The 52247-nt window shown below is 47.3% G+C and overlaps 2 protein-coding genes and 1 pseudogene across 5 annotated transcripts; 2 read left to right on the top strand and 1 right to left on the bottom strand.

Annotated features, from left to right (window-relative positions):
* Positions 1–6852: 6852 nt before the first annotated feature.
* On the bottom strand, positions 6853–39350 carry FKBP6 (FKBP prolyl isomerase family member 6 (inactive)). Its single transcript, XM_033110035.1, has 8 exons — positions 39188–39350; positions 38641–38730; positions 37636–37838; positions 36352–36471; positions 26327–26521; positions 26099–26208; positions 24070–24162; positions 6853–6899 (listed from the first exon to the last, which is right to left on the bottom strand). The coding sequence occupies exons 1-7, from the start codon at positions 39348–39350 to the stop codon at positions 24072–24074; spliced, it is 972 nt and encodes a 323-aa protein (XP_032965926.1). The 3' UTR covers positions 6853–6899; positions 24070–24071.
* LOC117025077 (V-type proton ATPase subunit G 1-like) lies at positions 27220–28626 on the top strand (annotated as a pseudogene).
* Positions 39351–44031: 4681 nt separating the features above from the next.
* TRIM50 (tripartite motif containing 50) lies at positions 44032–52018 on the top strand. Of its 4 annotated transcripts, XM_033109833.1 has the most exons (7): positions 44032–44131; positions 44911–45321; positions 48342–48437; positions 49349–49579; positions 49698–49720; positions 50100–50224; positions 51071–52018. In XM_033109833.1, exons 2-7 carry the CDS (start codon positions 44923–44925, stop codon positions 51658–51660), a joined length of 1464 nt encoding a protein of 487 aa, XP_032965724.1. In that variant the 5' UTR covers positions 44032–44131; positions 44911–44922; the 3' UTR covers positions 51661–52018. The 4 variants fall into 4 exon arrangements, with proteins under 4 accessions (XP_032965724.1, XP_032965726.1, XP_032965725.1 ...); XM_033109835.1 differs by lacking the exon at positions 44032–44131 and having other exon boundaries at positions 44726–45321; positions 49394–49579; XM_033109834.1 differs by lacking the exon at positions 44032–44131 and having other exon boundaries at positions 44726–45321; positions 49701–49720.
* The last annotated feature ends 229 nt before the right edge of the window (positions 52019–52247 follow it).

Below are 52247 nucleotides of genomic sequence, written 5' to 3'. Positions count from 1 at the left end.
TCAAGAAGTAAATAAATGAAGTGAAATAAAAGGGGTCTGGCTCTGCGGGAAAGGCGGAGGCAGGGTTGAAGGAGTGTTCTAGTAGGAAACAGAGACGGGCCATGTGTGGAGGCAGAGGAAAACCTATGTCACAAACAGAGGATGCTTATGAACTGGATGGGACCAGGGTCAATTGCACAGAAAGTGACAAGGAATGGACACTTCTGCCCCCAGGACCCAGGGGAGCAGGAGAGGTGGGCGGAGATACAGAGAGGTGGGGTGAGGGGAAAGGGGGGCCTTATTTCATGTTCAATTGGCCTTTGTTTTCTCTGTGATGGAAGAGGCCAGGTCACGGTGCTGGAGAGAGGAGTGGGGGTGCTTGGAAGGGAACGGGGCCTGAGAATCCAGGGCAAGGTTAGGAAGGGCCTCCTCATGGAATCGAAAAGGAACCCGTGACGCAGGAAAGGGCTGCTGAGTAATTCTGAGGTTGGAAATGCACCTTGGTGATTTTCAAATCCATTCCACAGAGCCTGAGTAAGGCTCTTTGTGAGCTGGGGGACACTGCGCTATTGATGGCTGGTAGCTATCGCCTGTGGCCATACAGAGGCCGGCCCACCTAGGCGTCTGCGTTAAGCTCCAAATGTCAAGTGTGGTGGGAGAAGTGGGCCTTCAACGCCCATGGGAGGGAGGGAGCCCGTGTGAGGCCGGGCCCTTGCAGGGGTGTGTGGGAAGCGGGGTTGGAGGTGCAGAGCACTAGCAGAGGAGCACAATCTGCCAGGACCTCGGGGAGGCCCCCCTGGGCTGGGGAGTCACGCTGGCTCTCTCGGGGCTGGGACCCTGAGAAAAGGTGACTGACATTGTAGTGGTCTTCAGTCCTAGCAGTTAACTCCGTTTTCTGACAACTGAGCTTAAAGCTAGTTGTGTCTGCTGTGGCCCCAGGGGGTTCCCAACGGTCCCCTAGGGGTTTCCCAACGGGATTTGGCTTTCGCAACCAGCATGAATAGAGGTAGCCCCATCATGAAGGGGGAGAAGTGAGGCGCAGACCACAGCTTTGTCCAATTGCCCGTGGCCCTTCTCTGGGCCAGTGACCATCCTCAGGTCTGCAGCCTGCAGACCTGCCTGGGGTCTTGTGGCTGGGGTGAGCTAACACAAACCATGGCCCCCACCTGCATGGATGGATGCTGTTCCCCCAGCCTGCCCCCACCAGCACTTGCCCTGTCCTTTTTAGCAGTAACTGCACCTCACAGTCATACTGAGCTCACAGTCAGTCACCCCGAGTTTGTCCTTTTTTGCATCAAGGGTCCTTGACGCAGAATTCCTTGACACAGCACACCGATGCCGACCTCATTCTAAACCACCAATTCTGCATTATTTTTCTGACTTGTCCATAGGATTTCATGAGGCTTGTAGACATAACTCATAAATGAGATCCATTTGTTTCTTTGACAAATCAGGGCTTCTGTCTACCTGACTGCGCTGGGGAATGGAGAACCAAAGCAGCCGAAGGATTATCGCGGCCCTCGAGGAGCTTACAGCCGTGGGGAAGTCAGACCATCTGATTACCATGGGAAGCAGGGGCGTCAGGGTGACGTCAGGGTGGTCAGGGAAGGCTGCTTGGAGGAAGGAGAGCTTAAGCTAAGTTTTTTTCCTTCTCTCTAGGTTTATGAATGTATTTTTAACTATGTTATATGTGTGGTTTTTATATAAAGAAATTAAAATGGTTTTTAAAAACATGAGAAAAAAAATCTAATACCAAGCAAAGAGGATAACTTCTGTGATTTTGTTTGCTGGATTGGAGACAGAAATTCACTTTTGTGCCAAGTGGCCCCTATTCCACGATTGTCGGGGCAGCTGATAGTTAGCTGGGGACACATATCTTGACTCCCAGTCCTGCCACTATAGGCGTGTGAGTCTTGGGGCCTTCCATCTTGTCTTAAGCTAAGCTTTGGGAAAGGAGTGGAAATGCGGTCTGAGAGCAGCGCCTGAGGAGGCACACAGGTGTGGAATGGTGTGAACCTTTAGGAACCGAAATGGCTCAGTGTGGCTGGAAAGCAGGGAGCCTGGCAGAGTGTGGCTGGAGGGGGGCCAGCCCTTCGGTGCTAAATTAGGGATTTTGAACTTTATCTCAAAGGCTGCTGGGAGCGAGGGAACCACCGAAGCCAGAGCAGGCCAGCGCTAGCTGGTGGACGAGGGCTGGGGGAGCCCAGACTGGGACCGGGGAGGCCGACGGGAAGGTGAGAAGTCCTTGGTGTCTCATCCAGGCAGGGCGGAGAGAGGAAGAGTTGGGTTTTGCGCGTGGGGTTGCGATACAAGGGACACCAGGAGGTGAAATCCTCAGCCTTGGTGAGCGACACAAGGAGGCTGAGCGGGAGGACAGCTCAGGCCTGGTCAGAGGGACAGGAGCAGCAGCAGCGGAGGGTATTGAGGTGCACCATGTGTGGGGGTCCCTCCAAACCAAACCAACCAACACAAATGTGTTTGGCAAGCTTCTCCTTCAAGAACAGAGGACGGCTCCAGCATGTCGGCTCCTACTTATCCATCTCACTGTTTACCTCGGAAGGTGCTTGGAAAGTTTCGCTGGACCAAGTCTGACCGCGCACTCTTATGATGTCACAATCATGACCGAGTTGATGAAAACGATGAGAGAAGTCAAGGTAAGCTTCTTCCCCAGGTCAGGAGAGAGAAAGAGCGACAGGAAGAGCACAGCCTTTCTGTGCAGCTCAGAGAGAGTAGGAGTCTCCAGGACTGGTTTTCACCTGGCGAAGAAGAGCCTTCCGGGCGTCCCAAGGCCGACAGCAGGGCTTTGGGATCCCGTCACACAGCCTTCTGGGATCTGGTCCTGTCTGCCCACAGGTCCTCTGCTCGAAAAGACTTCCATTTTCTCAAGTGCACAGGCAGGGTCATGCTCTAGGTTCTGCTCCCACCGCTCTCCGTCTGGCTCAGAGCCTTCCGGCTCCTGTGTTCCAACGCTGCTCACTCAAGTCACCTGCCTGCAAAAGCCTTCCCAGCCCCTCCCGGCTTTGTGCTTGGGACGACTACACTTGCTGCCTTTTTCTCCTCTTTGGGGACGAGGGCCCGACTCTTGGAGATGGGTCCCAACACCCAGCACAGATCAGTCTTCACTGAGTGACCATGTTGAGCCACTGGTGGGGGAGGGCGGAGAGAGGGAGAGAGAGAGAAAGAGAACAAGCCCAGGTCACTTGTTGTGGCACAGGTGAGCCATAGTTTCTCTGAGGCCACCTGACTTGCCCGGAAAGTATAAAGAGGGTTATGTCGCCACCTACTGTCCACTTTGCTCTGCAAAAGTCAGCCAGGGCCTTCGGGCCCTTGGCTGGGAGGGGAAAAGAGCTCAAATCCTCTTTCAGAAGACAGTAACGGGCCTTCCGTGCAGAGACAGGGGAGAAGTCCTTGACAACTTAGTGGAAAGGGCCATGTTCCAAGTTTGAACTGGTCCAGCTCAGCTCTAACTATGTGAGCTGGGGCAATCCTTCCTCCCCTGGGCCCAACCACCGTCTCTCAAATGACATGGTAAGTTGTCAGGTTCTGTGGTCAGGACGACGAAACCCTTTAGGGAGTCAGTTTCTTAACCTCTTTTCCTTCCTTGGTAAGTGCAGGTGCCACCACTTGCCTCACAGAGTTGTCATGACAATGAACGGAAGTGTGCTCTGAGGGCCCCGGCCAGCCCCACAGATGGCAGCTGTCATTACCCTGACACCACACTGCCCAAGACGCCTCGGGGAGGCTGGCTTGGTAATACTCATTACACACATTTTGCGAGAATGCATTCAAAGGCGCACACACACACACACACACACACACACACGAAACACATTAACATGGCTGCCTATGGGAGAGGATATGGGGATACAGACATAAGTAAACGAAATAGGAGGCCTTGCCCAGGTTAGTGGTGATGATGTGCCATGACATGACTGAGGAGCATAATTAACTCTAGTCTCTGCACCCGAGGTTAAAAGGGGGACTAAACCCCCAAACCCACTTCTGGTGAAAGATGCTTTACTGAGAACCAACTGTGTGAGGTGACTAGATGAGGCCAGCACCACCTTAGTTGCCACACGCTGCCCACGAGTGGGGAGCCCTTTCAGAAGTTCTTTTTCGGAGAGCATCCGTAAACAAGCTGATCTTGCTCTTCAGGGGCCACAGGTCTCCCCGGCAGCCTCAGGAGACACCAGTGTCAGGCACACGCGTGCTGGGTGAGCGGCAGCCAGCGGTCTTCCCTCAGAGCCCTGCTCGTGCGTGCTGCCCGGCCACTCCTGCCTCTCCAATTCCCCTCCACAGTTCACACTGCAGCCAGTTACCTTTCCTTCTAGTCTTTAATTACTCTAATAACACACAGACACATCTTAAACCACATAGAAGCCCTCAGAACAAAACATGGAAGCCCCCTCTACGCCCCATGCCGTGCTCGCCGGAAGGACCACTGTGAGGTTTGGAGCCCATTCTTCCAGTCCTTTATTCCCACTCCATGCACTCTCCAGGTTCTACCTTAGGCTGTAAAAGCCACCAAGTGTCCCCAGCATAGCTATACTGTGATTTCTCTCATCACTCCCCTCTGAAGGACTTGTGTCCAATTTTGCCATGTCACCAACAAGGACGCAACCCATTTAGTCCACAAGTGTAAATGGTGTTGAAGGATTGAGTCCTGCAAGTGGGATTGCTGGGTTCAAGAGTGTATATTCTTAAACTTTTAATACTTTCAAACTGCCTTCCCAAAAGCTTTTACCCTGGAGTAATCTTCCAGAAACACCAATCTCATGACACTTCTCTGTTCTAAAGTTCTCTCAGCAACTCTTCTCCAAGATTAAGGCCTGGAAAGGAGGCTGAAGAGAGAGAGGCTGGGCATGAAGGCTCAGCTCCCCCGACTGGAGGGTCCTGTGTGCACCACATGTGTGGACGTGCCTGTTGTGGGGGTGGAGGCAAGGCCGAGGACGCATCACGTGATGGGAACTGAGGCAGAGGAGGTCCGTGGAGGCTAAGGAGTAGATAGCGGAGTGGCACATCCGGACAGCAGGGCTGACTCTTAGCCTGGCTTGCTGGACAGCCACACCGGAGGCCAAAGAAGACAGAGACAGATAGCAGGGGGGTGAACAACCTTGCCAGTTGCTGGAATAGGGCTTGGCAGAGCGGGCTGGATGGAGTGTGGGGTAAGGATGGTTCTGGTCTGGGTCCCCCTGAAACTAGAGGGACTGAGGGACATCTAACCCTAGGTGACCCCAGACCATGATCTAAGGTCATGGCCTCTACAGAAAACCACTCTCCTGAGGCTGTCATTCCAGCCCCCTGGGTTGAAGGAAACACCTGGGAAGGGCAGGGGTCTCCTCGGGGAGGCCACTTAGAACTCTGGTCCCAGACACACCCCCCTCCCCCCTGCCCCAGGCAGAGGCAGGGTGCAGTCCGCTCCAGAAAAACTCGGCTTCTGCTCTCTACGCAGATCCTGTCGGAAAGGGGGGCACTGGAAGGTGGGGGCACAGGCCAGGAGCTTCCCTGGGACAGGGAACATGCCCAGCCCTCCAGCGAGGCCTGTGGTGTGGTTGGCTCCCTTGTCCAACCTCAGCCACTGATCGTCTGAATTATGTATGAAATGCTCCCAAATGTTTTTTGAAGGGCGAGGGGCAGGAGGGGTGGCAATGGGAAGAGTGAAACCAAAGGATGGCTCAAGGGGTAGGAGGAAATCCAAAAGTGTGGACGGACGGTTGGAAATTCAGGGAAGGCAGTGTCCCAGGAAGGAGGCAGCTCCAGAGCATGATAAAATCAAGTACAGTAAAGGCAGAGAAATGCCCGCTGGCTTAGACTGCCAGGGCGTGTGTGTGGGGGGTGAGATGGCAGGAAGGCAGCAGCAGGCTGAGGAATAACTGGCAGTGAGACAGTGGAGACAACACCCTTGAAGGCTGGCCAGGAAGAAAGAGGGAGGCCACGGGGCTGACACAGGGATCCAAGGGCAGTACGGGCGTTGCGGGAAAGACTGCGCAGTTTACCTCCTGGGGGGCACACACAACTGCGGGGTGGATGGCAGGGGCGGAAGCAGAGCCAGCTGACAGGGGCATGGGGGTCAGCCCAGGAGGAGGGCGTGCAGAACAGCGAGGCACCAAGGCTGCCCTGCCAGGGAGTCAGGCCCCGGCCGGCCCGAGAGGGGTCACAGGAAGCCCTGGGCTGTACAATGGCGGGAGGGCTGGCTGCCTCCAAGGTTTCCAATTAACTGTCTCAAAACAGCTCCGCACAGAAGCGGGCCGGTTTCAAGGGAACCCCATCCCAATGCGCAAGCATTTATTATTAGGTAAATAGAAAAGAATTGCTCTGGTTATAGAAAACAAACCCAACAACCCCTCGTGCTGACCCAACTGGTCTTAATGAACGGCTGTCCCTTCGCCTCACCCACTGACTTTACAAGTTGAGTTGAGTTCACACAATTAATTTACACTGGATCTTGCAAGGACAAGGAAGTGTTTTATTTATTTACAACAAAAACATTTGTAACATAATTCTCCCTCTTCAAAACAGAGAACCCCATAAAATACACACAGCAATCTCTATTTGTATTTATCCAGGGACATTAGCAGCCAGAAGGGGGTTGGGACTGGGAGAAAAGCCAAGAACTAATTCCATTAAAAAAAACAACAAGAAACTGCCTTAAAAAAATAGCATTTTTCTACTTGTCAGTAGCTACACTTTCCCCTACTCTGTGTATGAAAAAGTGAAACAGAAAACAGCACCTGTGAAAACACATTTCAGCAGCGTCAGGGATGAGGCAATGACCAGGGCTCTGGAATCCCAGCCCGTCTTCCGAGCAGGCCACTGGGACACAGTCTGCCCCAGGGAGTTCTTTCTTTCCAAAAGGCCCCCGCCACACTCACAACTAATGAAGCAGTTTTACTTCTCTTGCTTGTAGTTAGGTGAAGTATCTAGGAATCAAACACAGAAGTTAGAAACACAGCAGGACTCAGGCATCCAAGCAAAGGCACTGCCCATGGTCACAGCCACGTAGGGGCCAAAGCCAGCCCTGGGTCTGCGGTGACAGAACTAGACGGGAATCGGGGAACAGATGCCCCCATTGCATGGCTTCTGGGAAATGGTTACCAAGTAATATGGTGGCTTTGAAACTTCTATTCAAGAAAACAGGACACAATTGCAAAGAGTCAGAACAAAGGACACTAAAATCATCCAGTTCATGTTCTTCATTTTTTAGATGACGCCCCGAAATAAGTGACTAATTTCTGAATGCAGACACAGCTTTATTCATTAGTCTCTCTCAACTGTTTCACAAGGAGTGACTTCCTCAACCGCTTAAATATGCGAATAACATCTCCAAAGAGCCAAACATGTAAGCAGCAGCTTTTCAGTGGGACCGACAAACACCTGTACCAAACACTGGGCAGCACAAGCCATACAGGGTGTTAACCAGACGAGAAGCGGGGCAGACCTTTCATGGGCGGCTCCACATACACTTGGCGTCTAACCACACAGATAACAGCCATGCTGATGGCAGAGACAGTGAGGTCGTTTAACTAGGACCAGAAGACCTGGGTTGACTCCTCGGCCCTACTGTTTCCTGTTCTGTGATGCAGGGCAAGCCACTCATCCTTTGTGCTCTCACCTGTACATTGTGCATGGCAGCTGTTACAAGGCCACTGTGACAGTTGTCTGAAGGAGGGCACATAAGGAAAGCTATTCTGACAACAGATTGATCGTTCTGCAGTCATCTCCTTCCCAACTCCCTTGCAGCCCAACCTGACCCTCGGCCCATGTAAAATGCTGCTGCACAGGGTGCTGGCAGGAGGTGTCTTCCCAGCACTGGTGTTCTGGTGTGACCAGCTGCCTAGGCCGTGCTGGGGGGTCGGGGGTGGGGTCTCAGTAAGATGACCCCATTCATTCCCTTCTTGCAGAATAGCAGTTTCTGAGGTGAGGAGAGAAACTTGCCCTGTGACACACCCCCATCCCTGCCCACCTCTGGGCAGCAGCAGCCAGTGGCCGCAGTGCAGGGCAGAAAGGGGAGGTCAACGCTTCCTCCTCCAGTTGTCTGTCCACTGTGCTTCTCATTTAGATCTAGTGTGAGGAGTGCTTTTCTTGGGCCTGTAACTACTATGGCACCCTGCTCAGTAAGCCTTTGTTGGCTGGCCTTTAGAACAAATTATAGAAAAATATGGTACCAGGGAAAGTCAACATACAAATCTCACAGTCACCACTCTTAGGGAACTCTTTTTCCTGGGATAAAGAGATGAATAAACAACAAGTGCTATGAAGAAAATAAGTAGGCTATGGGGACGCAGAATGACATAGGTTTCTACTTCACATCAAGTGGAAAGATCTCTCTGAGGCGGAGACATTTAAGTAGATGGAGCTCTGAATAATCCAGAGAAGGGCGTCCCAGGCTGCAGGAATACTGACGCAAAGGCCACGAGTCAGGAACACGATGGGAGTGTGTGAGAAACATCCCGGAATTCACTGCAGCTGAGGTGGGGTGAGCACCGGGAAGAAAGGTAAGAAATGACATTGGGGGGACAGCAAAGGGCCAAGTCATGCAGGGCCAGAGGCATCAAGAAGGGCTTCAGGTTTTGCTCAGAGTGCAATGGAAGCCACTGGAGGCTCTGAGCAGAGAAGTCACTTAAAAAAACCCCAGATTATTCTGGCTGCTTTGTGAAGAGAGATTGCAGGGGCATAAGAACAGCAGCAGGGAGAACAGTCCCTTAACCTGGGCAGGCTCGCAGACTGCTCTTCCTAATACACAAGTCGTGATGCCACTCCCGTTTCAGGATTTCAGAGACTGGCACCTCACTTCCCATTATTCCTCCACAGACCCACATAAGGCCAACTATTCTAAGACCTTCACACTGGAGAGGCCATCTGTGGGCTCCCGTGGATAGTCCAGCACACGCCTGACGACAATGAGGGCCACCCAGCCACTGAAGTGGGAAGTTTCTGGGGTACTCTGTTGGGCACCCAGAAGAGGAGGGGATGAGGGCATGACCACACAGGATGCACACGGGCAGAAACATCAGAAACCTTCCTGTCCAAGCCCACGCAAGGTTGTGGAGGATGATGTGCTGGCAGTAATCTCGTGATGCCATCTGGGGCAGTCACACGGAGACATGTGCAGCATTGGGGTCAACACCAATTTGACATTCCCTCTGATCACCTGTGACTGCTGTCCATCTTGAGTTCCAGCAGGACCTGCCGTGTTCAGGCCCAGAACCTCCTGGTGAACGAGACAGAGCTCAAGCCACAGAGTCAGTCATGGGGGAGAGAGACCCATCAGAACGCTGATGCTGAATAACTCAATAATGCTACCGCAAATGGGGTTTAATTATTCCACTCCTCAGGCCAACTTTGTGTTACCCACTCATGCAAGAGTCATTCTACCGTGAAAGAATGAATTAATTTACCCTACATAGATTTTAACCCTTTGTTCAGAATATATGTTATCTGAAGTCGGTAAATAGGTTTTCGTACAACTGTTTAGCCATTTGAATAAAAATAAAGTTAGATACCTACTTCAAATTAAAGATGTAAATAAACTGCTAATAGCTTAAAAATCTAAACATAAAGAATAAAACTATAAAAGCACTAGAAGAATACAACACATTACTTGTCAGTGAAGAAGGAGAAATGCAAATAGACAAATGAGAAGATGCTTAAATTCCCTAGTAATCAAGGAAATACAAATTAAAGCATCAAAAGGTAGAGTGAGTCCCCTCTTACAGGCCATCTCACTTCCTGAACTCCATTCAACAGAAATAGAAGTGCCGATACATGAGGGACGGGAACCTGGGTGGGGCTGCCTGCCTCCGCCCGCCAGCGGGCAGCCCCTCCGAGCCGCATGTTCACACTCAGGTTCCCCCTGCCCCTCTTCACGGAGCTCTTGGGCTCTTTCTTCTTTGCTTTTCCCCCAAGTACAAAGTCCCCTCAAACTCTTCCGTCTGAAGCATCAAGCAGCGTATGAAGAACAAATTTAGTAACCTTTTGCCTCAAATTCTCCTACTCAGTTTAAAGGTCTTTCATTACAAAATGTGCCATCAAGGGACGGAACCGCTCGTTTGTGTAAGAGGAACTGTGCTGCTCTCCCAAAGGAACCAGTGACAGACGCACACTGTTTCTATTCCTCCCACAGCAAAGATTCAATATTATAAACCCTAATAATAGGTCAAACGGTAAAAAAAAAAGCTTATCTTTGTGACAGGAAGGCATTGGGTAACAATCATTCTTGATAAAAGCCTTTAGTAAGAAAACACTTCTTAACACGATAAAAAGAATGTATTTCAACCCAACGTCATGTTAGGCATCACGCTTAACAGTGTAACAGTGGCAGGTCCATCACAGCCTAGGAAGGTGCAGGTGCTCAGTCATCACCACACTGCTCTGGAAGCACAAGCCCACACGATTAGATGGGCTCTGAATAAAATAAGAGATGTAAATGGTGGAAAGGAGAAGATAAATTTGCCGTTACTTGTATATGATGATCGTATGTCTAGAATATCCAGGGAACCAACGGACCTAACTAAAGTACCTTCACTGACATAACTATCAAAAAACTAAAAAATTCAAAAAGGTGTTTTGTTTCAGAGAAACAGAAAGGACCCCTAACTCTGTAAGCATGGGAAAAGATGATGGATCAGGGACAGGCTAATTCTAATAATGAGATTCCATTTCAGATGCACCAAACTGACAAAGATTAAAAAGTCTAACAGCACAAAAACGGCAGAGCATGGAATGAAATCTCTGACACTACCAAAGGGAACGCAAATTGGTACAGCCACTTGAGAGATCAATTTAGCAATGCCTAGTTCAGTTGAAGATACACATTATCACCACCCAGTGATACCACATTTAAATAAAATCACAGAAAACTCAGGTGTGGCGATAATAAGTATATTACCTCCTACCTATTAATCACTGTTAAGAATACATATTATGGAATGCTACTCAATCATTTTTTAAAAAATGAGACAGTTCTTTGTGTACTGACTTAGAAAATACCCCAAATGCATTAAAAAACACATTATAGTACAAAATATATAATTTTATTTACGGGGAAGACTACATATACACCCACATTCTCAAATATTCTCATTCTCTCTCTCACACACACACACACACACACACACACACACACCTTCAGGAAAAACTCATGAAACATTAACTAAGTGGTTACCTCTGGAGAGCGGGCTTGGGGACTGGGAGCATTTACTCTTACCTTTCTTGTTTAAACTATAAGCATGTAGTATTTTAATTTAAAAAATTTTACATGTAACAATTTTATAGTTTAAATTTAAATACTGACAAAAAATGTAGGGAGGGATAGAGGACACAAAGCAGTAGAATGCTGATAATTGTCACAGGCGGGTGACAGGTACAAGGGCAGATGTCATGTTAATCTTTCTACCTCTGAATAGGTTTGAAAAGGTCCATATTAAAAAGTTTAATAATAACTAAGTGAAAAAAGAAAAACTGTTTCAGTGTAGTCTGTGTCCCCTAAAATGACTTTAGAAATAAACCCTGCAATCAGTATTCACTCAGTGTGAACCTGTTCCCGGGAAGGCAGATGGGCAGAGATAACCTCCAAGATCAGACAGCGGGGATTTGATGAGGTTCAGTTAGCTGAATTTTCAAATTGAAACCAATCAAAAGTAACACATTAGCATAAGTGAACATGTGTCACAATAGAAAAGTTTACACTTCATTTTGAAAATCCAGTACTCAAAGCACAGTGGAGTGGAAAGTCAGAAAAAAGCTGACATGAATCTATGGCTCTAGGAAAGATGAGCCCGGAGACCTCCGAAGACAAAAGCAGTCAGACTTCGGCAGGGAACACAGACAAAGGTCCAACAGGGCAGACGCCAGCTGAATATATTAATACTAAACAAGCTGCTTCCAATGAGAGCAAAGCACAGGCCCGGGGAAGAGGCACCGTCAATGTGAAATAGAAACTCCAGTAATGATATGATCGGTGTCCACAATAATGAGCAGTAATCAAAGAAGAGTGTGAAGTGTAACGGAGAAGACACGGGAGTGATGTAATCCTGGAACCGCGAGCCGGAGGCAGCAGAGCCCAGGATGTTTATGTGGGAAATCCGAGGACCAGGAACCGAGAATCAGGGCAGGGCAAGCAGCGTTCCCACGGCTTCGGCTTCGGCTTCGGCTTCATGTGCCAGCCCTGCCCCTTCCCGTCCTCAGTCCTCAGCCCCATTGTACAGCACTTCCTTCCAGCCCCATGACAATGAGCCCGAGTGCACTGTCAGGCCGGAAGGCATCTGTAAGAAACGTCTGGAACAGTGGGTCTTGTCTTAACCTTTTACGGGTCACATGGCCCTCTGAAAAAACGGACGAAAGCTATGGTCCCTCTTCCAAATCCCAGGAAATGTATAAAATCGTACATAAAGACAAAGATTCCAGACCCTCCCTGAAGCACTTAATGGGTTCCCTTTCTCAAAACACATTAGTCAGTCAATCGGAAGAACCTAGTCTGGGTATCTCACATAATTCCAACTGAGAGAGAATTCTCGAAGGAGCCCTCGCCCATTTGTGCTCTATGATGGGGTGTACTGGCCCCCCACAGCCGGCTGCATCCTCTGGCCTGTCTGGACTCCCTCCTGTCCCTCCTGCTCCTGCTATCTGCCAGGTCACTGTTCCGAGCCAACTCTCCCTGCCGAGCCTCTCCCCTCCCGCCTCTCCCCTTGGGCCTGGTTTTCTGCTGCCTGCCTCACCGACAGCCCACCTGCAAGCTGCCCCCATAGGCTACACCCCTCTGCCTCCTCTCACTGCTGGCACGAGTCCAGCATCACATGGTGGCGTTCCCTACCTGCTGGGAACACACATCACTCTAATGGTTCCCAGAAACCACCCCCCTTTCTATGCTGAAACTGACCCAGAGTACCCCAGGTCTATAACCTACTTGGGGGGGTGGGCAGGATTCACAACACAGCCCTGTTGCACTTCCTCTGATGACAACTGTCCGCATACGATTGTCAGGTGCCACAGTGCCACCTATAGGCTACCGGTATGGTCAAGAGGGGTCAAAAGTGCGACCCTGCCTGCCACCCTCACTTGCAAGAGAAGTCCACATCACAACATACGCTTCTAGCTACACCGGCAATGCCTCTTCTTCCATGACCACATCTTGATACAGGAGCCTATGTGACTGTGCTCTGCAGACCAGCTCGTCCATGTCACCTGGGAGTTTGTTAGAAATACAAATTCTCAGGCTCCCCGACCCGACCTGCTGAATCAGAATCTCTGGGGAAAACTCCTCGAAGACGTGTTCTAACAAGGCCTGCAGGAGATTCGGACCAGGCTAAGCTTCTGGCAGCACCGGCTTACCTCCCCTCTTTCTCACTTCCTGCTCCCTACTCACGCGGGCAGTCTCCTCTGTTCCAGTCACTCCACTGTTGCCACAGGTCCCCAGGAGCTAGCTGCACATCAGCAAATCCAGCCAATAGCATTCAAGTCCTTTGTGCTGCGGGATTCCACACTGCTGGTTACTCTTTGAAATTCGACCTTCTAGAGGTTCCTTACCTTTGCTGGTGTCAGAGACCCCACCTGGGAAGCTGATGGCAGCCATGGAATCCATTTATATAATCCATATATATATATATATATGTAACTACTCAGGGGTTCATGGGTCCCTGAAATCCACCATGGACTCTGTCATGTGGGTCTCTGGTCCTGCTCCCCACATAAGAATGCAGGATATGGTGAGGCCAAAAAGGAACACCCACGGAGCCATAGCAGGGGAGTCATGCCACTATATTCTCGCTGGCGGCTGGGTTAGAGACACAGGAAGCAGGAGCCACACGATCCCAACCCGCCATCTACTTCTCTGCCAACCAACTCACCAACCTACCTTGTCAGCGTAGCCACGACAGTTATATTAGTGGCTAATGGCTAACCGGTAACAGCTGATGGCCATCTAATAACCGAGCCAGCACCTTTCCACGTGAGGCCGAGAGCCTGCAAACTGCTCTCTGGGACTCTGTCCCCACAGACTCCCAATGAAACCTTCCGTTCTGCTTTCCTGTTTTCCATGGTGGCTCCTTCTCCTGGTTCCTGACCTCTTTCTTCTGTTCCACACTGGTGTTTCCAGGGCCCACCCTTGGCCCCCCGTCTTCCTCTTTCTACACCTCCTTCTGGGTGACTTCGTTCCCATTCCGGGATGTTCCTGCCCTGCGTATACTCATGGCTGCTGCATGCTCTCCAGACAGGCCTCTTCCCTGACCCTTAGACTTCTGCCCAACCATCTACTACATAGGCACCTCAAATTCCTCAAACCCCAAACTGCAAATACCTCCCAAACCTCCTTCAGTTGGAAATACCTCCATGGACCCAGCTATCAAAGCTGGAAATCTGGGGATCGTTCTTGCTTCTTTCCCCATCTGAGCACCGAAACGTGTGATTCTGCCACCTGAACAGTCCCCAAGGCTTCCCCTCCTCTCCACTCACCCCACACCTGCGTCCAGGCCCTCGTCTTCTGGCTGGGATGTGTACTGGTTCCCGTCCCTTTCCCTTGTACCCAGTAGTTCTCTAGCCACCAGAGGGATTTCTGTAAGAGAGAAACTTTCCAAGTGTTCCTCTTATGATGCTCTTATTTGGGATAGAAAAGATTAAGTGGAGATCATTTAGGATGTATGGTTCTGAGTTCTCTTTAATTAAAGAGATTTTAGTTCCCATAAGTGTTGATATACAAGAGGGTATGACAGACCGCAATAATGCCCCGCCCCCAGATGTCCATATTTTAATTCCTGGAACCTGCGACCATGTTACCATACGTGGCAAAAGGGATTTTGTGATGAAGGATCTTGAGCTGGGAGGTTATCCTGGATTACTCAGGTGGCCCAGTGCACTCAGAGGGAGCCTTATACGAGGGCGGCAGGAGGGTCAGAGAAGGAAACATGATGACACAAGCAGAGGGAGGGACTGAGAGAGGTACTGGGGGCAGGAGAGTTGGGGGAGATTTGAAGATGCCATCCGCTGACTTTGAAAATGGAGGAAGGGGCCACCAGCCAAGGAATGTAAGTGGCCTCTCCGGACCATTTACTACAGCAGCAACCGGAAACTCATACAGAGAGTTGTTAATACTCAAGGTTATCAAGTTAGCTCAGCGAAAACCCCAAATATACAGACACGTACACATATATGTGTATGTGTACATGGACATGCATATGTACATGCCTGTGCATACGTACATCAAGCCCTACACCATATCGGGATACACACAGAGCTACAAAGGCCTGCATCTGTCTCACCGCCTTTCTGTGCAGACTGTGAAAACTGCTGTGGATGCTGTCACAGTAACAGGACGTCCCTGTGGACATACACGTCTCTGTGCTAGATGTTTGCTCACAGCTCTTCACTCCCTTTGTTTAACAGATTTGAAAACACTTCTCTGGGTTCTTGAAACTCTTAGGCTTATCCCGGTTCATTTCAGCTTCACCCTGGCCTGTGACTTCTCTAGCCAAAAAACCAGGCTAAGACTTTCTCTTCTCCCTCATGTGTCCCAAGGTGCTAAGACACTCATTTGATGTCATTACTTATTGCTTGTATTCACTTCCTTCACCATTTGCCTGCTCCTTATTTATCTAAATAGGTGTCCGGGATTACATATGCCTGCAGGCAGGGCTTACGCACCTAGTTACGAACCCAAGAAATTAAAGACAGACTAAGCCAACATCTGATGGAACTTAAGTAAGTGCATAGAGACCTTAAAGATCTGATCACTTCATCCTACAGATGATGAAACAGAAGCCCAGAGGGGTTAAATGACTTAGATAAAGTCACAGCGCAAGATCTGAGGCAGGGAAGCAAATTTCCCATCTTCCAACCCTGTCACGAATGGTGAAGGGCACTTCAACAGTCACTGATTTTGAAGATTAGCAAAAGGAACCTAGTTATCTCTTGAAATTTAATTAAGTAACCCTCATTGCTATCTCACCACAAAGAACAGAGAATCCACTAAAGTAAACCTTAGTAGACAGCAGGTTTGGGGTCCATTATGGCTGTCTACCAAGTGAGGGTGCAGACAGAGGTGAAGGGGTCAAAGAAACTCTACCAGGGGAAATGCTTTCCCAGGAAGGGGCATAATGACAAAGTGCCAACCTAAGTGCAGTTATTTATAGGCACACAACAAAGGGATGGCTTCAGTGATACCTCCTGAGCTGGGAGGACAGGCATTTCACAGATATCCAGAAGATCAAGAGACTGTCTAACAGTTTGCCTGGAAAATTCTCATCTGACAACAAGAGAATGTCTGCCTGGCCCCGTTTTCCTGGAGAAAACACAACTCCATTTTGAGGAGGAAAAAAACAGTGAAGATGCAGGGAAAGAAAATCAGAAGAATTAATAATATATAAAATTACAAAAATACAATTAAGCTGTTGTTTGTTCAGAACTCAGATGAGTCTATGGAGGCACAACATACCTTTATAGACTCAATAGATCTAAGAGTTTCTCCTTTATCTCTTTGGGAAGAAGGGGATCAAACAGATTCCCCGTCCAGATCCAGTCACGTATTGTGAGAGACGATCTGCTCCCCTAGGGGTTTCCTGGCAACTGACCAGTGGGCCTGGATATAGGAAGGCTATTTTGGAACAAGGGAACCCCTGAGCTCAGAGGATATCTCCTGCCTCAGCTCTGGCACCAAGCTCTGGGGGGCCTGCTGCTCCAGTGCTCACGTCGGGCCAATGTCTTTGAACCAGGACCGAACCCCCAGAATCTCAGCTATAGGAGTGTACTTTCCACAGCCTGGTCTTTATTTCCACCTGGGCCTCCTGGGAGCTGCTCTGACTTCCCAGGAAACATTTTTTAAAACTCTGTTAAGATCTTCTTTCCCTGAGGCTGGCCAAGCAATATGGCTCAATCTTCTTAATTCTGTAGCCCCAAAGCTTCAGCTTCTCTTAGGCTGAAAAGCAGGGGAGAGGGAGTAAACTTCTAAACCTCTAAGAGAGGGATGAGAACCCATGGCCACCCGGGGTAAAAGTCCAACTGAAGAAAGAAGATGAATATATTTAAAGCTTCAGCTGTCATCTGGGGCTTCCATTTCAACCCAAATGAAAATGGTCCGTTGTTCATACTTATGCACAAAGACCTCTGCAGTAAAACGCTCTAATCCTCTGAGCTGTATTCCTTCCCCAGTCTATAAAATGGAAATAATTATTTCTCCCTCAAAGGAATATTGGGGAGATTAAATGGGTCTATGGACATTGTGAAGCACTCTAGACATTGAATGATGCCCAGACTCTAGAAAAGCTGTTTGGCGGCCTGTGCCCCGAGCGCCCCTGCTCACCCGTTACTGACCACCTGCTTACTCCCTTCGAGGTGAAACGTATGCGTGATGTGAATGACAGAGGCCATAGAGAAGACAGGGACACAGGTAACCATACAAATACTCAAAACAACTGGAAGAAAATATTTAAGCTTACATAGTAGACATTTAATTTACCTCCTTCACACAGAAAAAAAAAAGGGTTCTTAAAAATCAACAACATCTGGGGAACGTAATTTAGTGGTTACCAGAGGGTAAGGGGGTTGGGGAGTGGGAGATGAGGGTAAGGGGGATCAAATATGTGGTGATGGAAGGAGAACTGACTCTGGATGGTGAACACATAATGTAATTTATAGATGATGTGATACAGAATTGTACACCTGAAATCTATGTAATTTTACTAACAATTGTCACCCCAATAAATTAAAAAAAAAATCAACAACAAAAGAAAAATGACGCAAGAGTGAGCAATGCCCATCAACAGGCAATTCTCATCAAGAACATAGAGAGCCAGTAAATATACAAAACGGTGCTCAACTTTACTAGAAATTGGGGAAATACAGATGAAAATGACGCAGCACTTGTATCCACTATTTTAGGGGAAAATAATCCACCTGAGGAAAATTGGGGAAGCTGGTGTGTGTAAGGGTTGGTACGTAGAGCCAAGGCCCTTTCTGGTATTTAAGGAGCCCAAAGCATTTTGGTGCGTCTCCACCTGCTCAGCCTGGAGAAGAGGGAGGCAAGACGCTCCACCCAGGTATACAGAGCTCCTCGTCAGCTTCCCTACTGTTGTTTCATTCTTATATGCGAATAGGCAACCAAGAAACACCAACCACTTGTGGTAAGTCTACACACAGAAAAGAGAAAGGCCAAAGCAAACAAGCAGAAAAATAAACGTTTCAGGGAATGAAAGACAATGTGCAAGAATGGTCCTTATCTTTCAGAGATACATAGGAAAATACTTGTGGATGAAATTATATGATTGGTGGGATTTGCTTCAAATTAATACAGCAGTGCTGGGGTGGGGGAGGACCTGGGGGGTCACAGATTAAAACGTTGGCTTTTATGTTGATAATTGTTAAAGCTAAATATAAAATACATGGGAGAATCATTATACTATCGTTTACTTGTATAAGTTTGAGATTTTGTTTGTTATACAAAGAGGAAAAAAAGAGTGGGATAGTATGAAAAAGGGAAATCTGAAAGAGCTTGTGGATTCAAACATTTGATTGCTTAAATGAAAAGTCAATGGAAGACTTGAAAAATGAAGTACATTTCTGGGTGGGGGGAGAAAAAATTTTAAAGAGACATAAAGGATACAGAGGATCCCTGCAGGAGGTCCAACAGTCAACCAACAGGAGGTCCGGAACCAGAGGACAGGGAAAGGAGGTGAAAATATTATTAAAGAGAAATCACAGAAGATTTTCTTAGCTCTGAAGAACCTGAGCCTCTAAAATTGAGGTGTTTATGTAAAGGACTTGAGCATCTGAGATACCTTGACATGTTACTGTGAAATTTTAGATGAATCAAGATTAGAGAGATATTAGAAGATTCTGAACAGAGAGAAAAAAAAAGCTTTCTCAGAAGTGACCATCCCAGAAACACTCTGTCCTTAGACTTTTATGTAGATCTGGAGTTGACGATGATACATTCCAAGAGGGAACAGGAGTCCTGATGGGAGAGACGAGTTCTGGCAGTGGAGCAGGGCTGTGTGTGGGGGTGAAAGGTCTCAGCAGAAGACAGTCTGAGGGGAAGCTGTGCGGTGGGAGGTCTAAAGGGAAGGCAAGCTCCGAGTGGCGTGAAGCTCTTCCAAGGGGCCGGGGACAGGTCCTCATGGATGATAGTTTCTCATGGAGGAGGGAGCTTTTAACTTGGGGATAGGTTCTAAGCAGGGAGAAGGTTCTTTAACAGAAGTTAAAATTCGTTTCTTTTGGTGAATCCTTTTGTACCGATTGTTTTTTTCAACTTGATGGCTCTGGGCCAGACTGCCAGGGTTGGAACCCGGGGCTCTATCATTTACTAACTTCGTAACCTTGTCAAATTACTTAGCTTTTTCATGTCTAATTCATCACCTGCAAAACGGAGATAATACCTATATTACACAGATGTTATATTAAAAACAAGCCACATAAAACACGTAAAAGAATGCGTGGCATGTAAAATATGTTTAATAAATATTTTGATCAAATTCAATAAAAATACATTAAGAATAAAACAAAATAAATGGTGAGCAATGCTATCAAAACAATCTAAAAGAAAATATGACAAACCAAAAGCAAAGAAATGACAACTTGGCCTGGGTAAGATGGCCACGAGGGTGATTCCCCGCTGTCCAGCAAGCCTACCAGTTAATCCTGGGTTACCTGAGTACCCAAGTTCTGCCTGCTTTGCCAGGAAGATTTCCCTGTCACTCCCAGCGCACAGCGGTCATCCCTGAACGCCTCCTAACTCTGAATACTCCCCACTCCGAGCCCCTTCTTTACACTGGCACATGGCTCACACATACCACTTAGAGTGTCTCTGCCCCCACTGCCCCACACAGGTCACCGTGTGGACCCTTTGGCATTGTGGTCGCCCTCTTCAGCTAAGTTGCCATTTGCCACTAGAATTCCATATGGGAGGCCTCCTGCTCCGTCTCCTTCCCACTTCTGCTGCTGTGTTTACCTCCAGGCTGTCAACACCTCTCGGACGTCTCCTGCCAGCCTTGGTGCCTCCAATGTGCCCTCCACCATGCCGCTCTGCCCCTTCTTACATGAGCCTGTCAGATCATCTCAGCTCCAATCACATCTTCCCCTCCTGGATGCCTACAGAGCACAGCCCACGGCCCACACTCCAAAGAGGACTGAAAAGCCAGGACAATACCTGCCCACAGCTGACTTCATCTCTCAATTCCTTGTCTTCTCTGCTTCTCTCCCCCTCCGCCCTCCTGCCCCCCCCCACTCCTCGAGCCCTGTGCCCAGTCTGCCCTTCGAAGCTTCAGAACTGCCTCAGCAAAGGTTTCCTCTGCTCAGCACGTTTCACCCATGGCACTCTGTGACTTGCCTGATTGTCCAGTCCTACGTCAGGGCGCTGTGCACGGAAGGAGCGCACGGGACTTCTCACGTGCACTCGGCATCTACCCCAGTGCCTGAAAACCACCAGCCCTCACGAGGTACTTGGGGAAGGGGGTGAGTAACAAAGGAGGCTGCCTGTGGCGGTGCAGTGAGTGGGACCTTCCTCCTCCCTTGTGTGTGATGCTATTTTCTCTGGCATCCATGCCTAACATTTGCTGCACTCTGAACCAGCAGGCAACAACATTTTTGCCCTTGAACTGGGTCTCTCCCACTTTCTGTCCTTGTGTTATTTTTCTGACGCTGAGCGCAGGACTTCGTGTTCCATCTCTACAGGAAGTGCTGTAAGGATGGAAGCTGCCACCCTTTGCCAGTTTGCAAGTGTCTGATGGTAAAATGTTAGAACTGGAAGGACCGGAAAGGTCATCTAATCTCATGAATCTCCCCCACCGCCAAGGGGCTCTCTACGCCTGCTCAGACAGACCCTAACAGCTCCCAAGATGACCCACCCCCTGTGGGATACAGTGGAAAAGCTTGGCCCGGAAGCAGATGCTCCCCACGAGGCCATTCTCAAAAAGCAGTCAAAAAAGGCACATTTCTGTGTGTGCTCTCCATGTGGGGAGAACTTACTGTCACTTATGGTAGGACAGTTATAAATCTTTCATATGAAGCCAAGTTTTGACTTCCTATTATGTCCACTTACTGGTCCTGCCCTTTGGAAACTACAGAAGGAATTCACCTATTGTATGTCAACCATTTAAACAGTTGAGAACAGCTACAGTGCTCACGTCACATCTCTTTTCCAGACACCAAGTCTGGCAAAGTATCAGAGCACAGATACTAGCATGTTAAGACAGGAAGGACACAACTGAAACTCTAACTGAAGATGACAATGAAAGGTACGGAAAGAGAATTAAGAAAGATGTCAGAACACTATTCCAAGTGTTTTCAACTATGACGGCATCTGTTATAAAAGCTCTTTGGTGCCCATGGTAAAATTACCACTGCTGTAGATGGAGCTATGTGAGGTCTTAACCAAGTAGATAGCTAGAAAATGTGCATTTATGAGAATTTAAATGTAGTATATACAAACAGCAATACAGCCACCAATGCATTGCAAACCACAGGGGAAGCAGTTTCAAAACAGCTTTTCAAACATTAGCTTGGGGTTTGCCATAAACCTTTAGGTCTCCTGATGTACATGAGTCAAACACTGACCTCTAGCTTGACTTTTTAGATTCTCCCCAAGAATACTGCTATCCAGAGCTGTGTGTTTTTGCCATGTCCTCTGAAAGTCCAAACTAAGGAAAAAGACAGTGTGGCAGAACTATGGATATGTCTACTCTTTCCACCGTTGAGCTCCCAGCAGCAGGAGCTGCCAAGAGATTCCTAATTCACCAGATTGGAAAATGACCCACTGCTCTGTCACGGCAAGACCAGAGGTCACAGCTCAGCAGAACAGTGACGGCTGCAACAGCCAAAGACCCTGATGGGCCTCTTCCCCTCTGCCTGTTCATCGTCTCCATCCTCTTGCTTTTGGGGAACAGCAGTCTTCTTACTTCGGATAATCATTACTCCCCCAGTTCTTATTACATGGTGCTAGAAAGGGGTGCCAAGCATGGGACTTCACACACCCCAAACCAGGCCAGAGTCTTGCCGCAGGATTTTTTAAACTGGAGCTATGGATGCTACAGGAAGAGGAGGGGGGTGTGGGATATGGAAGAGCCCTCTCTCAAATGGAAGCTGTGCCAGTGGGAGCCTGGGCATTCCTCATGGTAAGAGAATGAAGCAGCAGTGAGACTGGGACACTAGGCCCTTAGAACTGCAGGTACTTGCCTGAGTATTGGTGGTTCAACTCTTCCTTTGATTCGGTGAGCTACCCCAAGTTCCCTTCAGTGAATCTCTTTTTTAGCTGACACTAGATAAAGATGGGTTTCTGTCACTGGCACTAAAAAGAGTCTTAACAGCCAGTACAAGAGCTAGCCTGGAGGGTACAGTTTCAAAGAGGCTGGTCTAGCACTTTGGCTATTTTACACTGGATCCAACCCACATTTACTGAGTGCCAATCATGTGCCAGGCATGGGTCCAGATGCTGGAAAATACAAAGATGCAAAAGACATGGTCTCTGGCCTCAAAAACTTCAGTCTGCTACAGTGAGAGGCTTAGAACACTCATCCCACCAGAAGTAAGTGTCTCACATTTGAGAAGACAAGATGAAGACAGGTCAAGAGTACCTAACATCTGAGGACAAATTTTAAATGGTCCCACTTAGTAAAAGCTAGGTTGTCAAAAGAATCTAAAACCCTGGACATTTTAAGTGACTGATGCAGCACAAGTACCAGAGAAGAAAAGGGGAGCATGAAGAATACCAAAGACACAAAAGCCAAACTATGTTATAACCACAACAGCAGCAGGAGTATGACAATCAGGGACACTTTAGATCCCAATACAATCATTGCTGGTGATAAGACAAACGATCAAGATGTAGGATTGCATGGGAAACCACCTAAAAACACTGGGCTCCAACAAGTCTGACAGACTGAGAATGCTGGGAGGGTAACACGACGGAAAGGGAACTTGTTGTCCTGCTGTGTCTTCCAAGATCTGTTTCTAGGATGAACCCTGGGAGAACTGGATATTCATTAAACGGCAGGACATACCAGGTCACAGTCCCAAATTGGCGAAAAGCCACCAGGCCTCCATTTCTACTAGACATCACCAGAAGCCAAACAAAAGCAGTCCTCTGGCTGACGTCTCAGTTCAGAAGACCTGCAAATACCCCAATGTCCCTGAAAGACCTGCAGGCCAGAATCACAGGGTCAGGGTCAGTGATGAAAGCGACATTTCCTCCTGATGAAACTGACAGGTTGTTTCTGACAGGGCAGAGAGCAGCAGTTTGTAGATCACTTGTGAAAACGTCTGGGATGAATAGACCTTTTCACTGCCTTCTTCTCTCAAGCTTCTTTTGTAGAGGGATGCAGGTAGCAACAAAGGAGAGATTTATCACCAGGAGCCCGCTGGGCAGCTGTTTTCTTGTTGTCCCTTGTTTAACTTCTCTCAAGAGAGCAGAGTTATCTACCCAGCTAAGCAGGTGTTTAAGGCAGGTGATTCTGTTTCCATTAATTTTCTTAAGTAATAGTAAACCAGACCAGAGGGTTATCTCACGCCCTCATGGGAAACCTTAACCCTGTGCCTGCTAAAGCACCAGGTGTAAGCTGTGGAGCCATGGCAGCGTCTGCTCCCTGCCGGCCCTGACATCTTCAAATCTCTACTCTAACAGTGAGCAGAACTCAAGAGTCAGAGCCCACCCCGACCCCGCGACACCCGGACTGTGTCTTCTTTCACAATGTGCTAGGTATAAAGTGAGGTTGGAGGCTTTCAGGTTTTCAGGAAAAACCAGATTAGAGAAGCATTACTGTTGATTTCAAAGCTCAGATAAACAATCACATTAATGACTATCACAGTTTCACATTCCAAGCTACTGTGAGGTAGAGGTTAACATAAAATATGAAAAAAAATTGTTTTCATTTTCAAGCTTCAGGCTTCCTAAACCTCTCCATTTACTCTCCAGCGCTGGCTGGACTTTCCGACCTTCTCTATGAGAAGCCCCCAGTGTGTGTGTTCTGCACGAGACTTGTGTCAGTAGGACAATAAGGACCTTTTCTACGCCTCCCATCCATCCTCACTCCCCCCTGGGGGCCACGGAGAACCCCCACACTTTTATATGTACTGGATAAAATCCTAAAGGCTTTCATGCTGTAGTCCTTCGATTACCTTTAATTTTCTCCTACTGTAAAGCCAGTATCACAAGGAGCGAACATTCGGTGGCACATTTCTTTCTCTTTATCCCTGTAGTCCTTGTAATAGCTGTAAAGAGAAATACAGTAGTTGGTCTGTCTATGTAGGAGGTGACATCTGGTGGCTGGAATTTTCCAACTCAGCCCCAGAAGCACTGACAATTCAGTGGGCTTTTCAACTGATACAGGAGGGGGTGGGAGCAATGCTGGAGAGGAAGGGGAGATGGTACAGGCCCCCAAAGGCTACAGAGGGAGCCCGTGGACAAAAGGCCATAATCTGAAAAGATGACACCCTTGAAGGCTGGGAGCCACTGTCAGTGAGGCTGAGGGCTGAGTCCTGCCAAGTGACACCTCACACTCAGTGGCCTATAACTCATCTTGAGATTTTTCTTGCTAAAGAATGGTTAGAACCTCAGGGATGATGTAGATGCCTGATCACTGCACTGTACACCTGAAGCTGAAGCTGAACAATAATGAATGTCAACTACAAGTTTGTATATGTGTATGTGTGTATGTGTGTGTGTGTGTGTGTGTGTGTGTACGTATATACTTACAAGAAGCGGAGTACAGCATTAGGAATAGAGACAGTGGAAATGGCTCTGTGCGATGTCAGAGGGATAGTGGATGGGGGGAGGGGGGTTCACACAGTGTGAGGGATATAAAAGATAAACGTCTAAGTATTAAAAAAAATTTTAATTAAAAATAGAGCTACTATATGATCTAGCAATTCCAGTTCTTGGTATGTGTCCAAAGGAAACAAAAATACTAACTCAAAAAGATGTTTATACCTCTTTGTTCCTTGCAGGATTGTCTACCATAGCCAAAACATAAGAATAACCTAAGTGTCCATCAATGGATAAATGGATTTTTAAAATGTGACACACACACACACACACACACACACACACACACAGAGGAATATTATTCAGCCACATAAAAAGTAGAAATCCCTGCCATTTGCAACAACATGGATGGATCTCGAAGGCACTATTCTAGGTGAAATAAGTCAGATAGAGAAAGACAAATAGCAAATGATTTCACTTATATGTGGAATCAAAAAACAAACAGAAAATCAAACTCATAAACAGAGGGAACAGATTGGTAGTTGTGGGGAGTGGGCAAAATGGGTAAAGACAGTAAAAAGGTACAAAATTCCAGTTATAAAATAAATAAGTAAAAAAACTCAAAAAAAAAAAAAGAATGGTTAGAGTCCAAAATTTACACATATGATCTGACAGGATACTTATAAATATCAGAAAGAAAACTGCAACAGTTGTGTCCAAATATAAGAGGTGCACACGCTTCAGACTTTTCTAATGTCAAGAAAGCTTTAACTAAGCAATTTGGATTACATGTTTAATGTTAACAGGAGCAGATAATCTCACCAGTAAGAACAAGAATAACAACAACAAAAAAACACCTAAAAAAAAAAACAGTGGCTATATTATGAGGTGATGGAATTATGGGTGATTTGTATTTATATGTTGATATTTTCAAAGTTTTCTAATGAACATATAACTTCTATAATCAGAAGAAGTTACATTACTGAAAGACTGGTATAGCTGCCACTTGGGTAACAAGAAAATCATCCTAGATGGGCACGAATCAGACCTGAAAGATCAATTTCAGATCAAACGAGCGTCTGTAAGACACCTTTCTGTAGTCAGTTGAGAACTGTGGTTCTCTGTTGGTGGCAAGTAGGAAGAGTATCCGAAGAACAAGGTCTTAAAAAAAAATTACACTGGCTCTCCTCTTAGGGGTGCTTACTTGCAGGGGGAGGTGTGAAACAGCGAAGTGGGAAATGATCCAGACAGGTGTAACTTAGAGGTCTGTCCCACTTCACTGCTGGGAGCTGCTGGTTTAGAGTACCAAGCACTTCATAAAACTAGCTCTAGGGGGCGCTGCCTCATAACCGGAGCTGGACAACACCCAGCTGGAGAGACCACAAGTGTAGCCTCATGACACAAGTCTTTCTCTGCTTGCAGGAGTGCAAAGAGAAGTCTCACCTGGCCAGTTTCTTCAGCTCGTTATTGATGTCATGATTGAAGGGCTGTTCCTTCTGGGCTTGGACTAGAAAATCCCGGGCCTTCTGATACTCAGTCATGAGGAGACAGGCCTGTCAAAGGAAACTTTTAAATACTTAGGAAAGACAGAACCTTTTGCAGTGCCCAAGTTGAACACCACTGCTACCTTCTCTGGGGCGTTCATCCCCAGGTCCCTGTCCTCCAACTCACCTGTCCACATCGGAAGAGGGCCTTGGCATTCTTTGGGTCAATGATCAGAGCCTGCTCTCCATAGCGCAGGGCTGCGCTGGGTCGCTCCAGCTTCAGGTACGCAAAGGTCAGGTTAAGGAGAACAAGAAGCTTGGCGGCCTCCACCAGGTGCTGCTCTTCAGGAGGTGCTGATCGCCGGCGGAGAAGCAGCAAGGCCTGTGGATGAGGAGGACGGGTGGTCAAGAGGAGTGACACAACCTTATGTGCAGAAAACCCTAAGAACCCACACAAAAAAAGAAACTATTAGAGATAAAACATTAGTTCAGTAAAGCTACAAGACACAACATCAACATATGAGTTAGTTATATTTCTATACTCTAGCAATAAATAATCCAAAAATGAAATTAAGACAACTCCACTTATAACGTCATCAAAAAGAATAACATAAGTAGCAATAAATTTAAAGCGCAAGACTTGTGCACTGAAAATTACAAAACACTGTTGGAAGAAATTAAAGACTTAAATAAATGGAAAGACATCTCCTGTTCATGGATCAGAAGACTTAATATTGTTAAGATGGCAATATTCCCCAAATTAATCTACAGATTCAATGCAACCATACCAAAATTTCAACACCCCTTTTTGCAGAAATGGTCAAGCTGATCAGAAAATTCATAGGAAAATCCAAGGAACCCTGAATAGTGTAAACAACGGTAAAAAGAGAAGTTGGAAGACTGACACTTTCTAATGTCAAAACTCATTACAAAGCTACAGTAACCAAACCAGCATGGTACCAGCATAAGGACAAACATATAGATCAATGGAACAGAATTGATAATGCAGACTGAAAGTTCAGAAACAAACCTATACATCTATAGTCAATTAATTTTCAACAAGCATGCCAAAATCATTAAATGGAGAAAGAGTAGCCTTTTCAATAAATGGTGCTGGGACAACTGGATAACAACATGCAAAATAATGAAGTTGGAGCCCTACCTCAAAATGCATCATAGATCTAAATGTAAGAGCTAAATTATAGGACTCTTAGAAGAAAACATAGGTGTAAATCTTTGTGACCTTGGACTAGGCAGTGGTTTCTTAGATATGATACCCAAAGCACAAATAACCAAAGAATAGATAAATTGGACTTCATCAAAATTAAAAACTTTTGTGCTTCAAAGGACACTGTCAAAAAAGGTGAAGAAATGAAGAGGCTGGCTGTTTAAGAAAATCACTATAATCATCAGTTACTGCTTTAAGCTGACAATACGTAATGGTTTACTGCTGTCATTATGATTGAAGATATTTTATTATGTATTTTTGAATAAAAAGTCATTTGTACATTCCTTATCAAACAAAGACTGAAGTAATCCACAGATTGGGGGAAAATATTTGCAAATCGTATTTCGTAAAGGCTTAGTATCCAAGACACATAAAGAACTTTTATAACTCAACAATAAAAAGACAATCCAATTAAAAATGGGCAAAGGATCTAAATAGACATTTCTTTAAAGAAGATATGCAAATGGCCAGTAAGCACATGAACAGATGTTTAACATCATAAGTCATTAGGGAAATGCAAATCAAAACCACAATGAGATGCCGCTTCACATCCACTAGGATGACTATAATTTTAAAAATAGAATGTAAGTGTTGGTGAGAAACCCTTGTTTTATTGGTGGGAATGTGAAATGTTGCAGCCACTATGGAAAATAGTACGGTAGTTTTTCAAAAAGTAAAACATAGAATTAACATATGACTCAGCAATTCCACTCCTACGTAATTACCCAAAGAACTGAAAACATTAAGTCCACACAAAAACTTGTACACAAATGTTCATACCACATTGTTCATAATAGGCAAAAAGTGGACACCACCCAAATATCTACCAACTGATGAATGGACAAACAAAAGGCAGTAGGATTCACACATGAGAATATAATATTCAGCCTTAAGAAGGAATGAAGTTTGGATACCGCCAGGGCCAGTCAGTCACAGGGTATCCAATAGCTGCTGCAGGCCCAGAAGTGGGCCACTGAGAAGGTGTCTGAGGCCCGCAAGCAAAAGAAGCAGAGGCTAAAGCAGGCCAAAGAAGAGGCTGAGATGGAACAGTACCAACTGCAGAGGGAGGAGTTCAAAGCTAAGGAAGCTGCGGCTCTGGCATCCCTCAGCAGTTGCAGCACTGAAGTGGAGAAGGACACACAAGAGAAGATGACCATCCTCCAGACCTACTTCCGGCAGAACAGGGATGAAGTCCGGGAAGACCTCTTGGCCTTTGCAACATCCAGCCAGAAATCCAGGAAAATTACATAAATGGATAGGGGAAGAAGAAGTACCTGTTCCATGGACTGGCATTTTAGATGACTCCACGGAATACGGAGCTGTCAGCAAAGCTTGAGTTATATTCTTGGGAAAGGCATTCAATTATTTCTGTTTATTATATAGTTGGTCCTTTTACTTTTTGGAGAATAGCAAATCTAGCTTCTTTGTACAAACTTTGAGATTATCCAAAGATTTCATCTTTTTACATCATAAATCTTAGAAATTTAAGGGTATATGCTGTCTGTTTTCCTATGCCTTTTAGCTCAAACAATATACGTGTATCTCAATATTGACTTTTTCTTAGATGTAATTTAAAAAAACACAACAATTTTTTTTTAAAGAAAGCTTTCTTGAAGGTCAGGGGCTTCATCTATGGAAAAGCAGTAAACAGTTATTTGTAACCTGTGTAAAGCAGCAGCCAGCCTTAAAATAGTCCTTTCTGGCTAAGAGTTAGAACAATGACTACTAGTATAATTGCTCAGGCTGCTACCAGTACCTCTTAATCAAAATCACTAGATAGAATTCAAGAACTTGTTATATGTTATTACTTGGTGTACTGATGATAGTCATTTAAAAGCAGAGTCTTTGTCATGCAAAAAAAAAAAGGAATGAAGTTTGGTATATGCTGTAACATGGATGAACCTTGAAAACGTTATGCTAAGTGAAAAAAGCCAGTTACAAAAGAACAAATACTGTATGATTCCACTTATGAGTGTCCATAACAGGCAAGTTCATAGAGACAGAAAGTAGAACAGAGATTACCAGAAGCTGGGGGAATGGGGGAAGGGGAGTTATGTGATGGGTAAAGAATTTCCATTTGGGATGATGAAAAAGTTCTGGAAATGGGTAATAGTGATAGTTGTATAACTTTGTGAATGTACTTAATGCTATTGGATTGTACACCTAAAAATACTTAAAATGGTAAAATATGCATATTTTACCACAGTTTAAAAATGAAGTAAATATTTTTTAAAGGAATGAAGTACTAATACATGCTATAACACAGATGAAGCTTGAAAACATTTTGCTAAGTGAAAGAAGACACAAAGGACCACGTATTTAATGATTCTATGCACATGTAATGTCCAAAATAGGCAAATCAATAGAAACAGAGAGTAAAATAGGGGTAACCAAGAGGTGTGGGGGGAATGGTAACTGTTAACGGGTATGGGGTTTCTTTTTGGGGTGATGACGTGTTCTGGAATTAGACAGTGGTGACAGTTGCACAACCTTGCATAAATATGTGTATATACACACACACACACACACACACACACATATATATATTTGTGTGTTTCACACTTTGGAAGTGTGAAATATATATATATATATATATATATATATATATATATATATACACACACACTTTGGAAGTGTGAAATGAATGCTATGTGAATTACCATATTTTGCTGTGTATAATGCAAACTTTTTTGCCCAAATTTGTGAGGGAAAAATAAGGATGAGCATTATACATGGGTAGTACTAATTCCATGTTTATATAAATGTTTTTAATTCTTTTATTTATGCTTATGAGTTAAAAGTATAACTCTAGAAATCAATAATGATATCAGTATGTAATACCCTGGAATATGATAATCGGTTTTGTTGAACTTGCAACAACGAAGAGTTCTTGGCCTTCTATGCTGCGTAAATATCATAAATCTGTTACCGGTACATAAAATTTCTTGTACCTTGTATCTGTTTTTGTGTTTTGTAATTATTTGTTACATAAAATTTCTTGTACCATAATATGTTAAAAAATAAATGCTAAAATTCCTTTAAAATACAAAAAACAAGTACCTAAAACAAATAAAAATTTGAATTAAAAAATTAAAACGAAAGATTTTTTTTCTCTGAAAGTTTGGGCCAAAAATATGCGCATTATACACAGAAAAATAGGGTATATCTCAACAACAATAGTAAAGAAAAAAAAGTGATGAAGACAAAACCTGAACAGTTGTCAGTGTGACTAACAGAGAAGACGCCACTGGAACATGCTAGCAGAATGGAAGAGGTGGAAAATATGTCAGAGAAGATGGTATTTTAGGCAGAAAGTCATGAGCTTTCCTTTGTCTTCCCTTTCCTCTCTAAGTCCTAGGCATTCATGCCAGTTTCTGTCCACTGCCCTCCCACCTTCTAAACTGATTCAGGTCTCGTATCACCAACCTGGATCTCTCACCTGAACTCTGGTCCTGTACCTAAGTAGAATCATGAAACAATTTGTCACCTGGAAACAGTCTTCTATAGGCCATCTTTACCTGGCTAGTCTCATTAGTGATCAAAACTGAAGTTAACAAATCTCTTTTTTCCTAGTTTTTCCTTTTTTAAGTATTTTCTAGACCAGAAAGCTTGAAGTAATATCATCCTTTATTTCCTTCATCACTTATACATAAAACTTCAAGTCTAATTGTTCATTTTTCGAAATTATTTCTGGAACTTTTTCTTCTATTAGTACCACTCATAGCTTCTTAAACACACTCCTGGATCCCTGTAACAGGATGGTCAGCTGCAACATACCTTGCACAGCACCTAACATGGGACAGATATTTGTTCATGAAAGTCTGTCCCTTCAACACGTGCTGCCTAAGTGGTGTGTGGTTAAGTGTTTAACAACCAGCTCACGTGGGAGGAGCGGCCCTCTAGTGTTTGCCTATTCCTCTGGTGTAATTATTCCCACCATGGCTGATTTCAAGCTACCGAAGTAACATTAACTAGCTTGCAGAAATTCCGGAAATTTTTCCAACTGGATCTTGTGAGCTCCAGCACACCAGCACCTGGATGCTACGGACTACCACCTCTTCCCCAAGCGTCACTTTATCAACTCACTCTCCCTCAGTGGTTCCCTTCCATCCTCTTCATCGAGTCCAAATCCATCCATACTCATTTAAGCATCTTCCTGAATCTAATCACCTCACCTCTATTTCCCTGCTATTCTTCAAATGTAGCCTGTCTTTTAGACTAGGTATCCAGCAACTGTCCCTTGAATACGCTCTGTTCATTTCTATACCTTTGCTCATTCTTTTCTCCTGCCCAGAGTTAATCTCTCCTCCTCTGTTTCTCTGCCATTTCATCGTTCTAGATTCAGCTAACTTGCCATTTCCTCCAAGAAGCCACCACCAGATGTTCTAGCCTACAAAAATTTTCCTCTTCTCTGAAAAGCTACAGTATTAGGTACCATAGCTAGATTAAAATTCTTTGAGAGCAAAAACCCCACCTGATATTTCTGTGTCCCACACAAGGCTGAGCAAAAAGCTGGAAACGCAGTGCTGCTCAATTACATGTCAAACTGCTGCTAGGACATTTCTAACAGGAACAGGTATGCACAGCTTCGGCTGAGCGAGGCCAACTTCACACACAGCCTCTCCTCAATCCTGCCCTGAGGAGTAGAAAGGTACAGTCCAACAAGAACGAGGAACAGGAAGAGGATCAGTGACAAAGCTGACGTGTCAGAGTGGATGGCAGTGTCGTGACCGACTTGGCAGACAGGAGAGACACAAAGGGCTAGCCTGCAGCTCAGAGCCCTGAGAGCCCTGGGAAGTGGCAGAGCTAGGAATGTGAGCCATCGGAGTGTGGCAGTGGGGCTGGATAAAGGAGGACAGGTGGAACGTTCCCTCCCATTCTCTGACCCGGTCCCTATGGGTCCACATGCCCACCTCTTCCCATCACCTCAGGAATCAGGAGCGTCTCTTTTCTACAGAAATGGAACTGAAGAGACTCTTGATTCAGGCACAGCAGATAGAGCAGAGGGCAGGTATACTGATATATGGATAACAGCAGTATTAGAGGGCAGTCTCAGTAACAGCCAGTGAAGCCCTCTCTCCTCTTTCCCTGTTCAGTTCTCAGGACGCTGGTAGCTGTGCATTTACACTGGGCAGGAGACGGAGATCTGAATGGTCCCCGAGGAGACACCTGCGCACTGATATGGGGGACTCGATCTGATCAGAATGCAGTTTGTCCACCAAGCACTTGGGAGTTTCCAATCAGTTTTTTTAATTAAATCTATTGGGGTGATATTGGTTAATAAAATTATATAGGTTTAAAGTGTACAATTCTATAATACATCATCCGTATATTTCATTGTGTGTTCACCACCCAGAGTCAAATCTTCTATCACCATATATTTCACCATACCCTTCTATCACCATACCCTTTTCTACCTCTCCCGCATCCTTTTTATGGTAACCACTAAACTGTTGTCTGTGTCTATGATTCTTTGTTTATCTTGTTTGTTGCTTTCAGTTTTATATCCCTCATATGAGTGAAATCATGGATGGATCTTGACATCATCATGCTAAGTGAAATAAATCAGACCGAAAAAGCCCCATCAGCATTTGATCCCTCTTTCAAACCCTAATGAACAGCCAAAGATCATCAGACATGTGGGGAAAGCCTCTGTGGGAGAGGAGGCCTCTTGTCTCCAAGTAACTGTTTCTCCTTCTTCCCCAGTAACAGGATTTTTTTGCTGGGAATATGTACAATCAGAATATAGATATTTGCTGGCCTTCCTTATAGTTGGTTATGGCCAGGAGAATAGGTTCTGGAAAACATAATTCAGTACAACTGTCACAGCTACGTGCCCTCAGCCCTCTTTTTCCTCCGCTGCCTACAGATTAGAGGCCACCACAGGGCCCAGAGTCCCAACCTAGAGATGGGCAGATAGTGAGATGGGAGAAGCCTGGGTACCTGAGAACATTGGGGAGCATAGGTACCAACAAGTCCTGGTTTGCACACCTCAAGTCTTTCACACTGGTAGGAAATATCTATCTTTAGGTCACTTGTTATGCGTCTATGTGATTTACAGTCAAACCTAACGCAAATGGACATAGTCTCCAGTGGACAGAAAACCAAACAAACAGAAAAAGAACTGAGATTTTTAAAAAAAAACTCAGATGAAAAGAGAAGAAAACTTAAAAATTACAATAAATAGTCTAAAGAGATAAAAGAAAATGTATGCACAAAAGAAGAACAGAATGCTGGAAAAGGAAGCAGAACAAAGAGCTCTTGGAAGTCAAGAAAAGCTCCCACACAGTGAAACAAAAAGAAGAAAAGATGAAAATTGGGAGAAAGAAAATAAAAAAGGAAACCTAGAAGCTCAAATAGGAGGTCTGATAGTCAATTAACAAGGACACTTGTCTCATTAGGGAGACCACCTCAGGGATGGTGTAGATGCCGGATCACTGCACTGTACAGCTAAAACTGCAGCTGAACAATAATGAATGTCAACTACAAGTTTGTATGTATATGTGTGTATACATATATGTATATATGTGTATATGTATGTACTTACAAGAAGCGGAGTACAGCATTAGGAATATAGACAGTGGAAATGTAACAGCTGTATGCAATGTCAGAGGGGTAGTAGATTGGGGGAGGGAGGTTATCACTTTGTGAGGGGTATAAATGATAAATGTCTAACTATTACATTGTTTTGTACACCTGAAACGAATTAAAAAAAAAAATAAGTTCCAGAAAAAGAGAGAAGACAGAAACTAGAGTAAATTATCAAAGCAAGAGCTCAAGAACGTTTCCCAGAGCTGAGGAAAAATTTCCTAAATGAAATGATACACCAAGCGCTCAATGAAACAAATTTAAATATACACACACACACACAGGCACATCACTGTAAAATTTAAGAACAGAAAAAAAAGATCCTTAAGTCTCTTTAAGGAAAAAAATGGGTCACATATAAAGAAATAGGAACCTAACTGGTATCAGACTTAATATGTAATTCTAAAAGCTAGAACAATAGTCTTCAAAATCCGAGGGGTGCTGACTTAAATTCTGTATCCTAGAATTCTATACTCAGTTATCCTACCTGCAAGTGTGAAGTATAAAGTATATTTTCAGACATGCAAGGATGTGCTCCATCAAAACAAGGGAGTAAACTGAGAAAAACAACCGGAAATCCACAAAACAATCCCAGGCAGCCCCGGGATGAGAGCTGCGCAGCAGGCCCAGGGAGCTTCAGTCTGACTCAGAGCTCCAGGGGCGATGTCCCGAGAAAATATGGAACTGCTGGATGATGAGAGGCTTGATCACATGGAACATAGTGCTGAAAGGGTCTTTCTACTGCCATGAGAAGGCTTAGAAAGGAACAGTGATAGGCATAGAGAAAACTAGGCAAAAAAGAGGCAATTCGAGGAGCAAAACCGGGCAGCTGTAGCAGGAAGGGGACGGAAGCACAGAGAAAGGCTTGGCTCAGCAGGCAAGTTATTATGTAACCTCAATAATGTAAAACTGAATACTGGGTTTCAAAATTATGATAGCTCTGGGAAAGCAGGAGAAGGAAGAGCAATCGTGAGGACTAAAGCCTCCCTTTCTGTAATGAGAAATTTTAAAATGTCAAAAAAGAACAACTACAGTATGTCACTTACAAATGCAAAGTACCAGAAAAACAGCAGATATAATTAAAAAGTGAGTGTGTCAGGGGATCGGACCTAGGAAATAGGACTAAGTGATGGAAGGAGTGGTCTGTTTTTTAGGAGAAAATTTTTTCAAACGAGCAAGCTCTCAAGAAACTTTACAGATAGTATCCATGATTCAACCTAACCGTGAGTCAAAATCTGTACCTTCCAACTTCCAGAACCTGACTGTCAGCATTCCAAAAGACAGGCACCTGCATGCTCTTCCCGTCGCTCTCTGAAGCATATTCATAGAAACTAAATGTTGACAGATACTGTTAGCTGCTTATACTATATCTATTCCCTTCCTCTTCTCCTAACCACTCTATTCCATTCAAAGCAGCAATGTACTAATTTAACAAGTACATTTCCCAGCCTCCTCTACAGCTAACATGGCCTATGAAATAGAAAGGGAAGCCATAAACACAGCAGACTCTTCTCCCCTCCCTTCTTCCTGCCCAGATGATTATGTGATGCTACAAGTTGGATGACCATCTGGGGGATGGGGGGTGGGAACAAGGACACAATTAAGGGTAGCTGAGCAGAAAGAAAGCACCTGGATCGCTGGTGGCTTTGTGGAATTGCTATACCAGCCTTGGACTGCCTCCCCTTTTATGTGAGGAAAAATTAAATCTCTAGTTTACGTAGAGAACTGTTTTTCAGGATTCTGTTGCTTGCAGCTGAAGGCAAATCCTGAATGATTTAGGCTGAGTATGTAAGTGAACTCAGAATACGCCTAGACTCTAAACTCTGCCCTGTGTCTAAGGCAGAATCTGGCACACAGGAAGTGCTCATAATATCTGCTGAACGAGTTACAAAGCACAGTGAATTCCTGTCAGCATAACCTGCACAAGAAGCCAAATCACAACCAGAAGCTTGTGAGAAGGGAGTCAACTCAGAGTTAGATGACTGTCAGACAGGAAATGAGGACAGCAAATTTTAGAGTGGTGGAAAAATCAGTTGGTAAAGGGCCTAATACTGAGATGAGAGTTTTTTAAAAAAACTTTTAACTGAAATACACACACACACACACACACACACACACACACACACAAAGCTAAGTACAAAAATAAGAATATAGCTCGATGAATTTTCACAGCCTGAACATACCCACATCACCAGCGTCCAGCAGCAGACACGGAACATTACCAGGCTCTCCCCAAATCCCCTGTCCCCTCTCCCAGTCACCAGCCAGCTGCGATGAGGGAGTTTAAGGACATTTTTCTTAGCAGCTGCAAATGGAGAGTAAGGAAAAAGACAAGTTCTATGTCTTTCAAACAAGAACTTTTTCAGGGTCTGCACATACTTCGAAAGCATTCTTACCCGTTTATATCTCACTTTGGCATCATAGAAACGATTTTGGCGGAAGAGGTAGTTGCCAAACTCCCGCTCAGTAGCTGCCACTTTTAGGACCTTCTCAAGTGGAAACTGATCTTGTTGCACCTGAAGACCAAAGACAAGGACACCCTGCAAGGAAACTGAAAGCCATGATGCAAGTGCGATTACAGCTGCTAGCTTTTCTCCTTCAGACTGTGAACTTTTGTTTGCTGCCGTCGGTGTGCTAAGCCCTGGGCTAGGTGCCTCTGCAGAGGTCACCTCTGTGAATCTCAACAGAAGCCATGGCAGGTCTCACAGCCCCCACTTTACAGGCTAGAGCCAAAAGGAAGTCTACTTCTGCAGTCCTCCCAGAGATGCTTCCGAAAGCAGCAGTTTCTATGGAATTAGAAACTGATGGAGTTTCTCAAGCACAGAAATCAGGACTCACACCAACCACTAATCCACCAGCCATTTAACAGGTCTTGGTCTGCTCAGAGCCCCACTGGTCTTTATGGCCACAATGCTCTCCCTGGGTACATATCAGAATTACCCAAAGAGCCCCTTTTTAAATAGAGATGTCCTAGCCACTCTCCCAGAGATTCTATACCAGTAGTGGGACCCAGAATCTGCAAGAATCTCTGTTTTGTGTAAAGATGATAAAAGCTCCCTCACTTGGGGTGCTGACAGTGCAGCTGGGGAGACATCATACGATGTAAACCTGTGGTGGACATATACAGGTCAGTGTGAGATAGCAGGACAAAGAGTGCAGAGGCCCTTTCTCTCCGGGATGGGTTCAATAAAAGCAACAAACAAACAGCAACATTTGAGTTATGAGGACAGAGGCCGTATGTCCCGATTTGCTTGGGATTATCCCAGTTTACACCTGATGTCCTGGTATCCCATCTAGTTAACAGTATATTTTACTCTCAAGTGACAACAAATTATATGGTCACCCTAGTTACAAGCTACCAATGCTTGACTTGCTGGAAATCAAATTTAACGTTGAGAAGCAAAAGTTCACTGACTTGCAGGGAGAAGTAGGCAAAGGGTGACTTGAAAGATCAGCTGGTCCGTAACAAAACCACGGCCTGACCTTGGCCTAGCAGTTACCCACCCACAAGAGCCATTATGAAGATGGACAGTCCTAGAAGTGGTGGGGCCCCACAGGACTACACAGGAGCCCAGGGATGGCACTGGGCCAGAGGATCATCAGCAGGGCAGGAAAATTGCCAAAACCACAAACCCAACCCACTTTCTATGATGTGCTGTTATCTGTGCTCCAGAACTTACAGCTGAGAGGGCACAAAACTTGTCCGACTCAGCAGAATCCAGGAAGTCAAGAAGCTCAATCTCAAACAGAACAGTGGTGTTTGGGGGAATCAAGGGCGGACAGCCCAGTTTTCCATAGGCATAGGTCGGTTTGAACAGAAACCTGGCCACCTCTCCCCTCCGCATGCTCAGAAGGCCCAGCTCCATGCCCCAAAGCGTAATATCTGGAAGAAGGGACAAAGAACCTGGTTGAAATTTGCCCAGTATCCTGTTGCAATGCTATCAATTTCTTCCTCCTTTACATCGAAGTCTCTCCACATAATATTCCAAGCCTTCTGCATTGTGGTCCCAACTCATTTTCCAGCCTTGCTTCCCACTACCACCACCATTCCCTTAACTTCTCTAGGCTTGGTAGCATTCTGGCCTCTACATCTTTGTCCACACAGTTCTTTCTTCCTGCAACGTCTTCCTCCTTACCCTATGCCCAGGTTCAGCCCTGATTGAAATCTTATTCATACTTCAGGGCTCGTTTCACATGCCCCTTCTTCCGTGAAGCCTTCCCTGATCTTCCCAGCTGGAATTAATGGTGTCATCATTAAGAATCCTACAACATTGCCTTATACCTCCCAGGAATTTATCCGATTCTGCCAGGTTGTCTGAACGTGGGTCAATTTCCTCCACCACACTGGCCAAGATGTTCTAATCATCTGGGTACATCCTCTCTTTGCACCATGGATTGTGGGTGGTAAACTTTCAATAGATGTTTACTCAATAAACGAACAAATAAAAACACAATGCCCAATGGTTAAGTCGGATACAAAGAACCTTGCCCGGTAGGACATCTCCCAAACACCAAGGTCTCAAGGGGGAATGTGGGAGAGAATGTGGCTGGTTTAGCAATACCCAGCCTCAGAAAAAACCAACTCAAAGAATCTGTGTTCTGGACAGTTTTCCAGTCTTAGGGCATCGTCCCTCATCAATTCCCCCAAACAAGCCCTTCTTTTCCAGCTCCTAATCTGAACTTACCCTCTCCAAGTTTCATTAGCCGAGGAGTTTTCCTAAAGCAATTAGAATCAAAAGGCTTGTCCATGTGCTCCAGGTATCCAGAATATTTCACTAGGGCCACAGAAAACAGACATAGGGTGAGAAAAATGGACCAAGAATAACTTCACCTCTAACAACATCACGTCTCTTTAATTATTACACAAAAACTATACAATCAGATGCACTCTTCTGCTCCATTCCCTGAGTGATAGGAACAAATCTCTGCTTAACATTTGGATACCTGCCCTTTGGCTCTGGGGTTTAGGAGCTTGGCTGATGGGCCTGGTAGTGTCCCTTGCTCACAGTGGTGTCATGCAAAGGGGATACGAGTTTCCTAGCTTTCCCGTAAAATTCCAATTCTATCAAAGCATGTTCTACCTGATAAAAATGCTAGTTTTTTGTTTTGTTTTTTTTAACATATCCTCTCCTCGCCCCCAAAGTGTAGTAAAACGCTTGCTACCCTCGTGACCACCAGTCCTCACATCGCCAGCTTCCCGAGGACAGATGGCACTGAGTCCGCGGGCAATACCTAGCACCGAAGCATCCGGTGTCACCAGCTCGCCAGCGCCTTCTCGGACAACGTCCTTCAGCACGCCCCGGTCCCCGGAAATGTCCAGCATCCACTGACTTAACCTTTGGTACGGAGACTTGTGGGGAATGAAACACAGGACCTCAGAGCCCTCAGATTGCATCCCGACTCCGCCACCCCGGCTCCCGACTCACCAGCGCCAGGGCCCTCACCTGGCCCGGGGTGCCGTCCCCTCGTGGGACTCCCCGGGGTCGGAGCTCTCCCCACCATGTCCGCGCAGATGAACCCTAAGCCTCACCGCCCTCCGCCTGTCAGCAACTCCGCAGATTCCCGAAGGCGGCGACCCAACCGCCCCCTTTTACCCGGCCTTCCTCCTCTGACGGCGGCATTCCGTTCGGCGGGCCCGCGGAGAAGCTCATCCCTCTGTTCCAACCGCGCAAACGACACTCAGGCCCACAGAAGGAGCGGCGGCGCACGTGACGGGCGTGAGTTGCACGCCGGGGCACGTGGCGGGGACCCAGAGAACGTGGTGCAGCGTGTGGTGACGTAGGTGGGGGAAGGCGTGAGGGGCGGACAAGCTGGGGGTGAGGAGTAGCTGTGGGGCCTGTGATTGGGGGAGGGGGCACGTGGTAGGGCACGTGGCCAGAGCACGCAGGTGGGACAGGATCCAGAATGGCGTGCTGCTGGAGGGGTCTGGCCTGGCAGTAGTGGGTTATTGCCACCTTCCTTCCTTCTCCTTTACTTTTACGAGTTTAGGCCGATATAGGCCTTTAAAGTCAAACTCATCAGTTCCTGAGAAAACAAGGTGATGTCTCTCACTTTCCCTTCACAAAATCTGCTCCACCTGCGCCTGGCCTCCTAGTGCAAAGGAAGAATGGGCCTGGATTCCAGCCCTTCCGGCGTGTTCCCTGGGGCTTATTCCCTGGGGCTTATTCCCTGGGTCCTTGCGCTCTTGCCTGCTCAAGGACTTTGGGTAACCCCTGTCTCCTGCACTAATCTTGCCTTGACCACTGGATCATTTCCTTCAGCTCATATGTGTCTGAAAATCTCCTACCATGAAACAAACAAGCCTCCCTGGGGATTACTTCATAGGTTGTGTAGATGTCTGACCACTGCTAGTGCAAAACAATATTTAAAGAAGGGAAAACTGTATTAAAAGTGTGATACTCAATATATACCGAAAACAAAAGATGAATACAAGTCACGTTTGACTTCTGCAATGACAAGAGGTGCTCAAAGTGGTTACCATCAGCGTCCAGATGCTTCTGACTACGGTGAACTACTGCTTGAGCAACGTTGACCAAAGTGGCCACTTGTGTACATTTTTTTGTCATCCCCGGTATATATGATGTAAAGTACAGCATAGGGAATATAGTCGATGGTACTGTAACAGCTATGTAGGATGTCGGAGGGGTAGTAGACTTGGGAGGTTATCACTTTGTGAGGGGGGTAAATGTCTAATCATTATGTTGTTTTGTACACCTGAAACTAATTTAAAAATAAAAGAATTAAAACAAATGAACCTCCCTTTGTCCCACATCTCCCTCCTGTTATAGGTGGCCCCACTCCTACTCTTCTCAGAAAAGCTTCTCAAAAGAGTTGCTGCAAAGGCTTTTTCATCTACTCTGTTTCCACTTCCTCACCCTCCATTTTCTCTTCAACCCACTTTAATATATCACTTTCCCCTGCTCTGGGCCACCTAGACAGCTCTTGTTGCCAAATCCATCAGACACACCTCTTTGTCCTCAGATTACTGGACTCTTGTCAGCATTTGACAAAGTTGACCTCTCCGACCTTTAAATGCTCCTTTCTCTTGGCATCTGTATTCATTTTCTATCACTATCACGACAGATTACCACAAACCTAGCTGTTTAAAGCAGCACCTATTTATTCTCTCACAGTTCTGTAGGTTAGCGGTGACATTGGGCTGACTGGGCTGAAATCAAAGCATCAGCCTGACTGAAAGCTTGGGGGGAAAATCCACTTCAGAGCTCGTTCAGATTGTTGGCAAATCCAGATCCTTGCAGCTTTAAGCCTGATGTCCCCACGTCCTTGCTGGCTGTCAGCTGGGGGCCACCCTTAGCTCTTAGGGGCCTCTTTCCCGTCCTTGCACATGGGCCCCGACATGTCAGTCAGCAACAACGTGCTGAATCCTTCTCGTGCTTGGAATCCTCTTACTTTCTTTTTTGTAGCATCTCTCTGACTCCAGCTGGAGAAAATTCTCTGCCATTAAGGGGTCATGTGATTAAATTGGACCCACCCGGATAATTCAGGTCTATGACCGTGAATACATATTCAAAGTCACTTGTGCCAGGGAAGGTAACACTCACAGAATCCGGGAGTTATGCCGTGGATATCTTTGGGGAACCATTCTGTTTCCCAGAGCTTCCTAGTCACGATGTTCCTCCCAGCTCACTGGCTGTTTCTTCTCAGTCATCGTCCGTTTCCTGACCTCTCAACATCAGTAAACTCAGGGCCATCCTTGGACCCCTGCCCTTCTCTATTTTCAATTCCTTAGAGATCCCAGCCATTCCTACTGGTTTAAATATGTGATTGTGGGGACAGAGCCAGGAGTGCAGTTTCCAGGCTCTCGGCCTCAAGTGGAAAGGTGCTGGATCCGGTAGTAAATTAGTAAATGACCATCAACTGTGATTGCATGGCCATCGGCTGTAACCGGTTGGCCAATTGGCCACTGATATAACTGCCATGATTGCGTTGGTTGGTTGGCAGGCAGAGAAGTGGACAGCGGATTGCAGATCGTGTGGATCCTACTTCGTGTGTCTCGCCTGGCCGCCAGTGAGACTAGTGGTATGACTCCCCTATCTATGGCTCCGTTGGAGTTCCTTTCTAGCCTCACCATATCCTGCGTATATGTAGGTGGTACATTCCTGGCCAGCCTAGGGTCTCCCAAGTGCTGGGGCTCCAGGTGCCTGTGTCCAGCTGCCTTTCTCAGTGGTTCTCAGAGAGTAGTCAGTCCCCAGACCAGCAGCATTGGTGCTTGGTGCAAATGCAATTCTTGGGCCTATCCCTATATTCCTGAATCCGAAACTCTGGGGCCAGAGCCTAGAAATTTGTGTTTCAACAAGATTTCCAGATGATTCTGTTGTTTGCTGAAGTCTGCAGATCACGGGGCTACTCAGTTCCTCCATCTGGATGGTCTCAGGCATCTGACTCTGGATCCCCGTTCTACTTTGTTCCCCTCAGTGTTCTCTGTACGGCATCAGTGTCACCATCCAGCCACCCTAGTGTTCAAGCTACTGTTACCCATTATCTACACAGCAGCTAGAGTGATCTTTTAAAAATATAAATCAGATGGTATTCCCTTGCCTTAAAACTCTCCGATAGCATCCACTGCCCTTGAAATAAAATCCAAAACTTTGCTCTAGTCTACAGAATCGTCTTTTCCCTCTCTGGCCACATCTTCTGAGGTTCCCTCTCCCTTACTACATCCCAGCTACCCAGGGCTCCTCTCTAGTGTATCCCACAAATATTGAGTGCTTTCCAGCCTCAGGGCCTTTGCACTTGCTGACCCATTCCCTGCTCTACCATCCTGTATCCTTTCAATTGGCTGGCTTCTGTATATCCTTCAGGTCTCAGTTCAACCATCCCTTCTTGAAGACATTGCCCTGCCCCTTGCTAAAGCGCTCCTCACACAGCCTGTCACCCGACCCCCCTTTCTCACTGCACTGTTTACTTCCTACACTGTATTTAACGCTATTATATTAACTTGTTTATTTACGACCTCACTCCAGTCCTATCCCCATACATCATAAACTCCAAAAGGACGGACATCTTGTCTTGTTCTTTAATATATTCGTAATACCCAGCTCAATGCTTGACACATTGCAGGTTCTCAATAAATATTTCTTGAATTAACAAATAAAATTAGCTTTCTACCTGCCTACACCAGACCTTAGTCTTGCTTGCCACTGGGGTGGAGACCTCTCCCGCTGGCAGACATGGGGGTTGTGTTCCAGATCTCCTTGTTTTCTAACACTCCTGGAGAGCCTCTCCCATTCCTGTCCTTTCCAATCAATCATTCCCCTCCACACCCCGGGATATGTATAGTACATTATGATTTGTATATTATATATACAGCATATATATTAATAGTATATTATTAATTGTATAACAAAATGTCTTTGAACTTCTAAACCTTTGAAAGTCTTCATATAAAAAAGTTCCTAATACAATAATACTGAGTAAAGAAGTTAGACACGAAAAAAGTATATGCTCTGTGATTCTGTTCATTTGAAATTCAAAACTAGGGGTGGCCTGTTAGCTCAGTTGGTCAGAGCTCGGTGCTCTTAACAACAAGGTTGCCGGTTCGAACCCCACATGAGCCACTGTGAGCTGCTCCCTCCACAACTAGATTGAAACAACTGCTTGACTTGGAGCTGATGGGTCCTAGAAAAACACACTTAAATAAATAAAATGTTAAAAAAAAGAAATTCAAAACCAGACCACAGTAATCTATGGGTCATGAGCCATGATAGTGGCTATTCTTGTTAGAGGTTCTGACGGGGTGGGGCAGCATGAGGGAGGCTTCTCGGTACTAGAAATGTGTTCTGTATCTTGATCTAGAGAGTGAGTATCCATATAAAGGGTACATCAAGTGCGTGGTTAAGATTTGTGCACTTTTTAGAAGTTATACCCCAATTAAAAAATCTCAATAAGTAAATTAAAATCTTTTAAAAGGAGAGAGAGATTCGGGAAGGTTGTGTCAGAGCCCAGCCGTTCCCGTTTGGGGCCTGGACCGCGGGAATGGGCCCCGTCTCTCTGGCTCCGCCCCTTCGCCTTGCCTGGCCAAAGCAAGCACCTGAATGTTAGTTATCAGAGCCTGCCCAGGAGAGACTGCCTCCCCCGTCCCGTGATGCGGCCCAGTTTCCACCTGATTCTGGGTGACCTTGAGGACATGAGGGTGTTGCTGGGAAAGGGGAGCAGGTAAGGGGCAGAGACTCGGGGATACAGCAGGCATCCAGCTGCAATCCTCAGGTCTCCACTCCTGCTATCCCATCCTGGGGCGAAGAGGCCAAGCCAATCGGGTCATTGATGTTGATTTGAGGGTGAGACGCCAGGTAGTTCCCTGCAAGGGCTCTTCTTGGGTTTGCTGCCCACTTTTGCTTGGTGCTCCTTCTCTCGCAGAGCGGATCCGTTTTCACAGAACGGGGTGGGACATCAAGATACAGCTCTCCTCAGTCCCCGACTCTCCGAAAGAGTGTCATTCTGAGACAGAACTCTGCTTACAATGACCTGGGAGTGTCTATTGTAAACACAGATTTCTGGGGCTCTCTGGAAAGGTGTGAAGGGGTGGTTCAGGAATCTCTATTACAACCGTTTCCAACAGTTGCTTGCCAGTTTGAACGCTGATCTAGAGGGTGGGAAGGACCTTTGCTTGTTTTTGCTGTCGGATTCTAGGTCAGGACTCCTGCTGTGGCTGGAGCTTCCATTCCTTGTGTCACTCCAAATGACCCTGCAGATGGCACATTTCATGTTTACCTCCAAGTCTGAGTAAAAATGTAGAATCATATATCTCTAAGTGACCATTTTTTTCGTGTAAGCCCTTTGTTTTAAAGATGGGAAATGACTCAAAGTCATAAGGGGTCAGAACTGGCATCCAGCACGAGTCCATAAGGCCCTCTTAATTTCCAGCGGTCCTTCCTCAGGATTTGGGGGCAGAGGGAGTGGAGGGAGGAGGCTCAGGAAGGCACCCTGTGTTCCAGCCCGCACCGTGGATGGCGTGGCGGCTGTGCGTGCAAGAGCTGGAGGACCGCCTTCAATGCCCCATCTGCCTCGAGGTCTTCAAGGAGCCCCTAATGCTGCAGTGCGGCCACTCCTACTGCAAAGGCTGCCTGGTGTCCCTGTCCCGCCACCTGGACTCCGGGCTGCGCTGCCCCGTGTGCCGACAGGAGGTGGATGGCAGCAGCTCCCCGCCCAACGTCTCCCTGGCGCGGGTGATCGAAGCCCTGCGGCTCCCGGAGGACCCAGAGCCCAAAGTCTGCGCGCAGCACCGGAACCCGCTCAGTCTCTTCTGCGAGAAGGACCAGGAGCTCATCTGCGGCCTCTGCGGCCTGTTGGGCTCCCACCAGCACCACCGGGTCACGCCCGTCTCCACCGTCTACAGCCGTATGAAGGTGGGCAGCGAGGCTGTTGGGGGATGGGGAGCCGGGCCACCCCGGGGGCTCAGGGAGCCCAGCGCCTGCGCTCTCTGGCGCCCTCGCTCGGCACAGAAGGGTGCCGAGCCAAGACGCGAGTTCCCTCCAGCCCTGTCCTGCAGCAGAACTCCGGAGCATGCATTCATCCATCACGTTCTGAGCAGGTGCTGGGGATTATAGCAGTAAGCGTGGTGGAGAGCCCCCTGCGTCACGTGCTGGCCCTTTCCCTGCTTTATGTATTCTTCTTCGTAGCCCTCACTCGTTTCTTGAGCGCTCTCGGTACTGCACTCGCAGACACGAGGACAGGGACTTTGTTTTGTTCCCTGGGGTATTTCTGTGCCTGGCATGTAGTAAATGCTCAAAATATGTTTGGGGAATCAACGGATTCCTGCTCTCCTGGACCTTTGCCTGAGGTCTAGCAGATCGTCATTTAAGATAAATAATAATAAGAACAACAGTGATACCATCTTAGGTTAATACATTGATCTAAGTTTCATGAAGGGTGGGGTTATTATTGTGTTTTGCAAATAGGGAGAGTGAGGCTCAGAGAAGGTAAGGATCAAGCCAAAGTCAGACGGCTTGTTAGTGGCAGAGCTGGGTCTCAAACCAAGACCAGTTTTCTTTCCACTGTTAACGGATCAGGAAAGGGCAGGAAGGGTCTTGGAAGTGAATTGTTATAGGTATCCTAGTCTGGTGTTTGAGGGGGGTGGGGCATAAAGGTGAGGAATGACAAAATACAGGTGAGGGGGCTAGTTAAAGGAAGAGCATCCAGAGCAGCAGGCAGAGGGGCCCCCTGTGAGCTGGTCCAGTGGTTTCCTGCCTGAGTGCTCTGGGCAGCATTTCTTTGCTCCTTCAATCCTGGAAGACAAGTAGGACTCGTGCACAGGGCCAGCCAGATCGTCCGCCAGCCCCTCCTACCCACAAAGGTTTACTGGGCATCTAATCTGTGCTAGGCACTGAGCTAGTGCTCATGGTACAGTCGTGGGCAAGAGGTTCACTTGCCCTGGGGGAGCTCACAGTCTGGGGGTCTGACAGTCTCGTGTGTTGGGTGCTGCTGTCAAAGTTAAATACTGGCAATGGTGAGACTACCTGGAACATGGCTCCTGCATGGTCTCAGGTAGTCAGGGGAGGTTTCCTGGAGGAAGTGGACTGCTAAGCTGAGACTTGAACCACAAGGAGGACATGATAGAAAAAGAAGGGTGGAAAAGCATTCCAAGTATAAAGCTAGCACATGCAAAAGACCAGGAGACAAACAGCACGGCACATTTGAGGATTTATAAGTCATTTCGTTAAGCTCAAGGGAGAGTAAGGTGGGAGCCAGATGGGGCAGGTGAAGTAAGCAGGGGCTGAGTCATGGAAAGGACTGTGTGACACATAATGGCATTTGTAGTTTATTCAAAGAACCATGGTGGTCTTGGTGGGGTGGGCACTGGAGGGTTTTAAGCAGGGTTGTGGTGTAGCCCTGTCCCTCTGCTGGAGAGTGAGGCTGAGGAGAAGAGACTGGGAGTAATCTGCATGTGGGTGGTAAGTGAAGCCACAGGAGTGGAAAGCGCCCACCAGGAGAGTCAGCAGAGTGATAAGGAAAGACACTGATAATATCCCAAGGAGCACCAGGGTTTGAGATTTGGGTAGAGAGAGAAAACCCCAAAAAGGGGACAGAAAGAATCAACAGAGGGAGCGGGAACACTGGCTGAATATAGCCTCCTGGAAATCAGAGGAATGGAGCATTTTAATGAGAGCAAGCCAACATGTGCAATGTCTGCTGAGGACTGAAAAGAGTCTGTCAGCGTTAGCAGTAAGAATCGATTACTTTGGCAAGAGTAGTTTTAGGGGAGTGTGGAAGGAGGAAGCCCAGTCGCCGTACAAGGAAATCACAGCTGCATTTTATTGGCAGACAGCTGCCTAGGAGAAAAGGAAAGACTTGGGAAGTTGATCGTTATTTCTGACTAGGAGCCAGGGCCCAGCTTGGGTCTTGGTTTTGGAAATGGGTTTTCGTGATCCCAAGACTCTTCTGTGTGATGCGACTAAATCACGTTCCTTTATCAGATATTGATTGAGATCTTGTGCTACTTTATTTTCATAATTCAGTTTCCTGTCACTATTGCTGAGAAAAAACTAGTCCCATCCCTCTCTGCCTCGGGAGGATTACGGTTGGAACACCTTTCTTGGACCGCTGTGACATCTGATGCCTCCTTATCCAGAGCAAAAACTCTGTGTGTTCATTTTCCCCTCACTGGCTTTATCCTTTACCCAGCACCCTTCCTGAAAGGCTCTTGCAGCTGACTTCTGCTTAGGAACTATCTAAGCCAGAATCTGTACCTTCCATGGGCATAAACCTGCAGGGCCCTGCTCAAGTAGGGCAGCCAGATGGTGGTCTAAGTGGACCCTAAGGCTAGGGCAGATTTGGGGCCAGGGCAGCCCACGAGAAGTCAGTTTACTTCGTCCTTGGACGGCCCCAAATCTAGGCTGGGCCCAAGCCTGCGAGGGATCGATTCAGGTCTCTGTAGGGTGTGGGGACTCACCAGGTATAACCTGGGTGACCACAGGCACGTGGGGGCTGCCTTTTTGTGATGACCCTTGATCAAAGGCCCACTAATTCTGGACCTCCTGGTGACTGGAGAGTTTGGTACCCTACGGGCAGCATTCCACGCAGGGAGCACTAGCTTCAGACTCGCAATCGCCCGTCTTGGGTGTTGTGTGGTGACTTCCGGGTGGCTGTCACAACATTTAGCACCTCTCTCCATGTCTTGGAGAGAGACGACACGGAGAACCTCTTCTGCCTTGGCAGTTCCTACCATCAGTGTGAGATATTCTTGAATAGTCTTAACTATTTTGAGGTCAAGGGCACTTGGGTAGCTCTGGTCCCTATCCTGGTTCCACTGGGAGTGCTAGTGGCCATTGGGAGGCTCCCTAAAAGGGGAAGGCCCCTGGCAGACCCCAGGGAGCCGAGAGAGTGAAGGGTTCAGCCACCACTGACGGCCGTGGCACGCTGCCCCCAGGAGGAGCTTGCGGGCCTCATCTCCGACCTGAAGCAGGAGGAGAAGAAGGTGGAGGAGCACATCGCCAAGCTGGTGAACAACAGGACCCGGATTGTCGTGAGTGCCCTTTCCCTCTGTCCCTACCCTGGGACTGGCCACCTTCCCTTTCCTGCAGAGCCCAGTTCTAATTTGTCCTTCACATGAATCCATGCCTTCCATACAAAGCCAGAATTCAAAGCATTCCAGGGCAAGGTGTGGAAGGCACAAATCCTCTCGGGGGAATTCAACCCAGTTGTCAGGACTGTCTCCAAGTTGGCTTGTGTCCCGCGTGTCCTTGGGACTGAGATAACCCAGAAACTAAGTCCCAGAGGTAAACAGCCTAAAGCGAGGGCATGACTCGCCTGCCTCCTGCCTCCTGTGTCCGCTTGACCTTGGCAGTCTCTGTGCTGCCCGCCCGTTCGGTACCCCACAGGCACGGGAAGGCCAGAGCCCTCCTTGGCTGTCTGCTTTCCTCAGGGAGAGGCACACGAGCTGGGAGCGTGTGGAGCCCGGGCCGTGCAGATGGTTGTGAAGTGGGCGTAGGAGCCCTGTATCCCCTAAGCACCCCTCACCCTTAAGAGGGAGGCAGCATTATCCCTCCTGATGGAGACAGAACTCAGGATCACACAGGAATCCTGGCTATTTCACTCCAAAGTCTGCTCTCCAGGGAACTTTCAGACTTGTTTCGGTTGTAGAACCCTGTGACAAAGCAAAATCCTACTTGCACACTTAATAGGTAACACAGGGAAAAGCAGAGCCACTGCTTTGAAGTGGGAAGTGGGGGCCCTGCCACTGTTGCCCACCCCCACGGCCCTCCTGGGACCCCCAGGCACAGTGTGAACACTGAGCAGGAGGCAGTCCTGGGACTCAGGTGCCAGGACCAGCCTAGTCAGGAAGGCCCAAGCTGCTAGGCTCTGGGGACACGGAGGTCCATCATGGCCAGGTGGCTCCGCTGTGGCTCTGGCCGTGACAGGCCCTCCATGTCCCAGAACGAGTCCGATGTCTTCAGCTGGGTGATCCGCCGTGAGTTCCAGGAGCTGCACCACCTGGTGGACGAGGAGAAGGCCCGCTGCCTGGAGGGGCTGGAGGGGCACACCCGTGGCCTCATGGCCTCCCTGGATATGCAGCTGGAGCAGGCCCGGGGCACGCGGGAGCGGCTGGTCCAAGCCGAGCGTGTGCTGGAGCAGTTTGGTAACGAGAGTCACCACGAGTTCATCCGGGTGAGTGGATAAGGGAGTGTCCCCATGCCAAGGCCCCAGGGCCCCAAGAGCCTCCCTTTCCTAATGGCTTCTGCACAGCCTCTGCCATGCCCTAACCCACCTTTCTCTTGTCTTCCAGAAGTACCACTCCATGGCCTCCAGGTAATAACCTGGGAGGGAGCTCTCTGGTGGCTGCAGGCACAGGCATCTCCTCCCTTCAGTTTCACCTCGGGCGCAGCTGCCCACATCTGGCTGTGTACTGGGCCCAGGGAAAGCAGAGATGAAATCATGTTGCTGCCTTCAGGGATTTCGTAGACTAGTGGGGGGTGGACAGTGAACTATAGTTACGTCACTCTGGGTACCAGAACAACAGAAGGTCACACAAGCTACAGAAATAACACAGAGGAGGAGGGAGATTGGCAAAGACAGTATATGGGTAGGAGGGCTGAGAAGGGAGAGCACGGGGTTGCCAGGTGAGCAGTGTCACATGAAAGGACAAAGTAGTGTGCAGATGGTCATCACCACAAACTCTTGCCCCCAGAGCAGAGCTCCAGCAGGCCCGGCCCTTGGAGGGCGTGTTCAGTCCCATCTCCTTCAAACCAGGCCTCCACCAGGCCGACATCAAGCTGACCGTATGGAAAAGGCTGTTCCGCAAGGTTCTGCCAGGTGAGACCCCCACCCATCCTCCTTCCTGAGGGCTGCTGGTGTAAGGTGCAGAGAACTGCAAGGGAGGCTTTCCTCGGCTAGTGGTGAGAGCACGGGAGTGGGGTTCCACCGAACAGCTTGGGTTGGTTCAAGCTCAGCTCCATTTCTTGCTAACCAGGGCGAATAGTTTCATTTCTGAGCCTCAGTTCCCTCATCTGTAAAGAGGGGCTATATATACTTTGGTGCTTATAAATGTAGCTATTGCTCTGTCAAAAAATAACTCAAAACCATTTAATTAACTCCTTCATTACTGGACATTAAGGGAGCTCAATCAATAGACTGATTTCAACCAACAGAGACAAAAACAGGGTTTATATGAGAAACAAGGAGAGAAAAAAACCAGATAATCTCTGAACCGTGAATGTTGTTTGCACACTTTTGGTATAAACTGATTAGCTGGCAGCTAGCGAAGAGCCAGTTGGTATGTTTGTCCTTGAATAGGCTGCTTGGGTATCCAAGAAAACAACTGCAGTTGTTACGGATTTTCCGAAAACGTGGGGAGTGTAGCTGTGGGGCTTAGGCTGTCCTCCAGGACCTCCCGTCAGCACCTGTGCCTTAGGCAGGCCTGCACCACGTCCGTGGCTCGCAGCTATTTGTTTTTCCCACCCTCCAGGCACATTCATTTATTCAGCAGACATCCTTACGGTCCTGCTCTGTGCCTGGGCCCTTCTCGGCGCTGTGGAAATAGAGACAAGGACAATATAGTTCCTCTCCTGAGCAGCTCAGGGCCTCCGATCGGCTTCCCTTGGGGCAGGGTCTGCTGCCTTCTGTGTGGCTGGCAAACACGCCTTCTCTGATCTTTCCTAGCTCCGGAGTCTCTCAAGCTGGACCCTGCCACTGCCCACCCTCTCCTGGAGCTCTCTAAGGGCAACACGGTGGTACAGTGTGGGCTCCTGGCCCAGCGATGCGCCAACCAGCCTGAGCGCTTCGACTACAGTACTTGTGTCCTGGCCAGCCGGGGCTTCTCCTGCGGCCGCCACTACTGGGAGGTGGTGGTGGGCAGCAAGAGCGACTGGCGCCTGGGGGTCATCAAGGGCACAGCCAGTCGCAAGGGCAAGCTGAACAAGTCCCCAGAGCATGGCGTGTGGCTCATTGGCCTGAAGGAGGGCCGGCTGTATGAGGCCTTTGGCTGCCCCAGGGTGCCCCTGCCCGTGGCTGGCCACCCCCACCGCATTGGGGTCTATTTGCACTATGAGCAGGGAGGGCTCACCTTCTTTGATGCTGACCGCCCGGATGACCTACGGCCGCTCTACACCTTCCAGGCTGACTTCCAGGGCAAGCTCTATCCCATTCTGGACACATGCTGGCATGAAAGGGGCAGCAACTCACTGCCCTTGGTGCTGCCCCCACCCAGTGGGCCCGGCCACCTCACACCCCCACAGCCCACCACGCTGTAGGGGAGCCCAGGGGCTGCCAGACCACAGGCCCCTCCCCACTGGGCACAGGCACTTGAGGCCAGCAAGCAGAGGTGACGTCTTTACTGTTTGGAAAGGTCCTCATGCCTGTGTGTCCCTAGAAACATTTAAAGATAGGGAGAAAAGGGCCACATTCCCTTCCCTGTCAGCCAGGATATGTTTTTTAACCTATTGTCAGGTTATTCACCTGCTTACTAACCAGCAGAACTAGGCTTCAGTGTCCAGGGGTCCAGCTGGGCTTCCCTTGCTCCCTCCTGACCATGCTGTCTGCTTGCTTACTCTTCTGAGGGTGGAAACGTCCCCTGCGTAGTTTTCCCTTATCATTGTGAACTTACAATAACTTTAAGGACAATAAATTTCACATTCTTTCTCTTTAAATGATTTGCAAACATTAGTTGCTGTACATACACACTGCTTTATGCTTGGGTCTTTAAAAGAAGCTCCAACCTCTGGTGGGGCCAGACTGGGCTTCTACCCGTTGCCCATTGATCTATGGTTAGAGTCACATCGACCAGCCCATCATGTTTCTGTCCTTAAAGATCTCTCTTGACGTCCCTGACCCTTAGATG

Source organism: Rhinolophus ferrumequinum, chromosome 7, assembly GCF_004115265.2.
Source record: "Rhinolophus ferrumequinum isolate MPI-CBG mRhiFer1 chromosome 7, mRhiFer1_v1.p, whole genome shotgun sequence".
Taxonomy (NCBI): Eukaryota; Metazoa; Chordata; class Mammalia; order Chiroptera; family Rhinolophidae; genus Rhinolophus; species Rhinolophus ferrumequinum.
This window is presented reverse-complemented; position numbering and strand designations above follow the sequence as displayed.

Excerpts from the sequence above, each read along its gene's own strand:
- TRIM50 (XM_033109833.1), top strand. The coding sequence starts at position 44,923 with ATGGCGTGGCGGCTGTGCGTGCAAGAGCTGGAGGACCGCCTTCAATGC. Across the intron at positions 48,438-49,348 it reads ACAACAGGACCCGGATTGTC|AACGAGTCCGATGTCTTCAG; the intron begins GTGAGTGCCCTT and ends TCCATGTCCCAG. Across the intron at positions 49,721-50,099 it reads TACCACTCCATGGCCTCCAG|AGCAGAGCTCCAGCAGGCCC; the intron begins GTAATAACCTGG and ends TCTTGCCCCCAG.
- FKBP6 (XM_033110035.1), bottom strand. The coding sequence starts at position 39,350 with ATGCAATCTGAGGGCTCTGAGGTCCTGTGTTTCATTCCCCACAAGTCT. Across the intron at positions 38,731-39,187 it reads ACCGGATGCTTCGGTGCTAG|TGAAATATTCTGGATACCTG; the intron begins GTATTGCCCGCG and ends CTGTGGCCCTAG. Across the intron at positions 24,163-26,098 it reads GAGCTGAAGAAACTGGCCAG|CTATTACAAGGACTACAGGG; the intron begins GTGAGACTTCTC and ends TTCTCTTTACAG.